This window comes from Camelus dromedarius, chromosome 12, assembly GCF_036321535.1.
Source record: "Camelus dromedarius isolate mCamDro1 chromosome 12, mCamDro1.pat, whole genome shotgun sequence".
Taxonomy (NCBI): Eukaryota; Metazoa; Chordata; class Mammalia; order Artiodactyla; family Camelidae; genus Camelus; species Camelus dromedarius.
The window spans coordinates 1,427,503-1,495,053 of NC_087447.1; the positions used below are offsets into that span (position 1 = coordinate 1,427,503).

Sequence of the window (67,551 nt, forward strand, 5' to 3'; positions counted from 1 at the left end):
AACCTGTTTTCTAGCGTCTTCATGGTCAAACTCAGCCTGCCTCCCGACAGGGGGGCAGATGTGGGCAGCTCGAAAGCACTAAAACTCAGCCGAGTCACAGCCACCTTCTCTCACCGGAGGCCCACCTCTGAGGCCGCGTCCAGGGCCGTGCTCCGCCAGCTGGGGAGCGTCTCCCAGGGGACAGGGCACTGTCCCCCTCCCACCCAGCTGGCTGGGACATTAGCCAAGGGCAGCCGGCAGAGGCAGCTACGTAGGACTGGGTGGCAGGCCGGGGCCAGCGCAGGCAGCACTGAGGGTGGGAGTGAGTGCTGGGAAAGCAGGCGGTCACACAGCTCCGACCTGCCCCAGCCCCTCTTGGGGTCCTTGGCACCCAGCCCGGCCTTGGGGACAAGGACCCAGGGTCTGTCTCCTCTGCTGCGGGGACATTCAGCCCCTGGGCCTCGAAGAACCTGAGGGGTCAGGCTGTGCCCACCACAGATGTCCAGAGGCTGAGGGACCACTGCCTGGGCCCCAGTCCTCTGCTATCTGTCCTGCCTGCCTGAGGGCCCCGCAGACATTCTGTTGCTCCCCTGCTCTGGACGCTGCATGCCAGCCCCGCACAGAGCAAACCGGGGACCCACAGACCCCGCAGAGGCTCGCAGGGCGTGCGGGGCGGCAGCCTGCAGGGCTGGAAGGGCTCATCCCCCAGGTGCTGTGTCAGCAGCTCCTATCTGGGGCTTGGCGGGGCCCGAGCCCGAGGGCTGGGCCGACCCGCAGCTCAGGTTGGCACCGGCGTGGGTGCCCAGGTCAGCTCAGGGCGACTAGGCTCCAGTCAAGGTCCCTCAGGCCCCACCACCCCCAACCGTGCACCCTCAGGGCCAGGACCCAGACTGAGGGCTTCTGCCCTCTTCCACCACCCTGGGGGTCGCCCTTGCAGAGACCTGGAGCCAGGGCTCCGGGAGGGCTGTCCCCCCACGGCCTCCTCCCCGCTCCCCGGCAGCAGCCCACCTCCCAGCCCCAGTGCCGCTGGGTGGAGGCCCCGAGCCGTCAGTTCTCAGACTCTTCCTGGGGCTGAGGTCAGTCCCCCACCCCAGCCCGGGCTGGGTCACCCAGTCCTGTACCTCCACGCCCAGCGTCCAGTCCCCCTCCAACCCTTCAGGGAGGCCCCCGCCCTGCCACCCTCTCCTCCCGCCCCAGCCCAGCCAGGCCAGGGGGACCGGGTGTGGATTACCTGCCGCAGGCCCTCGGCAGCCGGTGGCCCGTCCAGCAGTGCCCGCTCAGTGCTGTCCTGCTGCACCGCGGGCCGGGCGACCTGAGGAAGAGGTCGCTGATACCCAAAATAAAACCTGCCCTGTCCCGCCGACCTCAGCACCCGCTCTCTGGCTCAGCCCGCTCACGGGAGAGCACCCGCCAGAGGCCAAGGCCACTGAGTGGGCCGCCACCCTCCTCTGCTGGCTAAGCAGGGCCACTGCAGGGCCGCGGCGGGCCCACCTGTGGGTGCAGCCTCCAAGAACACCCCTGGCCCAGACAAAGTGCTCCCAGCAGCTCCCAGGAACAGAGCATCCAGTCCGGGCGGGGCTGGATGCGCACGGGGCTTCCCAGGACATGCTCCAACCCGGCCTCAGAAGAGGCCAAGTGTCCCTCCAGTGTTTCCTCCACATGCAAACCTGCATCTCTGTGTTTTTCGGGGGGTCTGTCAGCTGAGGGGGGACATCAGCGGCCACTGCAGGGAGGAGACAGCAGGGTGGCCCCCGGGCTACTCGGGCCTTTTCTGGACGTGGCTCTACAGGTGACCCTCGTGGACGGAAAGTTGGTCAGAGTTGGCCAAGGGTCAGGTCTGAGTGTGGCCCACCAAACCCTCACCAGCGGAAGACCGGACAGGAGGAGGGGTCAGCGTTCTGAGCAGGGAGGCAGGAACGACCCCAGCAGCTCTGGCCTTGGGGAGCTTCCCACCCCCAGGAGCCCTTGGGGGGCGGGCAGGAGAGGGGCTCCGTCCTGCCAGCCGGCGGCCCTGGGCTCTGCCTCCCCTTGCTATGGGAATGCGGACGCGCCTTGCTGATCTTGGGTCCCTGTGGCCTTATCTTCAACTTACAGAAATTGGCTGAGATGCCAGTGGAGGTCTTCCAGAAGCCTCTGAGGGCCCAGAGCAGGGCACCAAGCCAGAGGGCGCTGGGCTGGGGTGTGTGAGCCCACCATCCTGACATCCCTGGCTTAGGCCTCCCGAGGGCTGGGGGCTCGTCTGAGTCTCCACAGGTTCACCTCTGTCCTGGGTCCCGGCCATCAGCCATTGGTCTGGACCAGGCCGTTCCATGGACCCACTGTCCGTGCTTGGCCAGCCCCTTGCCTGGAGCCTTCCGGGCCTGGAAGGAGGTGCCAGGCTGCCCTTGCCCCACCCTGTGCCTTGGTTTCCCTAATCCCAGGCCGGGCTGTAGGAGCGCGTGGCCTCACTGGCACGCACGGGGACCATGGAAGGCCCCGGCCGAGACATCTGCTGGTTGGATGGTGCCACCTGGAGTCCTGAGGAAAGAAAGACTGGGCTCACGGGCACACGGCGGAGCCTGGCCGTGGTGGGAGAGAGGTCTGTGGGGTCTGGAGCCCCAGACAGGGAGCTCTCGGGCTGACTGCAGAGGTGTGGCCCTGGCCTTGGGAGGGACCAGCCGCTGCAGGAGATACCAGACCCCCAGCAGTGCCGTTCGCATTATTGTTTTTTGCCCGTTTCTGCTGTACGTCCCGGTGGCCTCACCCAGAGAACCAGATTTGGCCCCTTGGTGGGGCCCAGATGTGGCGGGGTCCTGACTGGGGACCGACAGGGTCCTTCCTTCCACGGGGGTTCTCGGGCCCTCGGGCCTCTCCCTCTGACAGCGGGGTGGGGGCCTGGGGCCCGTGTAATGCAGCCTGGCTGGGCAGACCCCCTTCCTGGGCAGCACTTGGGGAGGAGTGGGCAGCTGAGCGGGGGCGGCTGGGACCCCAGCTCCAGGGACCCCACACCAGCCTGGCCCAAGGAGAGCCCTCGGCAGTGACCCCAGGGCCACCCAACACCTTCCTTCACCCTCCTCAGTCCGTCAAGAGTGTGCCCGCTGTCGAGGGAGTAAAAATAGAAGCTGACACTTCCTGGGGGAGGAGGGTGGACGTCGCCTCCTTCTCCAGACACGTTCCCCCCATCCTTGCCTCCTTGGGTTTCCTCCCCTGCTATTCCTATACTTGGTAAGGGGCCTCACAGCACGGCCCCTTCCCACCTGCCCGCCCCACGCGCCCGGCCACCCAGCCCCTGGCCAATGGGCTGCTGGGAAAGATCAAATGTCACTATAACATGAGGGTGTGAGGCCGAGCGGGCAGTGCCTGAGCCGGTCCTGTCCACAGGGAGCTCCTGCCCGTCTCTCTAGACCCAGCCGCAGGTCAGTACAGCTGAGAGCGGCCGCCCAGGGCTGGGAGGGGCCTGCTGGGTGCTGGCTGGCCTCGGCCCCTTCTGGGCCCCAGGGTGCAGCTCTTCCAGGATGCTGTCATTCCCATCCCCTCAGCTCCAACCACTGCTTCTCAGAGAACCCAGGAAGGCCCCACAGGGTGCCGAGGTCTGGGGTGCTGGCGTTGTGGGGCGATGTTCTCTGAACATCGGATGTGGACAAAGCCATTCCAGACCAGAGCACAGGGGCAGGGAGGCCGGAGGGGAGGCAGAACGGGGCTTCTGGGAGGCCCAGGGATGAGGGGGGCGGTCCCCAGGCAGACGGCTGGAGAGAGGTGAGGATGTGAGACAAGGAGCCCTGCTAGTGGCGTGGCCCAGGCTTCAGGGCCTCCTGCGGTGCGGGAGCTGCCGTGCCTGGCCTTCCCGGCCTGTCTGGGCCCTTCCACAGGGCTCTGCTAAGCTGAGGGGCACCTGGCTAGCTCCTCCCAGGAGGCTGGGGCTCTCCATCCAGTGGCCACTGCCTCCAATGCCGCCATCTGTAAAGACAGAACCTAAGATGGGGCTGGTGTGACTCACCCCGTGATTGGCCTGTGGGGAGGGGTGGCTGGGACCCTGCAGCCTGGTGGCAGTGCCTAGGGCTCAAGCACTGGAGTGGGCAGCGCCTGGGCTCGGGGCAGGCCAGAGGGAGGAGCGAGGAGCTGGGCGTCGGTGCTGCCGGCCTGAAAAGACGGGTCCCACCTCCTGAGCCGGAGGAGCACGTGCTCCCAAGAGGCCCTGCCTGAGCTCCTGGCCCCTTGGGATCAGGGCTCCGCTGCCCCTCCTGACGTCACGGGATGGGGCGCTCTCACCGGGTGGCTCCTTTTGAGTGCCCTCGACCATTCTGGGAGGAGACGGCCCAGGAGCCACTGCCAAGTGGTCAGGGGCCCACAGTGGCAGGGCCTTCTGCCTCCCTGCCCCCATCTTGTCACTTGGGAAGGAAGGACGGGGTGTCCTCAAGGAGTGGTGACCTCAGAGGCTGTTTTGACAACGGCCCCTCTGCGGGCAGAATGCTAACTGGACAACTGGTTTCCTTCTCAGCTGTCGAATGCCACCCTGCCCCCAGGCACACCCCACCCTGGGCCTCTCCCTGACAGACAGAGCAGGGTGGGGGTGGGGGCGGGGACACAGAGCAACCCCACCTGGGGCTGTGGGAGCCCACCTGTGTGTCGCCTTCGGGTGCAGAAGACAGGAGGCCGAGATGGGGGGCCAGGGCCTGAGAGACCTGCAGGGTCACCGGAGGGGCTGTCAGGGAGGCCAGGCCAAGACCTGAGCAGGCGGCCGCCTTCCCAGTCCCCCTCCTGCCATCTTGGGTTTCTGGGCAGAGGTGTCTTGGCTATTTTGGGTGCCTATTTCTGGACACCTCAGCTGTCACTAGCTCCTTAAAAATAACCCAGCCCTGGACACAGGCCATGACCGCCCCTCTCAAGGAGGCTGACAGGTGTCGGGCCGCTCCAGCGTGCAAGGTGGGCACAGCACGGGGAGGGCCGGGCTCCTGAGAGAGGAGCCTGGGCAGGGGCAGGGCCACCAGGAGGGTCTGGGCCAAGGAGCAGGGAGACCCCAGCTGTAGTCAGGGCCGGAGGCTGTCACCTGAGGGGGCAGCAGAGTCTCAGGAAGAGGCTTTGGGATGGGAAAGGGCTGCCTGGCTTCCTGGAGGGGTTAGCCGAGATCCACTGGCTGATTTTGCATGGAGCTTAAATTGCTCTGGGAAAATCAACATTCTTGCCCGGGGCTCTGGAACGCTGCTCCCGCCTTAGCAACGTGCTGTGGACACGTGTTTAGATGATGAACTTGTGTTTTTCTCGCACGGAGCCCCCAGGGGTGGGGGGCCACAGCTATTGTCTTCAAGTAAGCCATAGCATGCTGTCGTGAACTCTGGTTCTCAAAACCCTGGGCCAACATTCTGCTGCAGCTGCTCGGAGCGCTCCCAGGCCCCGGCCGCCTCAGGAGTGCGCGGTGGCCAGCTCACGGACAGACAGTCCCCAAGCGAGCTGGCCTGGCGCCGGCCGCACCTGGACGTGTGCAGCCAGGCCCGGGCACAGAGCTTCCCTGCAGATGCTGACAAATCCAAGAGCACCCACGTGGCCTGGGAAAGCGGGCTGAGGGAGGGTCAGGGCGCCCACGCAGGCTTGACGGGCACCAGGCTGGGGATGCACGGAGAAGCAGCCCAGACCCCGTCGCCGTGATCTCGGGGGGCCGGGGGTGCGGAACGGCTTGTGCTTCTTGTGACTCAGGGAAGAGGGCTCTGCACAGGGCCCCGAGGGGCCCCAGGGGGTCCCAGGGCCCTCCCGGGAGAGGACACAGGGCCCTTGCAGGAAGCCTTCAGCCAGTCAGGAGGCCGGGAAGGCCAGGGAAGGCCCGGGTGCCCCTCTGGGAGAGTGGGGCTCTGTGATCCAGGGTCTCCCTGGGAGCCCCACACAGAGGCCCAAGGGCAGATACCCCAAGAGGCAGGTTGGAAGGCAACGTGAGGGGGACCTCTCCACGACCCAGAGCAGCCGGCTGGGCCCTCCCCAGCCTGGACGAGGACCGTGCCTTCTGAACGGCCCTTCTCGGGGAATGCTGGGGAGAGGAGGCCTGCCCTGCCACGACCTTTCAGCATCCCGTCCAAGCTCGGGATTCCAAGCTCCAGGCTGGAGCCAGGGCAGGAAGGGGGGCGGAGTGGGATCAGATCTGGGGCGAGGAGGGCTGGGGGGCGGGGGGCCTGGGGCCTTGGAAGAAGCCAGACGGCCTGATGAGGAGGCCCCGAGAGCAGGAGTGGGCCCGCCCGAGGCCGGAGAGCTGGCCCTCGGCCCTTGTCCACGGCGGCCCCTCCCAGCCCAGCGCCAAGAGGCCATTCCCCCCACTGCATTACTTCTAGGCCAAGGCAACTTCTAACTCTTGTCCTGGCCTCCCCTCCCCCTGCAGAAACACCCTCCCACCATGTCGGACGAGGAAGTGTGAGTACCTGCCCGCCTCGGGGCCCCTGGACCTCGGCTGTGCCCGGCGGCCGGAGGCCCCTCTGGTGTTTGTCACACCCCCGCTGAGAGAAGCCCCCTGACCCCTCTCCCTCTCCCCCTCTCTCCCCCACAGTGAGCACGTCGAGGGTAAGTGTGAAAGCTACTTTCCGTCTGTGCGTCAGCCTCTAGGCAGAAAACCCGGTTGGGGACGGGCTCTCCAACTGCTGACGGCGCTTCCCGCACCCCGGCTGGAAGCCCCAGATCTGCCATGTCTAGATCGACTCCTCACTGTAAATGGGGTTCCCGAGCCTTGCGCTTCCCTTCTCTAAAGGCAGGTCCTCAAGTGCAGTCCCACCTGTCCGCACACCGTGCTCCGCACTGCAAAGCTGTCCAGGCGGACCCCAGGCCTGGCCAGTCGCTGCCATGGTCCCCACCGTAGGACCGCAGCACCCGTGGCTCACACCCGTCCCCACGAGCCGCTGGCATGGCCAGAGCCTCCTCCTCCTCCCTGTCCCCTTCTCTAGGGTCCCCATCCCTGACGGTCGGGGATGGGGCATACCGGCCCCCTCCCTCCTCCCCTTCGAGGCTGGCCCCCGGGTCGCCCTCTAACTGGCTCCTCTCCTTTGTTCTACCCCCTGCAGAAGAGTACGAGGAGGAAGGTAACTCGGGCAGTCCCAGAAGTGCCCCACCCGCCCCAGACCTCCCTGACCCAGCCTCTTCCTGTCCTGTTCTGTATTCCCAGCCTCATCCCCACAGGGCCTCTGGCCTCCCAGCTCACCAATTAACCATCCACCTTCCTCATCCTTAATTCCCATCTGCCATCACCCCTAACTGTCTGCCTCGAGAACACTCATTAATCGTTCATTAATACTTTTTATGTTATTATGTATTCTGTATACATAATAATCTCACGTGTCCCTGGTGCGTGCAGTTAGCTGGGATTTGGTTGTTCAGACTCTCACCTCTTAATACCAAGTGTGGGTGTGGAGGTCCTGCCTGCCTCCCAGCATCTCTGTCTCTCTCTCCATCTTTGTCTCTGCCTCTTTGCATCTCTCTTCCTGTCTCTGTCTCCATCTGTCCATCTCTGTCTCTGTCTCTCTCAGCATGCCTCCCCTCCCCTTCCGGAGCAATGACCTCCAGGCCGAGCTGGAGACCCCTCCCTGCGCCCGGTGTCTGCGCCTGGCGTCTGCGGCAGCCTCCCTGTGGTGCCCAGACAGGCGTGGGAGCGAGGGAGCCTCTGCACCTGGGGAGGGTGCACACGGGCAGTTCTCAGGCCGGACGGGAGCCTGAGTGCGGCCCCTGGCACCCACTCAGGCGCAGGAAGGCTCTCACGAACTTCACCAGGCAGGGCTCTCCTGCGGGGTATGCTGGGCACTAGGTTTTGAAAAGATTTGAAAACAATTGGCTGCCCTAACAACGTGAGCAAAACAGTTCTTTTTACGCTGAAAAGGTGGAAAGATGTCTTTGAGAGGGAGCCATGATCCTGGGAGCCGCCCTTCCCTGGGGAAGGTGACGGGGCTGACGGGCAGGGTCCTCCGAGGCCGGCCTTCAGGCCCACGTGGGACGCCCCTGCATCTCCTGGGGGTCTCCCCTAACATGACTTCGTCCCTTCCGCACTTCCGTCCCCTTTGGAGTCAGACTTAGCTAGACCCTTCCATGCACAGACGTCGCAGTCCAGGGCAAGCTCCCCCACGAGGGGTACGGGGCTCAGAGACCCCCAGGGCCAGGGAGGAGGTCACGCTTGGCAGAGACGGGGCCAAGGCCCTGAGGTCTCAGAGGCCCCGCAGGCTTGCCGCCTGGCTGGGGTGCAGGACCCAGCCTTCCCTGGCCCCTGGAGCTCTGGGTGCACCTCCCCCCAGGGCCGCCTCCTTCCCCGCCGCCTGGGTGTGGCCCTCTAACACCTTGTTTCCTCTTTCCCTCCTGTTTCTCCGGCTCCCACCTCAGAAGAGGCCCAGGAGGAAGGTAAGAGGGGTCCAGGACGCCGGCCCCTGCAAGCACATTCCAGCCCTTCTGCCCCACTGGCCCTCGTGGTGACCCCTGCCTGCCCCCCACCCCCTCTGAGGACGTGCCGTGTGCTCCTGGCATAACCTGTCCTCTCTCCTCCTGCCACCTGCACGCCCAGCGCCCCCTCCACCTGCAGAAGTCCATGAAGTCCATGAGGAAGGTATGAGGACCCAGGACTTCTGGTCCCCATGTGGGGCCCGGGGCTGGCTGGGAGCCAGGGTTGGGGAGGGCAAGGACAGCGGGGGGCCAGCCAGCCGAAGGGCCCCCACATGTGGCCTCCACCTAACCCACTAACCAAGGCCAATGCTTGACCAGAGAGGGGGCCCCTCAAGGTCCAGCACCACCAACATGGGCTGCGCTGCAGACAGAGGTCACCCATCCCCGGCACCGGGAGGGTGGGTCCACGGGGGGGGGGACGGCTGGACCAGATGTAGACCTAGCGGTCCCGGGACGTCCCTGAACCCAGCCTCCCGCCCCAGGGAGGGTAACTGAGAGCCCCCTGGCCACCTCTCCAGCCTGCCCCAGTGGGCTCCCTCCTCGGGGTCCGGGTGGACCATGTAAGGTTCAGGAGCCCCGTGCTTGGATCAGTGGACGGAGCAGCCGACGTCTGGGGCCACGCGGACCTTCTCGCAGGCTAGGAGAGAGAAGGGAGTGTGTCCCGCTCTGGGGCTACTAGAAGCAGGGCGTCCTCCAGGCTTCCTGGGCGGCAGGCCCTGCCCTTCTGGGCCCAGGTGCCAACCCACCAGGCTGCAGCCCTGCGTGCGGACCTCCAGGCTTCCGTGTGGAGTCCTTCCTAGGGGCCTGTGGGAGGCGGGAAGGGGGAGGCGGCAGAGGAAGCCACGGAGCTGACGTCCCCAGGACAGCAGTGATGTTCACAGCAGAAGCAAGAGCCTCAGTTTCCCCAGCGTGGGGCAGGGACAGGACGGGGGCAGCGGCCCCGGCCAGCACTGACTGTGTCTTGCTCACTCCCCGCATGCTCCCCACCCCTCGGCCTCGGCCGCCGACCCCTCCGGGGTGACCGGCTGTTTCCTTTAACCTCGGATCCTTTCTCCTTTGACCTCTGACCCGCGTGTTGCCTTGCTCCATGGCGCTCCTTAGCCCATGAAGTTCATGAAGTTCATGAAGTTCATGAACCAGGTATGTGCCATGTCTTCAGTCCCGTAAGGGCGCGTGTGCACACGTGGCCGTGTGTGGGTGTGAACTGGCAGCCTGGCCCAGAAGGAAAAAGGGGGCGTGTAACCCACTCACACGTGGTTCTGCTCGCCTGCTGCCCCCCCTGCCCCCATCTCTGCCCCGAGGTTCACACTGGTTCTCTCTTCCCCCCTCCCCCTCCATGGCGCGGCTTCTGCAGAGGAAGTCCAAGAAGGTACACTCACTGCCCCCGGCCCCCCGCCAGTTCCTGAGCCCTGACGCCTCTTCCCGCCCTGCATGACTCTCGCCACCATTCCTATGGGGTAGGGACAGGCTGGGGACAGGGTAGGCCTGGGGTGCCGGCTCAGGCAGGACTGGCTGCTGGGGTGCGGGTCTCCTGTCCCCATCATGCAGGTGAGCTTTCAGGGATGAGGGGACAAGGCCCTTCCCGGACCACCAGCAGGAAGGTGGGGGGTGACCAGACTTGAGACCAAGCACGGAGCTGAGTGTAGGGCCTGAGAGGGGTACAGGCCTCTGGAGGATGGTGCTGGGGTCCACTAGGACCCTCTGGATCCACCGGGGTGGGATGGAGAAAAGCCGAGGGGGAGAGGCAAGGCAGGTGGCCCCTGCCCTGCCCCAGACAGCAAGCCAGAGAGAAGGAAGGAGGGGTTGCTGCAGGAAGGGTGGAGAGGTAAGTGGGGTGAAACAGAAGGTCAGGCTGAGGTTGAGGGGGGGACGTGGGGGACCTGGAACAGCAGGGAGCCTTGTGTGCAAACGAGCAGTCAGGCCCCAGCATTCCCCCCATCTCCTGGGCGGGAGCAAGACACACTTGGCGTGAGGAGGCTCCTGGGTGGGCCTGGCTTTCCTGCAGTGGGGCTGGCTGTGCTCTGGGGTGGAGGTCAGGGCTCAAGCCGGGGAGTCACACGATTCCTCAAGGGGCTGCAGGCGGCCTCCCAGCTGGGCCTGAACCCCTAGCACGACCCCAAAGTGTTTTCCCTTCTCTGACCTTAGCAAGGTCCCCTGTGGAACGGGATGTGCCGGGCCCCAGGGCTGGGTGGCGGGTGCGGGGCCTCACAGGAACGAGGAACGAGGGTCCAGGGAGGGATGGTGCCGGCTGCAAAGTTACCAGGACACCCTGGAGCCAGCCCTGAGGCCCACAGACAGACAGACAGACAGATAGACAGAGGGGGTGTGGAGAGGCGAGGCCGCTGTCTGCTTGCCCTCTGCCTAGGGGAGCTTAGCCGTGGGGTCCCATCATCCCACAGCGTTTGGCTCCCCACCACTCCCTCCCCAAGCATCAGTTCCCAGAGTCCCCTGTGTCCCTCAGCCCCCTAGGTGCAGGGGATGTTGGTGGGAGTGGTGTGCAGCTGAGGGGGCTCGAGGGGAGACCCTGCCCAGAGCATGGCTGAGGGCTGGGGATGCCACCCTCCCTGCCCACTTGGGGCAGGCCTGGGGCAAGGCCAGACAGGCTGAGGGTCTTCCATGTGGACTGCCCTGCCATCACCACCGAAGGTCCTGGAGCAGGGGCTGGGGGCGGGGGTTAGGAGGTTAGGCACAGCCAGTCCTGCCGCAGACCCTGAGCCAGCCAGGACTTCCCCAGGGCCCAGGGAAGGCCAGGAGGGTCAAAGGACGTAGCCCCTACGTGAGGGCAGCCAGGTTACCCCAGGCAGGTGGGGTCTCAGGTCTGAAGGCTACAGTTCAGACAGGCCTCTGGTCACAAGGCCAGCCCCATGGGGTGGCGGCGGGAGAGGCAGAGGAGGCCTGTGCAGCCTCCAGGAGAGAAGCCTCTTCAGTGTCAGGGCAGGCTCCCTAGGGCGGCTGGGAGCCGGGCCTCAGGGCTCAGCCTGAGGGCTCCCTGCACCCCCACGGCCTGTGACCGGGACTAACAAGACTTTATGAACCTAACTGTCCCAGACCCGCTGGGTTCCAACTCAGCAAAACCCAGGTGTCAGGTCCCCAGGACTGCGTGCCCCCCGCAGAAAGATTCAAAGAAGCCAGGGGCCAGCGCTCACAGGCCCCTGCGCCCTCCAGCCAGCACCAGGCCTCCTGGGTGGGGCGGGCTCTCCCAGGCCCTCCTGGGCCCACGGCCCCTCCAGACCCTCCCCAGACAGAGATTCTCTGGCTCTCAGCTGGGGCCGCAAACGGGGCCAGGTCAACGTGCACCCAGGCAAGAGGGGGTCTGGGTGTGTCCCCTGGCTGGGCCCCCGCTCACGCCCCTGACGCTCCCTGCGGCCTCGCGCTCTTCTCTTGCATGTGCGCTTACGCCCCGAAGATGCAGAGGAGGAGGAGGAGGAAGGTAAGGGGTCCCTTGGCGGCAGCACTCAGGCTGTGTCCTGACAGGCCCTGAGACGAGAGGACCTGCCTGCCCAGGGCCATCCCGCGGGCTCTCCATCCCTCTCCCTCGCCCGCCTGTCCACCTGTCTGTCCTCCTCGTCTCTGGGCACCGGGGCCCCGAGGGCTGGGCCTTGCTGCTTCGCGCTGCGTCTGCCGTGGGCTTGGCTGCCAGGGCCTCACAGGCACTGCCTGTTTCCAAGCTTCTGCCCGACACCAGGGTGGGATGGTCAGTGGAGACCAGCCAGCGGCCAGGGAGCCTGGGCTGGGGGTGCTCCTCCCTCCCCCCATCTCTACTCCCCCTCCCTCCGCACCTCTGGTCTTCCTCTCTTGCCTTCCTGCCCCCAGGACGCTGCTTGGAGCTTCCATCTCTTCCTCCTTAGAGCCCTCCCTCTCGCTCCAGCGTCCTGGGCCCCTCACCCAGCACTGCTCCGTAGACTCCACCAGGACTTCCATGGGCCCTGGGGCGGGGACAAGACCCACTGGCTCCTGGAGGGTGGGGAGAGGGGTGAGGGGCTCAGCTGGAGAGGCAGATCGCCCTGCTGGCCAAGCCCAGGAAGCCCCCCGCTAGGTGCCCCCAGGGGACTGCAGACAGGAGCTGGCTCCCGTCTCACCTGGTCTCTCTCCCCATCCCGCTCTCCCCGCGCCGGCGCTGTGCTGACCAGAGGAGAAGCCGAGACCCAGGTGAGTGTGGGCTGGATGCCGGGCGGGCCGGGCGGGCTGGGTGGGCCTGGAGCCGGTGCTTGGAGGAGAGGCCAGAGTGAGCAGGCTGGATAGGGCCGAGGTCACTGGGGAGCCAGTACCCCCAAGGCTGGGCCCCCGGCACCTCAAGGAAAGCAGCGTCCTAGGCTCTGGGGACCCAGCCCCTGAGAGACAGAGCTGCTCCTCGGCTCCTTGATGTGGTGGCTGAGGCTCTGGAGTTCTGAGAGGCACACGATGAGAATGTGATTACTGGGGGCAGCTGGTGCCCCCCTACAGGCGGGGATCAGAAGTCACCTGGTACTTCCCCCGGGGACTCTGGAGGTCTCGTCGGGCAAGGCACTGCCCCAGTTCATCCAGTTCATCCAAGGAAGGCTTCCTGCAGGAGGAGGCTGCGGGCGGAGGAGGGAAGCCGGGGGAGGTGGGGCAGAGAGAGGGAGGCCCACGGAGCTCTCCCCTGCCCTCTCTGGCCCTTGCCGCACCCGGCTGTGCTGTCCCTCCGGACGTGAACCAAGCGTGGAAGCGGGGTGTTGGAGGGCGCGTCCGAACAGAACCTGGGCAGGAGCCACGACACCCTCTGGGGGCACCATCCCTGCTCAGAGGCTCTTTCTTTCCCTCGTTTTTACCCACTCGGGTGTTGTTCGGAGGTTTCTGGTTTTGATCCGACTATCCTGGCTTTTCTGCTTCTGATAAACACTCACAAGCCCACAGCGCGTCGCACACGATCCCCCCTACCCCGTCCCGTGGAGCATCCGGGGCTGTGTTCGCGCCCCACGTGACGGAACATGAGTGCGAGCCCGCCCACGCCCCGGGTCCGCTCCCACCTGGGGGAAGCCCAGCCCTCCCGAGGGGACCGGGGCCATGTGAAGGTGTGGCCAGCACATTTCCAGCCGTTGCCCCTTATTTTTCAGCAATCTTAAAGAAAGCTGCCAGGTCACAAGATATTTTCTAGTTTTAAAAAAAAAACTGTTTGTGTTTTCATTATGAAAATAAAACACCTCATTAAAGAAAATTTGGAAAATACGTGAAAGTCCAATGAAAAAAAAATCATCCATAACTCTCCACCCCGCCAGCCAGACCGCGGAAAGGAGTAGAAAGAAGTAAAAAGACTTATTTCTTCCTACTCTTTTTCCATGCACAGGGCTCGGGAAAAAAAGACTGAAACTCTGAGCTGTTTTTCAAACATGGGACTGTCTATACAGCCTTGAATTCTGCTTTTTTTTTTTTCTAATGCAGCGCTGTTCCTAAGTATTTTTCCATGTTTTTACATAGTCTTCTTAAATATTTTGAATGGCCACATAATATTCCATCAATTGGACAAACCATAATTTTCCTAACCATTCCTCTATTGCAGGATATTAAGGCTTTCCCCCATATTTTACTATCATAAATAACGCTAGATGGAAAGCATTTTCTGTCCTTCGGGTTATTTCCCTAGGCCGCATTCCCAGAACTGGAATTACTGGGTCAAAGAGGAGGAGTGTTCTTAAGGCTTTTGACATCCAAATGGCTTCGGCGAGGGCGGCCAGCGCGGTCTGCGCGCCGCGCTGCCGGCCCGCTCGTGCCTGCACCGCGCGGCCCCTGACGGCTGGATGAGAAACGGCCTCTCCGGCTGTTTTCCTTTGCATTCCTGCGCTGCTGCGCGGGCCTCTCCCGCGCCTGCTGACTGGCACTCTTTCTTCTGGGGGAGCTGCTAGCTTATGCCCTCGGCCCATTTATCTGACAGCGGAGGCGTCTCAGGGTTTTCTTAATCATCGGTTTGCATAAGGATATAAGTCTTCTCTGTGTTTGCTGAAAATATTTTTCTAGTCTGGTTTTTTTTCCCTCTCTCTCTCTCCCCGCTTCAAGTTTTGCCTGTTTCCACATCCATCAGCTTTTCGTTTGCCTGGGGTCACCTGGCCACCTCTCCCTGTGCAGGACGTTCTGGTCCACATTCGGCTCCCCTTTCCCCTACGGCTTGTCTTAAGAAATTGTTATGTCGCTGTTTGAGCTCCTTGCTCATCTGGAATGTTCTGGTGGGAGGGCGCCGGTCGCCGTGGCTGCAGCAGCTGGACTCGGGGTGCCAGATCTGGGGGTGCGAGTCTTATTTCTTCTCCAAGGTGCTTCCTGCCCAGAGCCCCTTCCTTTGGGTCCCCAGAAAGAAACTTCAGAGAGGAGCCAAATAAATGCACAGGATCACTTGAGACGGCGGCTCCTGACGCAGAGGCCAAAGGCCCTGAGAGGCTGCGGTGCCCACCCTGCCTCCCAGTCAGGCCCTAGCTGCATTTGTTTATTTGTTTGAGAAAGAAACCAAGGCTGCCCTTCCTGGACAGACAGGGGTGACACAGCCCTTGCGAGGTCCAAAAGTTGGCAAAACAGAGGGACGCTAAGAGGTTGAAAACTTCTCTAAGGGTCAAGCCACTCTGGGGACAGTGAGTTACCCCTCTGATAAGAGCAAAGGTCACGCCTAGTGCCAGGGGAGAGCGTAGGGGGTCAGGCCGGTGCGGGCCAGGCCCACTGTCCTGGTGGGGTCCCCTCTTGTCTCCATTCACAAGTCTCTCGCTCTTTTCCAGACTCACTGCTCCTAAGATCCCAGAAGGGGAGAAAGTAGACTTTGATGTAAGTTTATGGAGCCCAGATCAACATGGTGTCCCCTCCAACCAGCCCCCAGCCTTCAGGCTCCAGGCTAATCCTGAGCAGACCATCTCCTCTAGAGCAGGGCTTCCTGGTACTATGCAGTTCTGCTTTAGTTCATCTCTGGACCGGAGGAAACTCCCCCAGTGATAGATGCCACTCTTCCTTCCTCCTCCTTCATCCTTCCATCCATCCTCCATCCACTGATCGGTCCTTTCCTCCACCCACCCACCCATCCAACCACTCATACATCCACTTATCCATCCACCCATCCAACCACCCACCCAGCCAACAACTCACCCATCCATCCATCATCATCCATCCGTCTGCCCAGTCACCCATCCATTCACCCACTTCTCCATCTGTATATCCCACAGACTGTCTCGCTCCCCAGCTTCCTCTCTGCCTGGTCCATTCAGGGCATCTCTGAGCACAACAGCAAGGCCAAGTCGGAGACCGCCCATCCCAGGGGCTGACAACCGACCTCAGGGCTGTGCAGGGCCCAGAGTCACTCACAGGGAGGGCACCATTCCTACCCTGTGGCTAAGGGATCAGGCAGCCCCTAGCCCCCAGGAGGGAGCTGCAGGGACAAGGCAAGGCCAAAAGGTCCCTTGCCGCTCTCAGCTGTCCTGGCAGCCAGGTGGGTCAGGGCTCCCGGCTGGAGCACAGAAAGGTGCCACCAGGAGGGCCAGGGCCTCCAGAGGAGGCGTGGGGATGACGCGGCTCTCCCGCCACAGGACATCCAGAAGAAGCGTCAGAACAAAGACCTCATGGAGCTGCAGGCGCTTATCGACAGCCACTTCGAGGCTCGGAAGAAGGAGGAGGAGGAGCTGGTCGCACTCAAGGAGAGAATCGTGAGTGGGCAGCTCCGGGCCGAGGCGGGGCAGGCGGACCCCCGATGCGGTGGGCGTCGTCAGGGCTGGCTGACCTGCTCCTCCGGCCGCAGGAGAAGCGCCGTGCGGAGAGAGCAGAGCAGCAGAGGATCCGGGCTGAGAAGGAGCGGGAGCGCCAGAACCGGCTGGCGGTGAGGCTGGGCCCCCCCCCCCAACCGCCCCAGACCCCGAGCCCCAGAAGCACCAGGTGCTCTGTCTGCCCGCCCTTCTCCAAGCTTCCCCTTGAGCTGGGCCAGGGGCCAGAGGCCCCGGCTGAGCCCCTGCAAGAGGGCAGACCCAGGCCAGGACCTGGAGCTTCTGGAAGCTTCCAAGGCCAGGCGGGTCCTCAACACCTGCCCAGTGAGGGCAGCCCTGAGGTCTGGGGCCGGGGTCTCCGCAGGAGGAGAAGGCCCGTCGGGAGGAGGAGGAGGCCAAGAGGAGGGCGGAGGACGACCTGAAGAAGAAGAAGGCTCTGTCCTCCATGGGCGCCAACTACAGCAGCTACCTGGCCAAGGTGCGGCGGCGCGGGACACGGGGCGCGGGGCGCGGGGCGCCAGGCTGTGGCCCCGCCCCCGGCTGTCGCATCACACCCTGCGCGGTACCCCTCAGGCCGACCAGAAGAGAGGCAAGAAGCAGACGGCCCGGGAGATGAAGAAGAAGGTCCTGGCGGAGCGGCGGAAGCCCCTCAACATCGATCACCTGGGCGACGACAAGCTGAGGTGAGGCCCCGCCCGAAGGCTCCCTCCCCGCCTCCCCGCCTCCCCGCCTCCCGGCTGAGCAGCAAGCCTGCCCTTTGCCACTCCTGCTCCCCAGGGACAAGGCCAGGGAGCTCTGGGAATCCCTGCACAAGCTGGAGACTGAGAAGTTCGAGTTGGGGGAGAAGCTGAAACGCCAGAAATACGACGTGAGTGCGGCGCCCCAGCCTCACCGCACTGGCGGCCATCCCTGGGCCCCGGACCCCGGCTCAGGCCCCTGTCCTGTGGGGACCGTGGCTGAGCATCCCACAGGCCGCCATCAGCCCCTGCTCCCAGGGCTGGCGGGAGGGGTGGCGGGGCAGAGCACCATCGGGGCTGGCAGGACACCTGCATCCCACGCCCACCCGGGGTGGCACTGAGCATCTCTGGGGTGGGGTGTCCTCCCCTCACAGTCTCCTCTGCAAACCCAAGTCCAGTCCCTAACCGCCCTGGAGGGCCCCGAGCGCGGAGCAGATTGAGGGCACTGTCCGACCCCACTGGCAGCTGCGGGGGTAGGGGTGCAGATTGTGCACCCTGGGGGTGGACGCCAGGAGTCCCTGAGCGGGGCTCACAACTCAGGACAGCAGCCCTGTGCAGACACGGTCCCTCAGCGTCCACATGGGCTTGGGGAGAGGGCACCAGTCCTGGTGACTCCCCTGCCGCTGCGTGAAACACAGGCACCTCCAGCCTGGTCATCAAAGGTGTGGTGCCCACCCCTCACACTCTTCCAGGTGCCCAGGGAGGCCCCTCCACACTGGGCACCTCTCCCAGCTTCCCCTACCAGCCACTGAAGCAGAGGGTGCTGGTGACCAGTACTGACAGCCGAGTGAAACTTTGCCCTTCCCAGGAGCTCTGTGCCCTTGGGCACATTTCCTGGTCCTCTGTGCCTCAATTTCCTCCCCTGAAGGAGGACTATACCCTCCAGGACCACCCACGGGGCATGTGCATCGCTGCAGGCTGCTGGGCCAGGCGTGGGGAACAGCACTGCTCTCCGCGGATGCTGCCCTCAGAAGTGGCCTCCCCTTCACAGAGCCCGGACTGGCCCGGCTCGGGTCCACAGGGCTGAGCCAGGGGCGCGAGGCCTCCCGACACCCCCGTGCGTGGCCCACGGTGGGTCCCCGGGAGCTACAGGAACCACAAGGGCCCTGGCCCAGGCTAGCCCAGTGCCCGGCAGGGCCCCGAAGACTCCAACACCAGCCACCCAGCCCCATAACCATCTTGGTCTTTCTAGATCATGAACGTCCGGGCCAGAGTGGAGATGCTGGCCAAGTTGTAAGTAGCCGGAGTCCACCCTGGACCAGACTCTTGTGTTCATGCACGGGCCGCCTCGCGCATGGTGAAAACCCAGGTCGATGCGAGTGTTGGTGGCAGGGGGCACGGGGACCATGGAGGCCTTCCTCCTGCTCCTCCTGCCCCGCCTCCTCCCCCCTGCCTGCAACCTGGGGGCTTCTGAGGCTGACCTGCTGTCCTCGTTGGTGGCAGGGGAGAGGCCTCGCCTCCCCCAGCCTCCCCCAGCCTCCCCCCGGGTCATCAGCAGGAGGGAGCAGCTGGGCCATGAGGTGCAGGAGGGCCGCAGGGCTCTGAGCTTGGCGGCCACCAGAGGCAGGGGTTCTGTTTGCAAGCCCACCTCGTCCCCTGCCCCCGGCCCCACACTCCGCGCAGGCTGGAAGGTAAGTGGCCAGATCCGGGCTGCTGTGTGTCATAGCCCAGATCTCCAGCTCAGGCCACCAAGAGCAAGTCAGAGGCACAGGTCCTGAGGGCCAAGGGACAGTGTCCTCCAAACAGAGGAGCCAGGACCCAGTAAGAGCACCGAGGCCTGCGAGGGCCAGTGCCCGGCCCGGCCTTGCTTGGACGCGGCAGGTAAGCCATCTGTGTTGTTTGCAGATCATCAACCTCAGGAGCCGCATCGACCAGGCCCAGAAGCAGTGAGTAGCCCCGCCGCCCCGGCTCTGCACAGGGCACACGGCCCCCGGGAAAGCCGCCACCACCCACCAGGGGCCCGGTGGTTTCGGCCTGGGCGGCGGCCAGAGCCCTCAGCAGAGCAGTAACAAGACTAACTGGCTGGTGCCCTGAGCCAGCATGTCGGGGCCCCGCACCCCTGGACCGCAGCCTCCTTTCTCCCCTCACCCCACAGAGCCCAGGAGGACCTGAGATTTGGGGGAGGGCCGGCAGAAGGCCCCAATTCGGGGAGGTTCTGGGCGGGTCCAGAGTGGCCCAGCAAAGCCAGACTGGGCTCCTGGACATCCCAGCAACGTGTCACCTCAAAGGTGGCCTGGGACAGGGAAGCTGGAGGCCTGGGCTTTGTCACCAGCTCCTCTGAGAGCGACCTGGGTGAAATCACTTGTTCCTCGAGACAGGGAGCCCTCCGCCATATGATCACCCCTGAGGTGTGGGGGGCCCATCACAGCAGTTGCTGGGAAGGGCTGGGACAGCCTGTGCTCAGGTGGCGCCCACTCTGAGGCTCTGTCTCTGAGCCTAGGGGCTGAGCTGGTGCAGGCACCAAGGAGAGCCGTGGCCCCAGGGCTGCTCGCAGTTGGAAAATTTAATGGGGTTTTTCCCTCTTTTCCACTGGCCCCTGCCTCCTTGCTACTCCCAGGGATGGGCTCCTCCTGCCTGGGGAGCAGGGAGGGACTGGCAAAAGCGACACGCCCTCCTCCTGGGCCCCGATGGGCGGGGCTGGAGTCTTTGCAGGTTCCTTTGAGAACCTGATATTCGGCAAAGGGTGTGCGTGCATGTGCATGTGTGTGTGCATGCGTGTTTGGGTTCTCAGGCTGGCTCCTGCTGAAGGAGCCGGGCTGTGGGCACGGCCACCAGCGTCAGGCCTTCTCCTGGAGCCAGTCTTGAGAGCTGCAGGGCCCATTCCAGCCCAAAGTTGTCCCAAAAGAGCTCTGACCCTCCCATCACTCCACCCTAACCCACCACCCAGCTCCCCCTTGGCTCGCTGGTGTGCAGAGAGAATTAGACAGATGGGTCGGGAACCTCCTGATCCCAGGGTCCAATTCTAACTGGTGGCCGAAGGGCCAAGACTCTGAGGCAAGACAGAGGCCTCCCAGGACCCGAGTCCATCGGGCTGAGACTGCTGGCCTGGAGCAAAGGACCACAGCCGCCCGTGGCCTCAGCCCCTCTGCCCCAGGCGGCTGTGACCCACAGGGCACAGGCTCTTTTCAGGCCAGAGTGACTGGGAAGATGGTCACCACCAGCAGGGACAGCTTTCCGGGTGGGCTCAGACCTGCCCAAAGTGGGGCCCCTGCAGTCTCATGGCTGCGTGTGCCCCAAGCCCTGCATGTGGGGAAGGGGCGGGGCGGTGGACCAGGCTCGGGCCACCACCCCCTTAACCTCACTAACTGCCTCAGCACAAAGGCGCCCAGGCCCGGCCGGGCAGGCACAGGTGAGTGACGGCGGCTGGGCTGGCGCTCAGCCCCCTGCTCCGGCAGAGCGCCGCGGTCAGGGGCCTGCGGACCGGGGGAGGCTGGGGAAGGGGCTGGCCAGGTCCCAGGCACCACAGTGCTCAATACCAACTTGCTTCCCAATTGCAGCAGCAAGAAGGCCGGGACCACGCCCAAGGGCAAAGTCGGTGGGCGCTGGAAGTAAAGCCGCAGAGACCACCCCGGGCAGAGACCGTCGGCCCGGGCAGCCCACATGGCGGTGTCCGACCCCCGCCCCCCAGCACCCGAGTCTCTGTCCTCGCTGCCCTCACCCCCTGGGGTCTGTGAATAAAGCTGGCAGACCCCCCTCCACCAGGTGTGCGCTGGCTCGTGGATGGGGTCACGGGGGGGCGGGGGACCGATGGGGGAGGGGCAGGGGCGTCTCTGCAGCGCGGGGCCGAGGGGCACCGGGTGCTCGTCTCAGGGGTCGGCTCGGGAGAACAGCAGGCCACGGGTGCTGGGCCCGGACGCCCGCCGGCTCGGCCAGCCCCTCCACTTCTGCCGATGGGCTTTCACGCCTAGAATCCCCTTCTGTCTTCACCCCACAAGCCCACACAAAACTGGGGTCTCTGCCTCCGCTGGGGTCCAGGCTCCCCTGAGAAGCCCCCAGCCCCCTGAGTCAGCTCTGAAGCGAGGTTGGGGCAGCAGAGCCCGGCCTTTGCAGAGGGTCCGGGAGCAGGGCCTGGGGCTCTGTGGGGCCCTTTCCACATGTCCCCCAGAAACGGGGCAGGAGGCACCCAAGTCCCCAGGAGAGGGGCAGCGCGCACGCTGCAGTCGACGCCGCGGCCAGCACAGCCTTCTTTCTATATTGCACGAGAACACAGTGCTCACTGTGTAAGGAGTCTGAAAGTCCTGACCGGAGAGAATTACGGAAAATATAAATCACAGAAATTGGATCAAGACATAGAGCCTTGCACAGCCAAGTATTCACGGAGGAAGCTGCCAGAGTCCGGAACCGACCCCCCGCCCCCCACCACCCTGGGAAGGCTCTGCAGAACGGCGGGGGGTGGGAAGTAGGGAGCATCCTGTCCAGTCTGCCGTGGGGTGCTGGGACCCCAGAAGGCATGTGCACACGCTCAGTGCGCACCCCAGCACCCACCTGTCCTCTCAGGGACCCATCCCCCAACATCCATAAACATGTGTGCGTCCCCACCCCCACATGACAGGGCTATTTGCAGTCGGTGGCTCAGCCAACTTGCTTCCCCGCAGTGATTTGAAGATGAGCCCCTTCATGTAATAAACGGGGTCGGGGGGATGTCCACTAACCCCTAGCACCGTCCCTCCACATCGCACAGAAGTGACAGGACAAAGGCTGCCCTGGGGAGGCGCGGTCAGCACACATGGATGGGGACAGAACGCCAGGACTGTGCAGATGCAAGGCGAATGGGCTGAGTCACGGATGGTGGAAGCACCCGGGGGTGAACGACCCAGGGTGCCTGTGGAAGAATCTAAGGCACATGTCACTGTCGTGGGTGGGTCAGGAGGGTGGAAGTCACCGGGGCGAGATTCAGACAGTTAAGCTTGACTGAGGGACATGGATGGAACGCCATTTCTCCAAACTGGAGCCAGCGTGTGGAACGCTTCAGGAGCGGGTGTAGACAAGGATGTAGGCTAATTTCAAGCTCTAACAGGAGGGTCCCCACCAAACGATCACCCCTCCGCAGCCAAGCCAGAAAAGCTCAGGTGGTTCATTGGCCGTATGTTCAGAAATGCAGGGACTTACTTCTGGGCAGTTGTTGGGTCACAGAGGAAACCGGGGTGCAGCGTGGCGGGAAAAGGCAGGGCGGAAGGGGGGCAGCGGCCGCAGGGCCCGCGGTGGGGGGGTGCCTGGGGGCTTCACTGTAGGGAAGGGTGTGGAAGACCCAGACTTGTGATAAGCGAAACATCAGATTCAAGAAGTCAGGAAAGGGGCAAAAAAGTAAAACCGAGGCAAAGAGAAGAAGAACATAAAATACGAACGGGGAAGGCCTTGGTTCCTCAAGAGAACTGCGAAGGCAGTCCAGCATCGGGCATGAAAATTGGGTGGGGAGGGGAGGGACACCAGCCACACCGAAGCAAAGAGAGGGCACGCGAGCAAGATGAACTGGCGGTAAGAGCCCGCCGCGGCGGCCCCACACCTGCGTCTTTGAAAACTGCAGGAAGACGGCCAGTCCCCAGGGGAAATAGACTTACTGTATTAAGTATGAGGCTTGACTATAGAGTGACTTCATTTTGAAGTTGTTGGACCAGCTGTTGAACATCTCACCACCAAAAAAAAAAAAAAAAAAAAAAAAAGCTAAGATTTTGAAAGATACATCATGACCAAGGGGTCCTCTCTACTGCAAAGATAGTTTTATATTAGAAAACTGAGAGATGGGACAATCTATGACACACACACAGTTTAAAGGCCAGGGAAAAAAGGTAGATGACACAGAACACAGCTCATGAAGGCTCTCAGCCAACTAAGAGTGGAAGGCGCTTCCCCAGCCTGAGAGACACTCCCTCCAAAGCCTGGTGGGAGCACGGCCTTCACAGCGACCCGTTACGGTGGAGCGCGGGCAGCAGTGCCAGCTTCCCTGTCTTCTTGTCTGCCAGCCCCTGGCAGGGACTAGCACTAGAACTGTCTGCAAGGACACTCCAGAGACTCTGCAGCCCTGAACGTTAGTTAGCATCAGGACGCGTTCGGGACGGGTGCACGTGGACACAAGACTGAAAAATCAGAAGCGAGGAGACAGGTTCCAAGACACCATTGACAACAGGAACATGAAAAGCACCCGACTGCTAAGAATAAATCTAACAAAAGGTGCGCATGGTGCTTAGAGAATAAAACGCCGTTCTGGGAGAGAACCCCAGAGCGACCCCCGCCCCGGGAGGTGCAGCCGCTCCGCCAGAGGGGAGGGCGTGGCGCCTTCAAAATGCTGCCTCCCCCTAAAGGAATCCGTGGCTTCAGGGCGACTCCACCACCTTCTACCAGGGATTCACGTGGGAATTGACACTGAGGCAGAATCCTGATGGGAGGAAACGGGGCTGGGCTTAGGCACCCACCCCACGTGAAGCTGGGCTCTCCAAGCCCCTGGGACACAGAAAGGGAGTGGAGCCCCCTCCCCAAACACACACAAGGGAGCCTGACTGGTCAGGGCTGGTGGGGGGCAGGCGTGGTGCCCGGAGAACGCGGGCAGAGGGTGGGCCGTGTGCACTGAAATGAGAAGCACCACGCGAGAGCTGCGAGCTCAGCGGTGTTCAGGGGTCTTGCTCAGAACTTCGGCCAGGGGGACAGCCTCTCAGCCAGCTCTGAGGACCGTCCGGGAGGGGTGGGCTGCGGGGGGCCGGGGTACACGTGATTTGGGGGGAGGGGAACGTGCCGTCGCGCGCGCACCTCACCGGGAGGCTGCTGCTGGTCACGAGGGACAGGTCTCAGTTAATGACATTGGTGCTTTTCTAAGTGTGGAAAGATGCGAGAACCCGGGTTCATAAACTGCCTCCTGAAAACATCTCCCTCTCTGAGGGCCTGTTCGGCCTGTTCTCCCAGCGCACGGAGCGCCTCATTCCTGATCTCCGCCCTGGATTCCTTTCGGGGTGCATTGTGGGCAGAACCGGGCGGTGGGCTGCGTTCCTTTACAGCAGAAACAGCTGCACATCCCCGGAGAGTAAGTAACATGTAAGCACGGTCCTCCCTCCGCCCGCCACCGAGGGCCGGCTCTGCTCGTTGGAAGCCCTCCGTCTGAGAAAGAAGACATTTGCGCTTGCAGGAAAAAACCGCAGGAGACTGATCAGAAAGCTATCTTGTCAGGGACCATTACGTAGTAAACGAGACGAAAACCCCACAAACCACAAAACAAGAGATTGATAAAGTCAACAAGAATAAAGTAAAACAAAAACAAAAAACCTCTCTGCATCAAAAGAAGTTGTGAGCGAAAAGTCAAGCCGTCTCTCGGGAGGAGAGATTTGCAGCACACATCACTGATGAAGAGTCAGCAGTCAGCCCTCTGCGTCTCGGGGTTCGACCAACCTCGGGTTGAAAATACTCAGAAAAAAAAATTCCAGGAAGTTCCCCAAAGCCAAACTTGCGTTTGCTGCAAGCCAGCAACTTTTTAAGTAGCATTTACATTTATTTACAACTCCTTTCACAGCATTTGCATTGTGTCAGGTATTGTGAGCGATCTACGGATGATCTGAAGTACATGGGAGCACGTGTGAAGGTTATCTGCAAAGACTTTCACGGAGGGGATGTCAGCGTCCCGGGATCTGGGGGTCTGTGGGCCCCTGGAGCCAGCGCCCCGCGGGTCCTGAGTCGGGCTCTGTAAGGAACTGTTGGGTAGCACGAGGAAGGCAAGCAACTGAACAGAAAAAAGGGCCAAGCTGGGAGCAAACGGCACCCAGAGGAGAGAGCCCGAGGGGTCACGGCCAGTGGGAGATCCAGTTTAAACCAGCACAGAGCCAGTTCCAACCGAATCGAGGGACCGAACACAGATGTCAGGGAGGGAAGGAACGTTCGTCCCCATGGAAGAATGCAGCTAATAAACACAGGGGGTGGGGGACAGAACCAGAAGAACTCCATTTGCAACCATGACAGTGATCCTTGACGGAGGCCAGGGTCATCGCTGGCTGCCGACACGACGGGGTGGAAAGCCGGCGGAGCACCGGAGACGCCGTCTCCAGGTCCCCCGGCCCAGGGCGCCGGCCGGCAGAACGCGCGGCCCGCGCAGGAGGAGAGGGGCGCTGCTCCAGCCGGGCCGCCGCCGGAGCCTGGGCCCGGCCAGCCTCTCGCGGCTCCGAGGGGCCGCACCGGAGAAGCCAGGCTCTGAGCACAGTTGTATGTCTTGTCAGAACAAAGGACATCAAACAAGTCAGGCGTACATTCCTTCAGAGTTTCAAGAAGAAACAGGCCAGCACGTACACAGTGAGTCAGCGCGGCCTTGGTGCCTGGGAAGGGCGTTTCATCAACAGAGGACCCGCACTGGGGCCCCGGGAAGGGAGGCGCTTCGTCTTTATTTTTAACACGGACAACATAGTCAACATACTCTTCTCTTTAATGATTAAAGCAGATGGACAGTGTGTGTCTGTTGGGCCACAAACAGGCTGTTTCAGCATAAACTTCACGTCCCCTCACGTACGGGCCAGACTGCCTTCCCCACGCCTGGATACGTGCAAACGCCTTCTCTCAGTTTCCCCTCTGATTATAAAGGTTTCGATAGGAAGCATTGATGATCCAAAAATCTGCCCCCTGATGCCAGGACTGGTCCTGCCCCCACGGAGGCTGCCACATCCCTCAGTGCCAGGCCTCCTGATTTGGGTCGCACCTTTATGTGGGTGCAGACATTCGCCTGGTTCCCCGTGTCGCGGGGAGCTGGGGGCGGGTCTGTTCAGACACAGCGAATGAGCATGGGGGCGGGGGGAGACGTTCTGCAGGCGACACACTTCATCAGTTACCCTGAATGTTCCACACAAACTTGTAACACGTGTTTTTAGCAGTAGGCTGAAAGCAAGCGGTGGACATGCCGTGAGTAGGCTGATAGGAGAAGAATGATAAGGACCTGTTATGAAAATAGCAATCACCTGTGAAGCAGGTGGAAAAAATGCTTATTCCAGGAGGGAGCCACCTGAACAGCTCCCTGGTCCTCTTACAGCTTGTAACCAGCTTGCCTCGGGGGCAATTCTTTCTAGGGCTGTCTCAGCTTCCCTAGAGGTTCTGATCTATGGGCCGCAGGCAGTGTGGGCAGCGGCGTCTGGCGGGAAGGAAGCCCAGGGCAGCCGTGTGCTCACCCAGCACCTGGGCCGAGGGGCTTGGGGACGTGTCACGCCGCAACCCACGATGCGGTCCCTCCAGCGGTCGGACCAGTGGTGGCCAACACACGTCGGAGCACCTGCCTGTTTACAGACACTCCTGCCCCAGGAGTTAAGATTCCCGAAAGACCTGGCCGCCAGGTCTCCTGGAGTCCTGCTAACCTGGGCCTCCAGACTCGGTGACAAAGAGAGAAAGGAGGTTCACCTGCTTCCTGGTGTCCTGACGATGGGGCAGTGGAATGTCCCAGTAAGCATAAATCCATCTGCCCGCTGTGAAGACACCGGCGCGCCCGCCCTTGGGGAGGTGGACCATTTCCAGCACCACACGTGAAGACAGGACCCGGGGGAGGGAGGCAGTCCCTCCCACAGCATTCCCATGGACGGCCTCATTAATTGGAAGTTTTGCTGACATGGTGTTAAACCACGGGTCATTTCTCTTGTAGTCTTGCCAAAAGCCATCTGTCCGGTATTTGACACAAGGGGGCTGCTGACATAATTTACTTGTGTTTTTCTCTTTAAGACATTTGTTAATTAAGTAGGGGACAGAGTGCGTGGGGGCTGTCCCTCGGGTAACTTTCCTCCATCCCTGAGGACCGAGGGTCGTATCGGATGAGGGGTGGACACTTTCATTTGCTGAAGAATTTGAACCTGAAAGGTCAGGCCAGGGGCGGCCAGTCGAGGTGAGCGGCGATGTTAGGGACGGCTGAGAGGCCGGTGTGGGTGTCATGAGGGGTCTGTATCAGTCTTGTACTGACCGAGGAATCTGATGACAGGCCCCAGGAGCTATGCTTGGTGACGCCTTTACCAAAAAACATTTTTTTCCACACTGACATTGGGGCGAAAGTGTAGCTAAAACAGTAACTTTCAGTTTTGATAAGGAGACCAACTTTTGGTAAACAGCACAACTGAAATTAGTAGGTTGGGTCTGACAGGCCTGGTCCAGATGCCAGGGCCAACTGGCCACCATGTTGGCGTCTACTCCTCACACGGGCCTGACGGCCGTGCTGGGGAGAGTCTGAGGTCGGCAGTACCCACAGCAGGTCTGTCCGACGCAGAGGCCCCGTTTAAGTGGGACATATGAACCCCAAGGTTGATCCCCTGGAGCGCCCCCGTGCGCGAGCTGGTAACAGCGCCTGACAAGGGTCCTCCACCCAGGCCGGAGAGCCTCTTCAACGAGGCCTTCTCCAGCGCGCAGCCTCCCGGGTGCCGGTGCCAGAGCGTCTGATCTTCATCCAGAGACTGCTCACTGGAGTCAGATTCAGAAACAAGCGTGGAACGGCCTCCTAACAATTCACTTAAACTTTATAATAATGTAACATAGTAACGAGGTGTCATCTGGGAAGAGAATCTTAGGCGGAAAATACCAAACCGCAAAGACCCATAAAGCTATATTGCGGAAACATAATTTTTCCTCTTTAAAATTATCCTTATTTCTATCAAATACAGTCAAATTAAGACTCATTTTGTTTGCAAAATAAATCCGGTTTCAATAAACTCGGCCTGATTATTTACGTAAGTGTAGCTGAACACACAGGGTCTTCCATGGCACTTTCACTGAAGCGTAGTTGATTTACAGTATTATGTTAATTTCAGGTACACAACATAGTGAGTCAATATTTTTAAGGATTATACTCCATTTAAAGTTATCACAAAATACCTCCCTGTGCTGTGCAATGTATCCTTGCTGCTTATCTACTTTTAACATAGTACTTTGTGTCTAAAATTCTATACCCCATCTCACCCCTCCCCGCAGCCCTCTCCCCACTGGGAACCACTAGTTTGTTCTCAGTACCTGTAGGTCTGTTTCTGTTGTGTTGTACACAATCATTTGTTTTATTTTCAGATTCCACACATGAACAATAACACAGAGTATTTGTCTTTCTCTGTCTGACTCCTTTCACTAAGCATAACGCTCTCTAGGTCCTTCCACATTGCTGCAAATGGCAGAATTCCATTCTTTTTGATGGCTGAGTAGTATTCCATTGACAGCATAGACCACATCTTCTTTGCCCATTCATCCACTGATGAACACTTGGGTTGCTTCCATATCCTGGCTGTTGTAAATAACGCTGCTGTGAACACTGGGATGCAGGTGTCGTTTCAAATTAGTGTTTCTGTATAATTGGGGTATACACCCAGAGGTGGGTTTGCTGGATTGTGTGGGAGCTCTGCTTTGCATGTTTTGAGGAACCTCCACACTGTTTTCCATGGCGGCTGCACCAATGAACGGCAGGTGAGGGCCCCCCTTTCCTCCACATCCTTACCAGCATCTGACATCTGTATCCTTTTGGATGGCAGCCGTTCTGACAGGTGTGAGGTGGTATCTCTTTGTGGTTTGGATTTGCACCTCCCTGGTGAGCAGTGATGTTGAGCGTGTTTTCACGTGCCTGTTGGCCATCTGTGTGTGTTCTCTGGAGCTACAGTCTCTTTTAAATCGGCTTTGCTGAAGGAACTCAAGTTGAACTATTTATGAAGGATCTCAGACTGAACCTCTAAAAGACCGCACAAGGCCAGGAAAGCCACACCAAGGACTTGCCATTCGATTCCACATGCGACTTCTACAGAGGTAGGCGGCTTTCTCTCTTCTCGGGGTCCAGAATATCGTCTCGAGATTCTTGCATCTGCCAGAAAGTGACCCTCCTTATTCACCTGGAAAGGCTGCTGGGAACCCCAGTTTCCAAATTCTAGAGGGTTTGGGTAGAGAGAAAAGATAAATGCCTCAGTACTGTTTACAAATGTGCAATTTACCAAATTGCTGTTAAGTCATGGTTAGCTGAAGGAGAAATAGTCTCTTACATCTGGAAAACAGAGTAAAAGCCAGTGATACTTCAGACAAAAAGTCATAAAAATTATAATCCTGTTTGTTAGTTCATTCAATGCCATGTGATTAATTTTTGTTCTGAGTCCAGGTTTTCTATTAGTTCCGTCGACCTTGCCCAATGATTGAGGACGGTGGTGACTGATAATTCCAAGAAGTTTGCAAGGTTTTTGTTAAGGCTCGTCTGATTTGCCCAGTGAGGTGGGTGCCTTGATCACTGGAGAGTGTGGAAGGCGAACCCCAAGCAGAAAACACATTTTCTGACAGTTTCTTTGTTGTCGTGAGGGCGCCAGCCTTGCAGCACTGGAAGTCTTTAGCCCATCAGACAGAACAAACAAACAAACAAACAAAGTGGGATTTTTCCAGGGAGCCAGCAAGAGCCAAACGGCCGTCTTGGGTTTCCCACAGACCCAGCTGTTGATCGAATTTACAGCCCCCGTTTACCCAACGTCACTTCTCTGATTTAGGAGCAGACAGTTGCCATGTTACAAGGACATCAGGGCGGCAAGTCTGACAGTGAGGGGCTAATTTTTGGTAGGAGCAGAATGGCCTTTATCTGCAGGGCCCAGGATCCTGACGGACCCCGTGGGTGCTGCTTGTGCACCAGCCGGCAGGCCCTTGCCTCACACTGGAGCTCAGCGCCTCAGAGCGAGGCACGGGGCTGCGGGCGGCAACGCGTTAGGTCGGCGCGTGGAAGACGTTCAGAAACTGCGTGTGACTTCTGGAACACTTACAATGCATATTTATACAGACATGACGTACAGAAGGCTTAATGGCACTTTTCAGTTTACAATGGTACCCATGTAACTTAACACGCCCAGTAAACCAGAAAGAGAGAGAGTTGAATCTCTCTCTTCAAAATGCTCTCCTTTCCCGTAACAAAATGCATTTCCATTTCTCATACCTGTTTTTAATTGAAAACATACATCCTACTTCCCTTGTATAATGAAATGATTGTCTTATTTTTTTTAGTAGCTTTGATTACAGATACGATATAACTCGAACCCTTGAAAAAAAAACCTGAATCTCTAGCAAGAACCAAGAAGCAAGCAGCTGTGAACTGTTTCTCGTGTCAGCATTTCCTGGTCGGCAGACTTACGAACGTATTTCATAACTTCCAGAAACATACGTTTTTTTTCATAGTGTAATTGCTTCCCTCGATGTGGTGTAAGACCTGTGTCCAATAAATTCAAACATCTTTACTTTTTCTCTAATAAGAAAGCAAAGTAGAGAAACGCCGACTTGCTTAGCAATGAATCTTTTAGCGTTTTCTCTTAATAGGAAATAACCTAGGTTTTCAGTCACTTCTCGTTGTCTCATTTGATTTAGCAACACTAACGTTTCAAGTTACCAAAGCCTGGGGAAAGTGCCTTTAGGTAGACAGACCATAAAACGTAATTACTCTTGAAGAGCGTCCCTAAAAACGTGTATCCCGTTTCTCTCTCTTTCATTACTTGTGGAAATGCCATCATATCAAGGTAGATTTCTTGTCGACAAATTTCGTAACAGGGAGACAACATTTTGTAACACGAGCTTATTGGCTTTCAGCAGAGCGAGGCACAATGAGAGCCCTGTCCCCCGCGGCGGGCTGCGCGGGCGCGTGCGAACCGCACCAGCAGCGTGAGTGTATTTGTACCACAAAGGATTAACCCTAGATGATGTGATTCTTCTAAAATTTGGGGTTAGATTTTTGTTACATTTAGAAACATTTGACTGTAAGTCAAATAAATAGAGCTCTTTTACAACTTAATTTTGATACCGTCACCCACAGGTAGAGCCAGCCTGCGTTTCTGACAGACACCCCAGCACGTACACATCCAGAGACACAGAGATCTCACAGTTTCCCTGCTTGAGCTTTGAAAGTTTCCCCTTTATTTATTTATTTTTTTTTCAGTTTTAGGTCCCACACGTTGAGCCAAGGCTGGAGTCTCCGGCAGTGTGGGCTGTGTTTGCATTTCAAGGACAGAAAAGGATTTACAGCTTCAGGCTTTCTCCTAGGAGCTCTTTTGTTCTCTCGGGGTCAGGATTGTGAAAAGATGTTTTATCAAGCTAGCGTTCTTTAACTGCACGTGCAAAAAACCCATTTGGGAACATCGTCAAGAGCCCATCCGGGCCATTTCGGGGACAGACACGGGTCAGCTTCGCACCCGCCGTGGAGGCAGCCGGGGTGGCGGTGGGTGCTGCCCACCTGGGAACCGCGAGGCTTTGGAAGCACAAGTTCCCACTTTTTTTTTTTCTAAGTTTCGTTTTAGTATGAAGTACAAGTCCTCTTAATTTTAAGCCACATTCCAAAAAAAAAAAAAAAAAAAAAACAGCCGGCCAACTCAGTGCACTCCAGAGTTCCTTCTAGACCTTTCCCGCCTAGAAACCCCCCCCCCAGGCCCTCTGCCCAGGAAATGCCCAGCACCCCCTCAGGACGCCGCGACTCAAGGTAACAGTCCAAATCAAAGCTGGGTGCCACCGCCTCACACGAGGAGACCCAGCATTTCAGGCAAAACTCCCCGCACACCCGGAGGCTGCTGTAAAGCGGGGTGGCTAGGGGCGGGCGGTGGGGGGGGCCCAAGGGGCCTGCGCCTGGTCCAGAAGGCTGGTCCCAAGGAGACACCAGGTGACCTCAGGTGGGTTTTTCTAGAGCCCTCCCAACTACACCGGGCAATGACAACAGAAATAGTCAGTAAACAGTCTATAAAGGAATAAAGAAGAGTTTTATTTGGGCCAAACAGACTAGCCCCGAAGCCAGCCTCTCAGATGGCCCTGAGGAGCTGCCCCAGAGCAGCACGGGTTTCGGCACAGTTTAATATCCCGTCAGAACACAGAACCTCAAACAAGTCAGGGCTGCTCTCCTTCAGGTTTCAGAAAACACAGACCTGCACGTCCACAGCGAGTCAGAGTGACCTTGCTGCCTGGGAAGGGGGCTTGTCATCGAAGCAGGACCAGCACTGGTGTCCCAGGAAGGGCGGCATCTCATCTATATTTTTAACGCGGACATTCTTTACTTCTGATCAATGTGCCCTTTTCTTTAATAATTAAAGCGGGTGTACCAGGCTGTTTTATTTAGCATAAAATTCAAGTTCAATCAGAATGACTTCCCCAGACCCCGATGTGCGAAAATGTCTTCCATTATTTGCAAAGTTCAAAGGGTGCCTTGGAAACAGAGGAAACTGGTGGACCACAGCTGCGCCTAGGGGTCCTTCCTCGTGTCACCGACAGTGAGACAAACAGGCACGCGCCCCTGGCGTGACGCGCACTGAGGGTGCGGCACCACGGAAGCCACGTTCTGGCCCCAAAGTTCAACCCGCGTCTGATCATGAAGACACGGCCCCACAAACCCGACTGCAGGACCCGCTTCCAGACAAGCAGCCGAGACTCTTCAAAGCTGCTGCTGATCTAAAAGCCAAGGGGAAAACAGTGGTGGCCTGATCCGGGTGAAACGAGAAAGGCGCAGGAGCGCTAAGCGCAGTGCGCTGCCCCGATGCCAGGAGGCCCCGCATCCGTGGTGCTGGGCCGGAGCGAGGTCGGGGGGCGTCCTTGTCCCTGATGTCTCTGCACCTTCCTCTCGAGGCTCAGCAGGGAGGCGCTGCTCACACGTCCCTGGAGGAGGCACATGGGGGTGGCGTCTGGGAGGAGCTCGGCCGCATCTGGGCAGCTAATCCAGGTCCCTGCGGGGGATCACAGAAAATCAGAGCCGCCCCAAACCTTCGCCCAGGGGAGCCACGTGGAGGTGTATCCGTGGCCGGAGTGGACACAGTCAAAACCGTGACCACAGCTACACGTGCCCCTGGCAGAGTCTCCCAGACACAGCGCGGGCAGCGGCGAGAAAGGCGAGAAAGGGGAACACAGGGTGATGTTGCTTCCATAACACGTTTCAACACATGGAAACAAGTTCTGTGCCCCAGGTGCGAGGCGTCCCCGTCTCAGATGGACAGTCCCCTGCGGCGGGGGAGGGGCTCTTCCGTGAGGGGTCACCCGGGGAGCACAGCCTGGTCGGGTGTCGGGTTTCTTAGGCCAACGGCTGGGTGGGTAGGTGCAGGTTTTTCCGATTTTTATTTATGTTGCTGGTGTGTCTTAAACGGTTCATGATTGTTAAACGTCAGGGGAAGGACATTTGCTGAAAGGCAGCTCTTATTTCTGAGAACAAAACATAACAAAAGCTCAATAAACTATAGAAAATTATAAATAAGCACTTCCTTTATCTACCCGTGATGGTGGAACACCGAGGCGCTGCAGCCCGAGGCAGGAACCAAGCAAGGATGCCTGCTTTTACCATTACTGTGCGGCCCTGGTCTATAAACTGAAGACAATGCAAAAGCTGTAGCACGGAAATCAGATGTGCAGCTTCTGGAAAGGAGGGAACCAAAACACCGCATTCCTGGGGGCCCCCAGAGAGCCAGCGGAAGAGCCTTCAGAATGAATGAGAGAGTTCAGGAAAAGTAGCCAGATGCAAAATACATATTTTAAATCAATGTTTTCTAGTATTTTCTAGCAACCACGGGTTAGGAGATAGAGTCGAATTTTCTTAAAAATTTCATTCTCAGACAAAAGGGAAAAAAAACAAACATAAAAATACTGAGCAAAAACCCTCTTCAGAAATGTTCAGTCTGTCAGAAGAAAACGAGAACGTTTGCTGAGAAATATAGAACTGAAATTTGAAAAAGAAAGAAACAAAGGGGAAAAAAACACATCACGTTCTTGGGGAGGCAGTTTGCACACCTCAGATGTTCCCAAATTAGCGTAACGCACAGGTTTGTCAGATTTTCAGAATTCTGATAGGGCTTATTTGGGGGTGAGGGGTAAGCCAAGGGCGGGGGGTTTGGCAAGACGCAGCTAACACTCACACAGGAGGAGAAGCAGGCAGGGACAGCTAAGACACTGTTGAAAATTAAGAGCAGATTTCAGAAGTGAAGGCAGGAACACGGGCGCACACAGAGCGCTCCCGCAGACCTGCGGGCTGGCAGAGCTGCTGTCCCTCTGTCTTCTGTCGTTGTCGCAGCAGCCCAAGGAGGTAAGCGCCCTCCTCACTTGCGTTTCCAGAAGTGCAACCTGAAGCTCAGAGTGGGCGAAGCCGAGTCCCAAGGCCGCACAGCTCCTAAGAGTGGCCTCAGCTGTCGGCCGTAAATCGTAGCCCCCGTCGCCTGCTGTCGGCTGCTGGACAAGTTGTTCCAGCTACAACGTTTGTCAGCACGATGCCACGAAACCGGAAGGGTCTGGGAGCAGCACAGTCAAAGGTGGGCGGCGGCAGGGCCCCTCACAGAGGAGGCCGAGAAAGTCAGAAACGTGCATATGAAAGGAGAAAAAGACAATGAGATTTTCACCCCACGCCGAACACCAAAACATGTGCTAGGAGAATCAGAGATCAATATGTTAAAAAAAAATGTTAAAAATAAAACTGGAGAAGGGGGAGGGTATAGCTCAGGGGTGGAGTGCGTGCTTAGCACGCACAAGGTCCTGGGTTCAGTCCCCAGCACCTCCATTAAAAAAAAAAAAAACAACTAGAGAGAGACGCAGGCGCCTGTTTGCCCGCTTTCCCGCCGGGGAGCACTCCTCTGAGCTCACGGGCGGCGCGAGCTCACGGAACAGAGGGAGATGCTCAGGAAGTTCGTTCCTTACTCCTGTTAAGTTTCTGTACAGCAAAGAGAGTTCACCAAAATTAAAAGGTGGAATCTGCTTCTGGCCAAGATGGAGAAACAGAAACCAGATTTATCCTCCCGCCTGAAACAACCAAAAAAAAAAAAAAAATCAAAAAAGCACAACAACAAATATGTAAATACATAAAACCACGTATTTTCCCAGACAGTGGACACTGGGCAGTGAACTGCAACAGTCCCCAGGAGACGAGCCCTGTCATGGTCCGACTTGCTTCCTCGAGAGAATTTCCAGGGCTCAGTGCAGGACGGGGGAATTGAGGGGGAGCCCAACAGAATCCCTGAGCTAATGAGAAAGAGCTGAGGGTCTAGGGGGACCAAGGCAACAAGAGGTCATAGGTCACAGAATCGGAGAGGGGAGCGTGCACAGGCGGCCCTGCAGAGGGAGCACTCGAGCACTCAGCTGAGTGAGGACCAGAATGTACCTGGGGGGAAACTGTTCAAGGTCAGAAGAGAACCGTTCCCTGCAAGGGCTGGAGGGACCAGCGCCCGCTGCTCACACAGGGCTGGGAATGGGGTCTGTTCCCATCAGTCAGACTAGAAAGGTGGACAAGGCACGGGGCCCAGGGTGCTCGGAAAGGTCTTGCCTCAGCAGTGGGAACAGCAATCCCGGAATGGGGCCCTGGGTCAGACCCGCCTTACCAGTCAGAAAAACAAGACCAGAAAGAACAAAGCCGTGCCCAGGTAACTTAACAGCAGCCCAGAACAAAGCCCCAGGGTATCTGTAGGAATATAAAGATATCCTGCACCAACTAAGGGAAAACTCACAATGCCTGGCATCTGATCAAAAATCATCAAACAGACAAAGAAGCAGGAAAAAGCCGTAACGAGGAGGAAAGTCAGTCAGTCAGGACCAACGGTGACAAGCTGACGCCGTAAACCAAAACCTCGTAAAACACCCACCAAGTGACAAAACAGGGTCAGAGCCGAAAGGCCAGCAAAGAAGATACAATGGGTTACAAAGGACCCTTGCTGAGGCAAAAGGAGACCGAAGAAGAGGAAACAGAGGAAAAAGAGTCAGGACAAGCAGGATGTGCATGAGCGCCTACGTGTGACTGGTCTAGACCCCCCCCCCCCCCCCGTTAGGAGGCAGAGGTGGTCAGACACGGTTAAGAAAGCAGAACCTGACTAGGTGCTGCCTACAAGAAACACACTTTAAATGTAAAACCACACATAGGTTAAACGGAATGACAGCCTTTGAAATACACGTGAAGCCAAACACGGTGAAACTCAAAGGAGACAATGCCATTTGCGGCAGCATGGATGGACCTGGAGACCGTCGTACTGAGTGACGTCAGTCAGACAGAGACAAAAGTCACATAATAGCACTCATACATGGAACCTAAAAAAAAGTGGCACAGATGAACTTACTCACAAAACAACAAGAGGCTCTCACACGTAGAGAACAACCTTACGGTCGCCAGGGTGGAAAGGGGTGGCCTGGGAGTTTGGGACGAGCAGACACAAAGTGCTATGCACGGAAGAGACAGACAACAGGCCCCGCCGCACGGCAGGGAACTCTAGTCAACGGCTTGTAATCACCTGGGATGGAAAGGAAGATACAGACACAGACACAGCGCGGAACCGCTGTGCTGTGCACCGGGAACTAACGCAGCACTGTAAACCAGCCACACTTCAATTTAAAAGGAGTTTCACAAAACTGAAAGGAGAAACAGACAAACCTACAGTTACAGTCGGAGAGTTCAATACCCCTCTCTCCATAATTAATGGGACAAGCAGGCAGAAAGTCAGCAAGAATGCGGGAGACGTGAGCAATGCTGCCAAGCGGCTTGACTTGATTGACGTTTATAGAACACGCCACTCAAAGACACATTCTTTCCAAGTGCACGTGGAACATTTACCAATACAGACCATGTTCTGGGCCATAAAACAGGACTTAATAGGTTGAGAAGGATTCAAATTACATAAATTATATTCTTTGACCATAATGGAATTAAATTTTAACTCAGTAACAGCAAGATCCTTGGAAAATTCTCAAGTATTTGCAATTTAAATAACACCCTTCTGAATAATCCTTGAGTCAAGGAAAAATCGAAAAGGAAATTAGGAAGTGTTCTCAACAGAATGAAAATAAAAACACAACACACGGGAACTTACCGAAAGCTGCTACGGCAGGACGCAGGGTGAAATTTCCGCCGCCAAGTGCCCGTACTGGGCGATGAGAAAGAACTCAGATCCGTGACCCTGGCTTCCAGCTTAAGAAAAATAGGAAAAGAAATGCAAATTAAACCTAAAGAAAGCGTGAGAAAGGAAACAAGAAAGACGGAGGAAAAGCCTGTGCAACAGAGACAGAACAGCAATAGAAAAAAATTAGGAAAATCAACCCAAAACTTGTTTCTTTGATAATAGCAGTAAAAATGGATAAATCACTAACCAACCTGAGCAGGAAAGAGGAAACTAAAACCAGCACTATCGGGAATGAGGAAGGTGACACACTGCAGGTTCTAGAGCAAGCAAGAGAGCAACACGGAGTGTGATGACTTTATGACAACCATTTTGACAGGTTAGCTGAAACGGATGAGTTTCTCAAGGAACACAAAGTGCCAAAGCTCTCTCAAAAGGAAACAGCTCACCTGAGTAACCCTGTGTCTACCAAGGAGTTGAAAGTGTTCTTTAAAGCCTTCCCAACAAGAAACCTTCAGGCCCAAGATGGTTTCACTGGTGGATTTGACCCAAGAGTTAAAGAAAGACTAGCAACTGTATACAAACTCCACACACACACACACACACAAAAACCTCTTTCTAGGAGGTCAGCACTACCTTGATGCAAAAACCAAAGAAAACCACAGACCACTATTCCTCATCACCATAGACGCAAAAATTCTGAAGGAAAGTTTGCAAACAGAATTCAGCAACGTACAACATGGGTAACACACCATGACCAAGTGTGCTTGATCCCAGGAGCACGGGGTTGGTCACAACACTGGAAAATCAATCAGAGTAATTCACCGTATTGACAAACTGAAAAAGAAAACCCATATGACCACCTCAGTAGATGCAGGAAAATAACCGTTTCACAAAATTCAACACTCAGTCCTGACTAAACAGTTTATACACAGCTCTCAGCAACAGGGCTGGAGGGGGACTTCCTCAGACCAATGAAGGGCACCCAAGACTGAGTGTTTCCTCAGTTAAAGCGGGAACAAGGCAAGGGTGTCTGCTCTCACCACTCCCACCCAGCACTGTCTGGGGGCTTCTAGTGCGGTGAGGCGAGGAAAAGCCACAGGGACTGGAGAGCGAAGGAAACTGCCTTCCTCGTGGTCACAGGACCATCCAGAGGCAATCTGGGGCACAAGTGATAGCGTTTCATAAATCACGCTGGAACAAACTGGATATCCACATGCCTGGAAAGGGGGAAAACAGAGAAGGGAGGAGCGGGAGGAGGGGAACCTGGATTTATATTTCAAACTATACCCACAAATCAACTCAAAGTGGATCACAGACCTAAATGTAAAAGGAGAGCCATACAAACACAGAGGGACCCCGGGGAGCGCGGGCGAGGCAGAGCTCCCCGGCACTCAGTGCTGGAGCCACAGGCCCTGGAAAAAACAAGCCAGTCGGTTGAAATCCATCAAATTTTTTTTTTTTTAATTTGCTCTTCAAAAGGCATCATCAAGAGAGTGGAAAGATAAGCCACTGGGAGGAAAAATCTTGGCAGGGCACAGACTTCATCCAAGGCTGACCCAGACTACCTAGAGAACCCTCAGGCTCAATAACAAGAACACCGGCACCCCAAGTTTTGAAAATGGGCAACAGGGCAGGACAGGCACGTGACTAACCCAGATGGCAGACGAGCAGGCAGAAGGTGCAGGACCCGCCAGCCCCAGGGAAACGGCACTGCGGGCCCCACTCTCAAAGGGCAGCCAGAGTGAAAAAGCCTGACCGTCCCAGACGGCTTGAATGCGGAGGAGCCCTAGCATCTCTGGGGCAGACGTAAAGCGAGACCGCCTGGCGGCATCTTTTTTCTTGAGAACCTGAGTGTGTGCCCCTCCCACACGACCCGGCAAGTCCACGAGCGAAGGACACGTTTGTCCTTACAAAGACTTTCACATGAATGCACAGAGCAGCTTTCTTTTTAACTGGCAAAACCTGGAAACATCCCAAATGTCCACCAGCAGATGGATGGACAGGCCAGCTCTCGCGTATCCACGCCGCGGCCGTGAGGAGGAGCGCTCCACCGAGGCACGGGCGCGTCTCAGAGTAGCTGCTCTGAGAGAAAGAGGCCAGATTAAAAAAAAGAGTGCACACTCTGTGCAGTCTTCCACTCACAGACAACTCTGGAAGATGCAAACTGACCAGGTCACTGGCTGCCTGAGAATTCAGGGTGGGGGGGAGGGGCGGAAGGCACGGGCGGGCCAGGGAAGGGACCTCAGTGGCCACAGGACACTTTTCGGGGGGACGGGCGTGCTCACTATCCTGCTGGCTGGGGACGGCTCCGTGGGTCTCACAGAGGCCGGGACTTCCCGCCTTGTGCGCTGCATGCCAGCTCCACGTCAGTGGAGGGCTGTTTTTAAAAATTAAAAGGCAAATAGCAAAACCAGGAAAACACTTTGAGTCAGAAATGGCAGACGAGGGGGCAACATAATTAACACATCAAGTGCACGTGGAAATCCACAGGAAAAACAAGGACACCCTAATTAGTCTGCTGGTGACCAAAACCAAGGCCCACGGCTGAAACCACAGACATTGACTGTCCCCCGTCCTGGAGGCGGGAGTCTGAGGTCCAGGCGTGGGCAGGGCTGGCCCCTCCTGGGGCCTCTGTCCTCAGCCTGGAGACGGCCGTCTTCTCCTGCATCCTCACGTGGTCGTCCCTCTGCGTGTCTGTGTCCTGATCACCTCTTCTTACAAGGACACCAATCAGATTGCATTAAGACCCAGCCTAGAGACCTCATTTTACCTTAATCTCCTTTTTAAAGGCCCAGCTGCAGATACAGCCACATTCGGAGGGGATGGGGTTCAGGACTTCAGTATCTGAATTTGGGGGGACACAGCTCAGCCCATAACACACCCTCATAGGAAAAGAAGTTGAGCAAAAGATATAAACAGACAAGTCACAGAATCAGAAGTACAAATGAGCAATAAATGAACCAAGAAGTCGTGTCACCAAGTAAGTATAAATGCAAATCCATGAGACACCATGTCTCCAAACCCCCACCTCCCTCCGTTTGCAAGGCTTCCCCCGGCACTGAGGACCCTTTGTTACTGTGTACCAGACCCTGGCTAGAGGTGACCGCTACGCTCCAGGAAGCCGGACATATAGATCCCACGAAGGTGCCCGGAGCCCCTGGGGAGGGACCCGCTGGGGCTCTGGGGGCCTCCTCCAGCCGGGCCACGAGGGTGGCCAGATCTCACGGTGCTTGGCCTGGACATGGATGGAAACACCTGATGGAAAAAAACTTCAAATTTTAAAAAACATGACATTTTTTCCCTGCCCTTTGGCCTCGCTCCTCCCCTGCGGCATGCACTGTATATCTGCATTATGCATTAACCAGACCTCCCCCACGAAAGGAATACCTGCTCAACCATAAAAATCTATTTTTCTTCCCTTGACGTCAGCCATGTAACTCTTTGGAAGATAACATTCCTTTCTCGGTCCTGTGAGAGGTCGTGATGACCCACCGCTGCCCTTGGACGTGCAGACATCTTTCGAGAACTTTACGAGTAACGGCGATACACCATTTCCCTTAAAGATAGAGCCCGGAACACGACAGCCCGGCCAGATGACCTGCGGAGATACGGGCCTCGCCTAATGGCAGCTCTTGGCTTCAGCACTCACCCCTGACCTTCTGAACGTTACTGGCCGGACTGCTTATATTCTGTGGATTTTACAATATTATTGTTTCTTGCAGTGCCAACTGTGTGACGGAGTCTCAAAGAAAATTAACGCTGATTAGGTGCCTTAAAACCGTTGATCAAACATACAGTTCTATAAGATGAGTGGTTGGAATGGTGTGACCCTGGATGTGAGAAGACGCAACAGGAGGGTGCCGGTGGCTGGACCACGATGGCTAGTGAGACGGGAGCCCGGGGGCCCGTGGTTCTGGTTAACGGGCCACAGTCTGGGGGAGCGGCACACTGAGCGGCCTATCCTGGGGATCCTCGCCTGACTTGGGAGTGTGCATTCTTGCGCCTTGGGACAAACCGGTCGCGAGATGCCTCCCAGGCTTTGGTCGAAATTAAGACGGAAAGGGAAGGGGATGTAAAATAAAGAATGTTGCCCACCACCCAGTTTTGCAAGGACGAAGTCATCCTCAGCGCTGTCGCTGACCCGCAGAGCACGGGGAACGGGGCTCGGGACCGAGATCAGGACAAGCCGCTCCAGGAAAACTGGCGGAACAAGCCCTCAGATGGGTTTTTAGGAGAAAATTTTATGGACCCAGTTTCCTGCACCTTCCTATTCTTAGGAAAACACGAAAACCATTGAAAACATCTCCTACCAAGACGCGTGCAAGGCCACACGTATCCCTTCAGCAGAATCACGTACTCACTGATGCATAATTCACAGATTAACTCTTTGGAACAGCCCTCAGAGATCTCAGGAAGACTGCCTCCCAGTTACAAACCCCAGGTCGGCCCGGATCAAGCTGCCCATTTCTTTCCTGGGTGGACTACTGATTAATTTCTTTGTGGACACAGCCCTTCAGTGTGTCTGGCCCCTTTGCCCCCAGTGTACCGGCAGGTGCCTTTGGCTCGGGGGCCAGGGGGTTTGGCCTGCTTCGAGACTCAAAGCTGGACGGGGACCTGGTCGGCGTGCTGGGGAGGGGCGAGCCTGGGCCGTCTTGCCTGTGCCAGTGATCAGTCTGACCACCAACCATATGCAGGGTCACCTCCAAATCAGAAGGAACCATCCCACCCACACAGGAGGCACTTAAGCATGACTGCCACCAGCAAAATTTAGGGGCACAGGGGACTCCTGGGCAGGACTCCCAGAAACCCAGGGCGCCCACCGTATGAAGGGGCAGCTTCGACTGAGGAGCTGGTGGGGGCAGCCAGGCCAGTGGAGTCAGGAAGAGAGGTGGAGGGGGGCGCAAGGGTAGGACACCCTCCCCTCCGCAGGCCAGGTAGGTTCTAGGCAGAGGTGTGTGTGTGGGGGGGGGTGCCAGCCTGGCTGGGGGTTCCACGCCCCTTCCCCAGACCCTACCCTACACGTTTCTTCCATCTGACTGTTCCTTAGTCTCTTCCTGATAAACTTTTTATAACAAATAAGTGAAACATTTCTCTGAGTTCTCTGAGCCACTCTAGCAAATGAATCAAGCCTGAGGAGGCAACCGTGGGGACCCCTGATTTATAGCTACGCGGTCAGAAGCACAGGTGACGACCTAGCCTTGTGACTGGGGTCTGAAGTCATGGGAGGGGAGGGTGTGGGAACAGTCTCATGGGCCTGAGTCGATCCCCTGTGGGGTCAGGACTGAGCTGAACTGTAGGACACCCAGCTGGGTGGGAGAATGGCTCGGTGTGGAAACCACTCCCACACTCTGGAATCTGATGATCAGAACCCTCATACGGGCCAGGAAATGCCCTGACCCTTTCTAGAAGGGTCTTTGTGGTGACGTGAGCCTCTACAGCCCGGGCCACCCAGTGACAGCAGGGAGGGAGTCACTGTGCTTTTACAGAGCAGCTCAGAATTAGCTGCAGTTATCAAAAAAGTCACCCCAATCCCCTCCCTCTTTCCTTTCCAAACTGCATCCCTTGCTTCCCAGGGTCACCTCTGGCTGGTCGGTGGGTACTACCCTGCCCAGCGCCCTGCTCCTGCGGGCCCAATCCCAGGGCCCATCCACCACTCCTGTCCTCGGGGTAGCCCTTCCGTGAAGAGGGGGTGGCGACGGGGTCCCTGAGGGCCAAGGGCTTATGTGTTCTACCACAGGGCCTTTGCACATACTATCCCAGTACACTCAAAATGCTGTCTTCTCAGTAAGGCTCCTCTGACAGCCTCATTTAGAATCGCAGCCCCGTCCCACGTCTGTTACTCTTCCCCACATACGTTTCCAAGGGAATCCAGTGTGTCTCACTCTGTGATTGGAGTACTGTCTGTCTGTCTGTCTCACTCAGGGAGTGTGTGTTCCACGCAGGAATCTGCTGGTGTGGTTCTTGGCGCGCGGCTGTGTCCTCAGCCCCTAAAAGGACACACCAGCAGAATGAGTTAGGGTGTGAATGAGTGTCTCCTGTCCTCAGCTGTGGCCTGAAGGCACCGCCAAGCTCTCCTGTCCCTCCCTTGGAGCCCTTCGGGGGCACCCACTGCTCTCTGAAAGAAGCCTCAACTCCCCAGCCTGACTGGCAAAGCTCCTTCTGTTCTCGGCCTTCTTGCTGCCCTCCCTGGGGTCCCATCCGCACTCTGGGGGCCTGCTCCCCGGCCTCCCCCTGCTTCCCGGGGGCCCCACTCTCCCTGCATCCTGCAACACTCCCCCTCGTGACCTCCCGGCTCAGAAAGGCAGTTGAGGTGCTGTGGGTGCACAGCAGAACAGACAGTCTGGTGGAAGAGGCAGAGAAAGGGATGGAGGGTTTCGTGGGGAGTTGGGCCAGGGGGCCAGGAGACGGAGCAGCCCCTCCTCCCCGCAGCTCTGCCTGCTGCCTGCTCTGTGCCTGAGTCTGGGGGAAGGTGGGCCCGGATTCAGCCCTATGGAGGAGGGTCCCCGCTGAGGGCTGTGTGGGAGGCTGGAAGCGGAGTGGGCCAGCATCAGGCCAGGAGAGGCCAGTGGGCTCACCGCGGAGGGTGGCTGGGGGCGCCTGGGAGGGGTCGCAGGGATGCAAGAGTGGCCCAGAGCAGGGGCCCCAACTGGGCTGGCCAGAAAGGCTGGGGAGGGGACAGTGGGGTTCCAGACTAGGAAGGGAGGACACCACCGCGGCCCAGGAAAGGGGGGAGGCCTCAGACGCACGCACCCCTTCCCCACTCCCCCAGCCCCCCACCTTGGGCAGCAGGGGCCAGGGTGGCAGGCTCGTGGGCAGGGGAACGGCCGTGGGGTTGACGCGGTGCGGACCGCCGGTGTGCTGGGCCCCGGGGCGGAGAGGGCGTGTGGGACTGCGGGTGGGAACTGCGGCTGCGCTGCGGCACGAGCGGGGCAGGCGGTGGGCGCTGGGCGCGCGGGCGGAGGGCTCCGGCGCGGCCCAGGTGCGGCCCAGGTGCGGCCCAGGTGCGCGGGCGGCGCGCGTCTTCCCGGGCGCCAGGGGGCGCTGCGGCGAGGGCGGGCCCGGGCCGTGCGCGCCCCTCCTTCCGGCCGCGGCCCCGGAAGCCGGCGATGGCGCGGAACGTGCTGTGAGTGGGGGTCCCGGGGCTCGGGGTCGGGGGCGTGGCCGCGCCCGGGACTTGGCGGCGAGGGCCGGGCCGGGGTCCCTGCACGCCCCCCGGAGGCCCGGGCGGCCGGGGCCGGGCGTCGCCGGGGGGCCCGCGCCCCGCTCCGCTCTCCCCTGAGGGCCGGCCCGTCGCGCCCGTCTGAGCGGGAAGCGCGCGCCCGCGGCAAGCACGAGCGCGGGCCCGTCCAGGGGGTGGGCGGGGCTGTGGCGCTTGGGCCCCGCGCGGAACGCGGGGAGTCCCGGCGCCCTGGGGGGCGGGGCGGGCGGCCGCGAGGGCGGTTCCGGAGCTGGAAGGCCCGCGCCGCGCCTTGTGCTCAGCGTCGGGGAGCAGGGTCCCCCCTGGGTCTCGGGCCTCTGCCCGACTCCAGCTGAGCGCACCCCTGTTCCCACCGTTACCCAGGGGACCCCCTTGCAGTGCCCGCCGCTGGTCACCAGAGGGGACGTGCGGATCTGAACTCCCATGAGGGTAGAACAAAGCAGGGTCCTGGAGGGCAGCCCTGCGCTTCCAGAACCTCCCTTCCATCCTCTCACCGGTCCCCGGCCTGCAGCGAAGTTCTGCGGGGCCAGTGGGCACGCGCTGACTCGGCCGCCCATAGACCTCGCAGACGTTCCCCAGGCACTCAGCTTAGCACTGGTTCTGACGCAGGTGCCCTGCCCGAGCCCTGTCCTCCTTCGGGGTGCCCCACCCAGGACCAATGCCGCGACCCCCACTTCCCCAGACTTGTGAGGTCGTGAGCAGCATGGGGTTTGGCTTCACTAAGCCCCTTCTGTGGTGCTGGGGCTCCCCAAATTCAGGGCCACGTGCAGCGCTTAGGCTCGTTAATTGACCTGCAGCTAAACCGGGATGTGTTTGTGTGAAACTTGCACTTTGAGAGCTGTATTGACAGTTTTAACTGAAAAGGTGCATCATAATGGAAGATGCTGACTTTTCTGAAGGGGATGGAAAGAAATTTACCATGAGCCGGGTCTGTGGACCATGTGCTAGAAAGGAATAGGCTCAGCTCTTGAAGGATGAGTCATCAGGGGAGAGGGTAGGAGTGGGACCCTCCATGCCATCCTCTGCCCGTGTGCCCATCCTGCACCAAGCCTCGTCCCCTGGGCCCCCAGTGGACCCCTTGCCCCTTGTAGACTCTGCAGACCACCTTCTCACCCCAGCCCTGGGGCCCAGTTGGGTTCAATTGGCAGTATGGCCTCCTGGCTCACCACGTTCAGCCCTGGGCTCGGGTCCAGTTAGCAGTGGCAAGTTGGTTGGAGCCGTAGGTGGTGGCCCCCACACCTTCTAGATGTCTCTGCTCACTTTAGGGGGCTTGGGGGCCTGGGGAGGTGGGCGGTCAGCTTGCATGTAGCTGGGGAACTGCACACACTGCCTCCGCCAACCCCCTTCTATCTTTTGATCTTCACTCTTGTCAAGGAGCTGTTGCTCCCAGCACCAGAGATGTGGAGGTGACCCTGTCCCTGTCCCCGCCTCGGGGGCTGAGCCAGTTCAGAGCAAGCTGGTTCTGACCGATTGCACCTCACCTGAGCAGCAGGGAGCTGGTGGGCAAGGCCAGCCCCTTGTGGGGCCCGGTCCCGGGGGCCACAGCCATGCCGGGGCCGCGTGCGTGTCAGAAGGGCACTTTGAACAAACACGTGTCTCAGAGACTGTTTACGGGGGTGGGCATGCTCTTCGCTGGCCTCTTTATGAATCATTCACTGGCCCTTTCCAAAGGCCGGCCTTGGGGGTCAACAGCCCACACCGCCCCGGGGACTGGGGAACCGGCTGCCCACATCAGGTGATCCAAGGGGTCACAGAGGTGGGGTAGGGGCGCGGGGAGCTGCTCCGTTTACTTCCGAACTTGCTGGCAAGGTGATCTATGGACCCTGCCGGGGCGTCCTTGGGAGCCTTGTGTTCCGAGTTTTTGACACGACCCCTTTCCCCTCCCAGGTACCCCCTGTACCAGCTGGGCAACCCCCAGCTCCGCGTCTTTCGCACCAACTTCTTCATTCGGCTGGTGCGGCCTGGCACAGCCCAGCCCGAGGATACTGTGCAGTTCCGGATCCCCATGGAGTAAGCCCCCTTCCCCTCCGAGGGGTGCAGGTTGGGGAGCACCAGGGGTCCTGGAGGTGCCCCCGACCCCGGTCACAAGCTCCCTGTGAAAAGGCAGCCTTGCGAGGTCGGTCTGAGGCCTGGTGTTTGCAGAGCCTCGGGCCAGGCTTCCCACACCCGGAAGCTGGGCCCAGAGCTTGGGACTCCACTTCTTTTCTCGCATCGAGCCTGTTGCCCTTTCCAGGGGACTGGCCTGTGGCCCCTGCACCTGCTCGCCAGGCTTCCAAAGCCTTCGTCCTCAGCATTTCCTTCACCAAGGCCCCAGTTACTGAAGGGACACAGCCTCCTTGTCCTCCATGCTGAAGCCTTAGGATGTGACCATCTAGGCCTAGCGCCCCGGGGTTGGCGCGAGCTCCTGTGTGAGCTGAGGGGCCATGTTCTCAGCCTTCAGAGGCAAGGGCAGGAGAGGCTGAAGAGGGGAGGGGACCTAGCCCACTGTGCCCTCATTTCTGGGATGTGCCTGTTAGGACAGGGTGGCTGGTGGCAGCTGCAGATGGGGCCTGCCTGGCACTGTGGCCTGGCTCCTGGCAGCCAGGGGGCACTCGAGACTGTCCCTTCTCTCAGGGACCTACTCCTGGCAGCTTGGCCCCCAGTGAGCGTGGCCAGCGGGAGGGTGAGTGGGAGTGACTGTGCCCCCGGGGGCTGGTCCCCCACCCCACTGTCACCGCAGACTGCCACATTGGGGGTGGGAGGGTGCCAGGTGGGGACCAGTGGCTGCACCTCTGGGGTGAGCCCCGGCTTCTCCCAGGTGCAAGGGATGAGGCTGGGTCCCCAGCTGGCCCCCACCTGTGGCCTGCAGTCAGCAACTCACCCTGTCGGCCAGGCTGCTTTTTCCCTTGGCCCAGTTCAGACTTCCCTTCTTTCTCTTTTATCCCAGGATGACCAGAGTGGACCTCAGGAACTATCTCGAGCGCATTTACAACGTGCCGGTGGCAGCCGTGCGGACCAGGATACAGCACGGTGAGCCCGCGTGGTGGGGGCTCTCCCCCGTGGGCCAGGCTGTCCATGCCACTGGCCTGCAGCCCCCTTACAGCCTCCCTGGCATCTGAAGAAACTGAGGCACGGGCCTGGAACCTGGGTGGGCTGGCCCCCTACTTGACCCCCCCCCGCCCACCTCCCCCTCTGCCCCGAGGTCAGTTCAGCAAAGCCCTCTTTTTATCACCGCCCCCCCCACCGCCCCAGCCCTTTCTTGTTCCTTCCTGTTGACCCCGTCCCCCGCCCCACAGTTGCTCAGTTGTAAATATGACGACCTTCATTCTGAGCTGAGGTCAGCCTGCAAGAGCCTCTGTGCTGACAAAGGAGAAATTAGTTTCTTGAGTTATTTTAGACACATTTGGGTTTCTAGAGTGGAGGCTGAGGCCTGTCCGTGTGAGCCAGCCTGTTGGTCCAGGCATGCCAGGCTGCCTGCTGTGGACCATAGGTTCCTGTTTGCCTCTTTGTAGAAAGTGGGTCCCTGGATTAGTGGGACTGAAAACTGTGCTGAGGGGGACATTTTTTCTCCCCACTTTCCAACAGGTTCCAACAGGAAGAGGGATCACAGAAACATCAGGGTGAAGAAACCAGACTACAAGGTGGCCTACGTGCAGCTGGTGAGTGGCTGCGGAGGCCCAAGTCCTGGGCGAGGCTCACCCCGACTGCAGCCTGGGGGTGGGGACAGGGCCCCGGGGCCCTGGGCTGCCACTTCGTTCCAGTCCATGTGGAGCCCCTGGGGAGCTGGGGCTCGGAGCACAGAACCCCTTGTGGGGGCAGGCCCTGGGGAGCTCCTCCGGGACCAGCCATGCTGTGCTGTGAGCCGCCCTGAACATGCCGTGGGCGAAGGCAGGCCCGCTGGGCCCTGGGTGTGGAGTTGGGACAGAAAGCAGAGGCGGTCAGTGCCTCGATGCCGTGGGGGCGGAAGTTGCCGCAGGGGCCTTGGTCTCAGCCCGGACCGGCGAGGGTGTCCTGGGCCCTGGCAGACCTCCCCCCCCCCCCGGACAGGAGTACGGGGCACAGCACAGCCAGCAGGTCCTCTTAACCGTGTGCCCTGCCTGGCGGTCGGCACCTGGCCTGAGCCTCTGCTGACCAAACTCAGAGCTGTCTAGAGTAAGACCCGGTTTCAAAGCCCCTTTTCCGGGCTCCTCCTCTCCAGTCCCAGGCGACCCCTAACACGCTCTCTCTGGTGTGCTCTTGACCCAGAGTCGACAGCCTGGTCCCAGCACCGAGGCCCTGTGGGCTCCAGGCGGGCTTCCGCTGATGGGGCAGGTGACCTTGGGCCTCAGGCGTTGCCAGGAGTCTAGCCGGGTTGGGGGTGGGGAGGATTTGCTCTAGTTCCGGGTAAACAGCCCGAGCCTGAGCCGGCCGGCCGCTAGATGGCAGTAGCGCTATTGCGAACCGGCCGGAACGGCCGGTTGGCGCTGGGGCTGGGGAGGCAGTTTGCTGGGAGCCCAAGTTCACATGACAGTTTTTCTGGAAAACAGTCACAGTTGTTCTCAACTGGGCCCCCCCTCCCCAATTATTTGGCCTAATATTTGCTGCACGTAGAGTCGGCCAATCCAGGCCGAGAGCACGGCCGTTAGCCTTATAAAGACGCCTGTGTCCCTCGTGCCGGCAGGCCATCTGTCTTTGTCGTGGCATTCGCCACCGGCCCTTCGGCAGGAGCTATAGTTACCGGTGGCTTTTGAGTCATCCGAGCCCTGGCGTTTCCCGGGCCCCACCCCGCCCTGGAAGCCGAGCTTTGGGCCTGGGATCTAGTGTCTGCAGCTGCCACTCGGCTGCCCCCCCTGTGAAATCGAGGCGGCACAACTGGGGCACACAGCGTCCCTGCCGGGCATGCTTCCCTCCCGAAATTAAATTTGTAACGGACCCCCCCCACACCACTTCCCGCCTGGCTGCAGCAGACTTTTGCCTGGAAACCAGCCGGGAGGTTAGGCCCTCGCCCCCCGAAGGGGTCCTTCTCTGTGCCCCATCTCAACACACCTCTCTGTGTGCCCCTCGGGGCCCCGTTCCGTTCCGGACTTCTGATCACAGAGGTGATTGTAAAGCCCTCGGAGGGTCGATGGGAAAGACAGTTAAATTCCCCAAGTTGTCTGTGGTAGGCAGCGCACGCGGTGGGGGTCCCCGGTTCCCGCCGCCCAGTCTCGCCAGCCTCAGTCACCCACACTGCCGAGATCCTCGGGTTGCGGGCTGCACGGAGCCTGCTGGTGACCCAGGCCCACTGCCCCTTTGGCTGGACTCTCCACTTTCCATCGTGACACTGTCCTCCCTTCCTGTCCTTTTCCTCTTCTGATCAGCTTCGGGAGGATGAGGGTTTTGTTTTCGAAAGCAAGAGGTGCCGGTCTCCAGAGAGGGAGCCCCGGAGGCCCCCGCCCGCACCTGCACGTGGCCCTCGCCTCCGTAAGAAGCGAGGGGTTTCGCCAGCGTCCTCCGTTTTTGTGGATTGCCATCTTTGTATTTGTATCTGAGAGTGTCGCTTTGGGTCTCCCCCACCTCAGAAGACTAGCAGAATCACCTCAGTACATAAAACATAAACCCCCCATTCTGGGCAGTCAGCCCTGCATGTAAACTATTGCCCTTTGGTATTTTGAAAAAGGAGGAAAAAAAGTTCTGAAGCGTGCGAGCAAGTCCTCCCGCAGGCCGGCTACCGAGCACACAGCCGCTGCCTTTCATCACGCGGGGCCTGCGCGCCGCGCCACGTGACCCGGATTTATAAGCCTTCCACTCAGGGCGGAGTATGTGGGCTGCTTCAGGTCATACTTGGCTGCCTGCCCAAATCCAAACTTCTTTACAAAACAAGGGTCTCTGAGAACCAAGCGCCCTTCACTGACTTTGCTTATTAAAACTTTCCAGGTCGGGGTGCTGTCCTCTGCCCCGCCCGTCTGAGCACAGGGGCCGTGTCCCCCACCCCAGCCCCCCATCTCTGGGACTGACCGGGATATGATGTGTCACACGTGGAGGTGGGACTTCACCTCGCGTTCGGGGCCCCGGGGAGGAGCGTGGGCCCGGCGGGGACCCCGGCCACGCACGAGGCCGGCGCTGGCGCTTGGCCGACACTCGCATTCTGAGCTTTGAGCGAAAGATGTAAGCAAAGCTGGTCTTGATTCATAGACTGCTACGCACGTACATTTCTCTGTGTGTTACGTGAGTTTCATTTGCCGAGCTCTGAGCCAGGAGGAGGGGTGGTCTTTAATGTAGGCAGAGGCCGTTATTTTGGGTGGAGAGGGTTCCAGCGAGGCACCAGACGTCATTTGTGCCATGTTTCCTCGCGCCTGCCCCAGTCCGGCCGGGCTGCTCCCCGCCGCCCCGTGTGAAGTGCTGACCCCGGTGGGGGGGGCATCGTCACCGCCGCTAGGGTTCCCACTGCACCGGGGCTGCTGGCCGGGCGCCCTCCCTGCAAGCGAGGGGCAGGAGGATCCTGTCTGTCCTTGCTCCTCTTGGGAAGTGTGGCTCCACGTGGCGGCCCGTGGTTGTACCCACGGGAGCCCCAGGCCACCCTCTGGGCTGAGCCTTCATCCTTCCTCCCCAGGCTCATGGACAGACCTTCACGTTCCCAGATCTGTTTCCTGAGAAGAAGAGTCCTGAGGGCAGTTCTGGGGACCATGATGACATCAGGGACCAGCTCCTGGAGGACCAGCGGCAGAGGCAGATCCCCGACCCCCGGCGCGGGGGCGTCCCCAACTGGTTCGGCCTGTGACGGGCAACCGTGACATGTGACAGTTCGAATAAAAATGCCGCTTATGCAGAACTGGCCCCGGCTGTGCGTGCTTGCCCTCGTGCCCCGCCGCCCACGACGGCTGCCTCTACTGAAGCCACTGTGCACCGTGCAGGGGCCCGAGTGGACCGTGGGGGCTGATGGGCCTGCAAGGCGGGCAGGCCGGAGCCCCCTTGTAGTGGGGCAGGGAGACAGGCCTGTGCAAGGCCCCCAGGAGGTGACCCTGAGCAGTTCCGCTTAAAGGCTTGAGTTGGGGCGGCAAGTTGAGGGGGTTAGGGTGACACTGAGAACAGGGGCCCTGGGAGCCCATCCAGGCTGAGGGTCCACTTTGGCACAGTTGGTGGTCTGGAGGGGGAGGGATCCAAAGGAAATGGCATTCAGGAGACTAATCCAGGGGGAGGCTGTGGAGCAGGAGGCAGGAAACAGACCAGATCTGGAAAGACTGCTGGTCTGAAGTCTTGAAGATAGGAAACAGAGGGTGGTCAGGGGGCATCAGCGCTGGGGGAGGGCCATCGGAAGGGAGGGTGTCTGGTGGCGGGGGTGGAAGTGGCCGCGGCCCCAGGGGTCGTCTCTGAGTCAGGCTCTGCACTAAAGGTCCCCCAGCCCCCCAGAAGCCGGCGCAGCGTAGACCCAGCCCAGCCCATCTCTGTGTCTGCGAGGGGTCCTGATACTGAGAGCTTGGGCCCGAGATCGGGAGCACCAAGAGGGCCTGGTCGGTGTGCTCGGGGGCCTAGGCCATGGTGCCCCTGGGTTGGGATGCAGCACCGCAGGGAGCTCGGGGACTCCCAGACCCTGAACGCCATTCTGGAGCCTTGGCACTGAGGGCCGCCTCCGGGGCCTCACGAGGGGCACCAGAGTGTGGAGCTGGCTGGGCCACCCCCTCCACCTGAGGGACCCAACACCAGGCCTGTGGGCCTTTGAAGCTCCCTTGCCCTGGAGGGTGACGGTTCGGGCAAACTCCGCCCCTCAGCCTTGATTTAAGTGACGGGGAGGTTCGGGAAGGAGGTGGGAGTGGGGCCAGTGGTATTTTCCTTAGAGAAATAATTCATGGGGCCTGCGGCCCCGAGGACCCCGACTCAAGGCCAGGAGAGAGATCTCACTGTTCATCTGCCACACGTCCCCCAGACTCCCCCAGACGGCCCCCGTGCCTCTGCCGGCCTCGGCCTTCGGACCCTCCCCGCCCACTGGCCCTCCACTGCCCTGCCTGGGCCCCCAGCGCCCCCACAGCAAGGGTGTCTGCTGGTCACTGCTGGGGAGGAGGGGGGCCAGTGGCAGCATCCTGACCCCTCAGCCCCCCAGGGCTGTGGTCTCAGAGGAGCTCCAAGACAGGGCTGGCGGGAGGGGAGGCAGAGCTGGGAGCACAGGGCAGGGGAAGGGGCTGCCTTGCAGGACGCCCAGGAACAGGAAGTGGGCCTGCGGCTGGGGGACTGCCCACCCCCCCCCCAAGGCACGGAGCTGCTTGGCATCCCTAGTGGCCAGAAGGCCTCTGCCCCCACAGCTGTCTTCCCTGGGACTCCGACTCCCCCTCCATGGACGTCTGGGAGGTGGCGGTCCTGGCTTCCAGTCCCAGCAGCCTCGTCCCCGCTGCACCCCCGGGCATGGGGACCGGAGAAGGGCGCTCCATCCTCCCCACTGAAGCCTGGCCAGCACCTCCTCTCCACCCCACAGCCTGTCCTCTCCTGCAGGGACAGGGATTTCCCACGGGCCTGGCCTTGCTGGGCAGCCTCACGTGGGGCTGGGCACAGGGGAGGGCCCTGACCCAGTGGGCTTGCGGCTCCCTTTCCTGCAGGGACAGTCCTGTGGGGAGGCCCCCGGGCCAGTGCTCAAGGGAAAGTAAATGGCCCAAGGGGGCAAGTCAGAGGCCACAGCACTGCCCCCCGGAGACCCTGTCATCCGTACGGTCACGAGTCAAGGCGCGGGGGGACGTGAGGCCCAGGGGGCAGCCGGCGGAGCCTGTGAGGGGAAGGGCTGGGGGCCGGGGCCCGCCGCCTTCCCGGCCCCTTGGGGTTGCGCCCAGCCCTGCTTGGAGCCGGCGGGCCTGTGCCGGTGAGTTATAGCTGCAGCAGGCCCGGCCTGTGGCCCCCGGGGACACATCCCAGACCCCCCAGCAGCCCCAGGTGAGGCCTCGCCGCCAGGGCCGCCGGGATGGAGCGGAAACCCATCTGGCCAAAGCCTCTCCATCCGTGTCTGGTTTTCCTCTTCAAGGGCCAGAAAGTCTCCCCGGGGCTGCATCACGCTGTCATCTCTACTCCAAGCCATTGCTTAAGTAACTGACTGCAGGTGCCCCACCGCCTGGCCGGGCCCCTCTGCTAGGGGGGAGACCCACTCTTTTCTGTGGCCGGGACCGACCCCCGGCCGAGTTGGAGGTCACTGCCTACTGGGGGCCCCTGTCTTCTGGCCTCTGCGCACCCTCCCCGGCAGCCCTAGCAAGGGGCCTGGGCCCAGGGACACAGCACTTCCTCCCACCCATCCCCCCCCAGGTCTTAAGACACAGAGGAACCTGAAGAAGCCAGCGCTCCCCTCCCCACTCCAGACTCTCATGGGACCCTAACTCTGGGAGTGAACGAGCAAGCGAGCGTGCGTGAGGATAACCGGTGACCCCGAAGCCCAGCTCGTCAGCTGGGCCACACAGAAGCCCCCTCGCCGTCCTGTCCCGGGAGTTTGAGGTGGGGAGGGGGGGGTCTGGGTGAGGCCCAGGCACCTCTGGCACCAGCCGCTGCTCTCGCTGGAGCTGGCGGCCGCCGGTCCTGACTTCACACAGGGCAGGAGAGCTGGTCGAGGGGCATTCTTTCCTGTTTTCAAACAGCTTTATTGGGATACAGTTCACATGGCCGACCATCCCCATTGCAAGCGTGCCTTTCGGTGTGTCAGTATTCCTGAGGTTGTCTATCTCTACAGTCAATCTTAAAGCGTGTCCTTGTCCCCCATCCGGCCCCCCGCACCTGACTGCCAGCACTTGCCACCCCTGCTCCCCGCCCTGCCCCCGCCACCCCCAGGCTGATTTCTGGCTCTGGATCTGCCTGCTCTGGGCATGCCACGGAGCTGGGGTCTGCAGCGTGTGGTAGTCGGTGCCTGGCTTCTGTCACTCAGCGTCATGCCCTCCAGGTCCACCCGGGCTGTAGCCCGTATCAGGATGTCCTTCCTTTTTAAGGTTGAGTAATACTCCATTGCGTGCACGGGCCGCGTGCTGTGTATCTGTCTGTCTGTGGACAATGCTTGGCATGTGTGTTATCATCGCCTGGGGAGGCCCGGTGCTTAGTCTGGAATGTCTCATGTGCGGCCGGTGCTGCCTCATCACCACAAGGGTGTTTATCAGTCCCTGAAAGTCCCTGAAGGCTCTGGAGAGATGGAGCCATGTCCACAGACCGTCCCCACTTCTGGGGCCCCAATGGGGACACCACCCGTGGTCGGCTCCTGCAGGGCCCCGGGAGCTCTGCTGGAGTCAGTGTCAGGCTGGGGTTGGGGGCTTCTCTTCTGTGAGGCTGGCACAGGAAGGAGGCCTTCAGCCCCAGGACCCCCCTCACCTTCCCTAGATGCTGCACCCCAGGTCCCAAGGAGACTCAGCTCTGGCCCTGGGACATCCTCTTCCCAGGCGTGGGGGCCAGCACGCATGTACACGGCTCCCCAAGGCGCCGTGTGTGTGGGTGCCTGTCCCATCTTTGTCACTGACTCTGAGTCCTGTCAGGACAAAGGTCTCCATCCCTCCCAGAGCTGGGGGGGTGCCCCCACCTCAGGGAAGCCCTTGCATTTCAGCCAGTGCCCTGCTCTGGCCTCCCCGGCCCAGCCTAGAGCCATGGTCTCCCTCCCAGGTTCTGACCCATCCAGCCTGGAGGAAGCTGTGCCCCTCCAGGGTTTGGCCCGGCCACCCCGAGGCAGACTCAGGGACACCAGGGCTACTGGCCCAGGAAGCAGCAACCAGGACCGCTCCCCTGCGGGCCAGCACCTGCCCTGCTCCTTCCCGACTGAGACCGTCCCCAGCACCAGTCCCCCCAAATCACTTCATTCTTTCTTTGTAAATAGGGCTTTGCCTAGTCAAAATAAGCAGCGTTTTTTTTTTTTGGCTGGTCCCACATCTGGCTTTGATCAGCCGCAGCCTCCTGGTGGGGGGGTGGTGTTGTGCCGCCCTGACGCTATGGCGCTATGGCGAGGAGACCCCTGTCCTCTCTGGGCACAGTGCACTCCTGTCTGGGCCCGGCTCTGTAGGCTGCATCCCTGGTTCTGCCTTTGCAGGGTTGGGGCCTAGGGGCTCCCCCCCCATGGCTAGATACTTCCCCCGCCAGGCTCCCCTAGCCTCCACAGGGGCCCAGCAGACACAGGGCGTGAGATTCACCTGGCTGGTGTTCCTCCCCCTCCCACGTGGGCACTCACATCTCCATCAGGGGCCAGAACCCAGTGCCTTCCCACAGCCCTCAGGGCTCTCCCAAGAGTGTCCCGGAGCACAGTCCTGGTTGGGGTCCCCAGCGGGCCGCCTGCAGGCCGAGGTCAACCCCTCCTCCCTCCGGCCCACTCCGCTGGGTGTCCTGTCCCTCTGAGTCCTGGGAGGCTGCTTCCCTGCCCCCGACCCTCTGGCCTAAAGCTGGGGTCCTGGGCCGGGTCCTTGGGCACTAAAGCTGGAGCAGAGAGGGTGGCACTGCCCCGGTGCCCGGGGCTCTGCTATTTGGACAGGTTTGGAAGGGCTCCAGTGCGCCCACGATCAGCACCCAGCATGTCTGGGAGTTTGTGCCAGTGCGTGGGGGGCGCCTCCCGCCGCCCCCTCCAAATGGGCACATGTGAGCAGCTTTCCAGGACATGGAGGCGGGTGCCCTGGGCTGTCCACCGCGCTGTTCCTGTGACATTCTGTCTGGCCACTGGGTGACAAACATCGGGACAGTGGGTGCAGGGAAGACCCCCGCCGGCAGAAGTGTGCCCGCTGATGGCTGAGGGGGAGCCTGAGAGTACTCCTGAGGGACCTCAGGAGACCACCGAGAGGGGCTGGGCTTCTGAGTCCCCTCGCAGCGGGGCGGCTCCTCCCAGTAGTCTGCGCGCGGGGGCAGGGCAGGGGAGCCACGTCCCCATAAGCAGCACAAGGAGCTGGCCTTCTCACACCTTGTCACACCTTCCCTCTGGGGGGTGTTTGGGATTCCGACAGCCCCAAGAGCTGATGTTCGCTGCCAGGTCCTCCCTGGGGCTTCACCAGCAGCCAGGGCCCTAAATAATTCTTATAAAAACCGTGTCAGCCCCAAACTGTGTGGTACCTGATTTGTAGCCCCAATAAAACCCCATGCCTGCTGGTCAGAAGGGTGGGGGGTGTGAGCTGGGCACTGCAGAGCCTCACGTCCGGTTGGTGCACGTGTGTGAGTGTGCGAGCGGTGCCCGGGGGCAGGTGGGGTCCCGCAGCTCTAGGGACCCCCACTTCGGTTCGTGGCTCCACCGGCCCCCGCCATAGGCACCCTCCACCCTGCTCCCTGCAGCCAGAGGTGTCACAGGCCTCAGCGGCAGGTCATCCTCGCCGGACAGAGCGGCTGGCGGCGGGGTGTAGCCCCTTCCTGCCGGACAACCATGGGGAGGGACCTGGAGGCTGGGAGACCAGGTTCTACTGACCAGTGTGCCTGCCGAGCGGAAGGCCAGGGTGCCCAGAGCGGGACACCTTGGGCCACCTGAGCACACGCAGCCCAGCCGTGCTCAGTGTCTGGCCCTCCAGCTGAGTGGCAGGGTCAGTGCCCCTGGCCCTCAGGGTGGGGCCACAGCTTGTCCTTCTCTTGGGGCTCCAAGCTGGCCCCACTGATGAGCAGTAGGGGGGTCCCCCTTTGAACATCAGTCCTGGGAGGTGCCCAGGAGACCCTGGGACGCCTGGCCTGGCCACATCAAGCCCTGACACCCCCAAGAACACCCTCCAGCCCCCTGAGCGTGACCGTGAGCCCACAGCACCCAGCTCAGGGTGTCCAGGGGCACTGGGTGGGGCGTGGCCACTGACAAGCCGGTCATTGAAGGCCAGATTCAAGGGCCTGCAAAACACGCTCTTTAGAGAGGCCGGCCGGAGCGGGCAAGGGGTGCAGGTGGGCGCCGGGGCCCAGGCCACGGCGGGCAGGGTGGCAGGCGGCCTTCCGAGGCTGTCCTGCAGTGTCTGAAGCCAGAGCACTGAGTGATGGCAGGCCATGGGGACCTCAGACATGAGAGGCCCATCTGGGGATTTAGGGGGACATAGGCACCCCCCTACCCCACTCCTAGTGGCCAGCAGACAATGGCCAGCACCTGGGCAGGGTTCTTCTCACTGCTCCGGGGTGTCGTGAAAGGCCTGGAGCCCCCCTGCCCAGCCCAGGTCTCTGTCCCCATGGCTGTCTGTGACCACGCCCTGCCACCTGTGCGGCCTGCCACAGCCTGTGTCCCCACTGGGCGTGGCGCCCTGGTCCAGGGTGAGCTCCCTCACATACCAGTGTGGAAAGTCTCGTGGGGCATCCAGTCCATGGGACTGTCCAGGCCGGGGGGCACTGCCGGAAGTGGGTGCCTCGTCACTGCCAGGTGTGGCATGTCGGCCCACATCCTTGGAAGTGCCTCCAGTCCTGCTGGTCTATGTTAGAAACCTTCCCTCATCCGGCCCCCGACCCTGGAGGGGACAGTGGCAAGGCCAGCAGGTGGCCAGCAATTCCAGGGAGTCTCTGCTCATCCAGACCCTGGGCAGGCGTAGCTGAGTGTGTGAGTCCCGAGCCCTGAGGCTCTGGCCTCTTGTCCCCAGAGCCCAGGAACAGGAGGGCCCCACACCAGGGTCCTGGGGCACCCTGGAGAGTGACCACACCGGGCTGGTCCTGGGCCCCCTGGAAGAGGCAGCACAGTTCCAGAAGGCACCTCCCAAAAATAAGAACGAGGCCCGAGGCCTGGGGGCCCGTCCTGAAGGAGGCCAGTGGTATTAGGACCAGCTGCCACTCCTGTCCTGGCCTGTCCTCACCTCCCAGAACATCCCCTGTTTGTCCTGGCCCCTGGGCTCACCCTGGCTAAATCCGCCTGGGCCCCTCGGCTGGTATAAGACAGGAAAACTGTGTGTTCCGAGCCTCCTTTGGGGCTTAGAGAGTGAGGGGAGCCGGCAGCTGCCCGGGGAGAGTGATGAGCGATGTCCTTTATCTGAAACTATCGTGTTGCCCGCCTGGATGCCGGGGGGCCCGCGTGCCAGCCCTCCTGACTCCCGCTAAAACCAAAATAGCTTCGGGAGGTGGGACGCAGCTGTGCACATCGGTCACAATGACCCCAGCCAGAGCGGCGAGTCCGAGCTCCCCTGACCTCAGGCTCTTCCAGGGCTGCTGACCAGGGGTCTCCAGACCCCAGGGCCAGGGAGGATGTGAGGCCCCCCAAGAGGCCCCCAGGAGAGGGGTGAAGAGTAGCCACTCAAAAGCCACTGCTGCGGCCCTGGCCTCTGTTCCTCACATTGGCCTGGACTCTCCTCCCCACCCAGGGCCCCTCTGCAGGCTGGGGTGCTGGGCACGTGTCCTAGCTGGAAGTCGCCGGTCAGCCGCCTGTTCCCTGAGAAGCAGGACAGACTGTCGGGGCGGCTGGGGGACCAGGACCATGAGGGACCCATGGAGTGTGGGGCGCATTGCAGCGCAGGCGGGACACAGCATAGGAAGAGTGACCAAGGGTCTCTCTGCAGGGACACAAAGGAAGGCAGGGGACGCGGAAGGTCCTTGTACCAGGAAGACAGCAGCAAGGAGGCTCCAGACAGGCAGGGTGGCCGCAGCCGGAAATCTCCGGGCCGGGTGGTGACCCTGGGGCCGGAGGGGAGCAGGCGCCGGCCGGGCGTGCTTGGCCTGGCATGCTGGGCCACATGCTTGCCCACGGGGCTCATGGAACATTCTTGCGGGGGGCCAGGTCCGGGGCCCGAGGTGTGTGAGTCCCGGGGGGGCACCGGGCACCATAACGCGGCACACGCACACTTAGTCACCTCTGAGGTATGGCTCCCCGGCCTCGCCCCATATTGCCATGACAACGCTGGGAGGGGCCCACAAACAGCCCAAAACAGAGTGGCCCCCTGACTCCTGGTTGTCCCCTCAAGGGGGTGGGACAGGCTTGGAGAGACACTGCCAAGTTTGGGAGAAGGAGCTTGCAGGCTGGCCTGGCTCCAGCCCTGCCCCGGGACGTGTGCACCCCGTCCCATCCCTGCCCCGCCAGGGCCCGAGCCAGGACGCCATGCAGGGACCTGTGCACGGGGGCTAGGGGGCTGGGGCGAGGCAGCCAGGTCCCCCGGGCTTGGGGGACCCCAGAATGTTGGGGTTTGTCATGAGAGGGGCTTGGACATCTTGAAACCATGTTCTGGGGGCTCTGGGGCTGTCTGCTCATAGACGGACGCCCCCTCCCAGCAGGCCTTCATCTCCTTCTGCTAAAATGGGGACCCAGGGACCCCGCCACAACTCCCCTGCCCCTCAGGCTGGCAGGGTACCCGGACCCCTCAGAGGAGGGCTGGGGGAGGCCACCGGGATGGAGCCCTGAGGGTGGCCGCCTGACGGGGGCAGTAGCGTCACATGGTGAGAGGGCCGTCTGCTGATGATCTGCAAGGGCCCCTGCCCCCAGGAAAGGCACCTTCCTGCCACCCCCTCCCCAGGAATGCAGGCCCAGACTTGGGCCTGGGGCCCTGCAGGCTCCGGGGCACCCATCTTCGTTTCGGGGTGCCTGTCCAGTTTGAGCCATGCTGGGCAGGCAAGGCCTGGGCGTGGGGGTCCGGGTGTTCCCTAAGGGCCCAGGGGAGGCTCCATTCCAGGTGGAGACCCCTGGGGACCACCTAGAGGAGTTTTGTCTGTATCACCAGGGGGAAACCCAGGCAAGCTTCAGTCTGGGGTCTTTTGTGCACCTCCCCCCAAACCAGGCTAACATGGGGGCCAACCAGGGCAGTCCCAAACTGCCAACACCTGCACCCAGGCCCGGCCCCTGGGGGCTGACAGCTGGTGTGGACCCAGTGCCGGGGCCTTGGACGGGACAGTGTCCCCCACGGCCTCGGGCTTAGAAGCACCCACGTGCGCCCCTCATGTCCCCCAGGGGCGGCGCTGCTGGCCAGGATGGGGTCCGGGTGTGGCTTGGAAAGGTTGTGTGCGGTGATGGCCACACTGTCCTTCCCGGCTCAGCTGTCGGCAACCCGAAACCTCTGTGCTGGCTGGGAGCCTTGGGGCCAAAATTAGGGTCTGAGGAAAAGGCTATGGCATCACCGGGACATCTGAGCCTCCAGGGCAGCAGAAATATCCGACCCTGATGCCGGAGAGGCCAGTGCCACCCAGAAGGGCAGCTGGTGACAGGTTTTCAGAGAGCTCCAGGTGCCCCCAGGGAGGACGCCCGGGGCAGGGGAGGGGCCCGGGTCTCAGCTGCCCCTCCTCAGCCAAGGCGGCCCCCAGGCCCTGCCTTCCAGCCGAGTCTGCTCTCTGGGTTAGAGACCCTCCCCACGGGGCTGTGTCTTATCTCTGGGAAAGAGATTATGCGGTTTCTGACATTAAATTTTCATGCTGAAGTTTTCAGCATGCAGTTTGAAAAGTATTTTTCTTTTCCAAATAACACCTGGAGGGGAGGACAAAAGGGATGTTAAGTCTGCTTGCACAAGACTTTGAACGTGGGGGTGGGAGGGACTCTCCATCCCTCAAGCAACACCCCCCCCCCACCAAAACCAGCAACGTTGGGGATGCCTCCCCCTCCCAGACGTGAGTTACGGATCCCGGCCACATGAGCCTCCTCACTGGGGCTCGGCTCTGGCCAGACCCCTCCAGCTGCCAAATCCTGCCAGCTGCCCTAGCCCCTGGACCCCGTGGCGGGTGCCGAGGGTGGCATGGGGTCACACTGCGTTTAGCACTCCATCATACATTGTTCTTTGTCTCGCACGCCGGCTCCAGGCAGACCTGCTCACATCTGTGGGGACACGGGTGGCCAGCGGTCCTAGCCTCCTGTTCAGGAGAGGTGAGCCAAGGGAGCAGAGGGCTGAGGACTGCTCTGTGCGTGCCCCGGTGGTCCTGGGGCCCCAGCTGCATTACTGTCCGCAGGCCGCGGTAATGGAAACGGCCTGTCCACTTGTGTCTTTTGGTGATTGAAGGGGCCCTCTTGGAAAATCTAGTCTCAAGCTTGTCTGTTGGGTCATTTTGACTTGGGGATTTCCAAACCTTGGGGCCATAAGAGGTCACCCCGCCAAGCCCGGCCTGCCTCATTATGTCACAGCCAGATTGCTGTGACACCTGATGGAGTCCAGAAGGCTCCCAAGCGGGCGGCGGGCCGGAGGTGGGGGCGGGGCGGCAGGGCGGGGGGCCGCGTGCTGCCGGCTCACTCACCCCAGTCCCACCGCACTCTGGGCAAAACCGGTTTCTCTCATCCCCCGCTGCCCCAGCACGCAGCCTGGGCCTCCGCACTGACTCCAGCCTGCTCCAAGTCCTGCTGACTGCTAACGCCAGCCGGGCCCACGTGTCCACCCTCAGAGGCCTGATTCCACGCCAGACACTGCCCCCCGCTCCCCACCCCCTGCGACAATGTGGCCGCTCCCTGTTGCCAGCCTCATGTCACCCCCTCTTGCCCAGCCCCACCGTGCCCCACGTGCCCCCCCACCATCCTGGCAAGACCGAGTGGGTTCCTGACGCTGCCAGGGCCCTGTGTCCTCCCTCCTCCTTCACGGCCGGGGACCCCCTTGGGCCCTTCCCTCTGCCTCACGTTGCATCTTCCTTGGGGAATGGAGTTATTAGGCTCAGGTCCGAGAGCCCAGCCCCTTTGTGGTCTCCCTGGGGCCCGGAACGGGGCCAGCGCTCATTTGGAGCTCCCCTGGGGTACCGCTCTCGGCCCCACCCCAAGTTCCCCGGCCTGCCTGTGGCCCCTGCTTCTCCCGGCCCTTCGGCTATTCCTCCCTCGGGGTCCCCGTCCGGCGCCAGCGCGCACCGGGCAGATGGGCCCTGGCTCTTCCTTCTCCGTCTCAGCATTGCCCGCTCGTATCCCCTGGGACCCACAGAGTGACCACAGGGTCAGAGACCACAGAGGTGGCACGCCTGGGTCCTCCCCGGGCCCTCCAGGCCTCTTCCTTCTAGAAGGCTCCTGGGTTTGCCTCAGCACTGCTCTCCGAGACCCCTCCCTGCGGCCTGGGGCCCCCCAGGAGCAGGCAAGAGCTAGTTAGCCTGGAGGTCAAGCCTTCCTCCATCAGGAGTTGGGCCCCGTGAGAACTGGGGGCAGAAGGCATGCAGGCGGGGTGGGGGCACGTGGGAAGGTGCCCGCAGGGGCCGGCAGGGTCACTGCCTCCATCCGCCTTCTCCTCCTCCTCCCTCTGCTCCCAAGGGAAAGGTGGGCGGTCCAGGGTCTTAGAGAAGGCACTGGGTGGGGGGTAGGCAGGAGCCTTGGTTGACGGGTGGATGTTTAACCCTCTCCCTGGTGACGGCCAACAGCCCGGCCTTGAGTGGCCAGGCAAGCCCGTCCATGGGCACAGAGCCGACAGATTTGGTGGCTCCGGTGCCCTGGAAACGGGAGCTGGGTCGGCAGTGCCCAAGGCCGGGCAGCAAGCTCCCTCCTGTCCCCTCTGAGCCTGGCCTGTGGGCTCAGCCGGTCAGCACTTTTTGCAAACCCTGCACACAGCAAGCAGAGCCTGGCCAGGCGGCCCGAGGCACGCCCGCGGAGAGACCGGCGGCCAGGCCCCGCTGTGAGCCAGGGCACGGCCATTTTCCCCGGCGCGCACCCCGCCACACTGCTGCCTCCTTGAGCCGACTCCTCTGGGGTCTCTCGTCTCCCCAGCCCTTCCTGCCTGCCCCGAGACCCTCCTCAACTTCCAGGGGCAGCATCGTGGCCTGGGAACCCTCTTCTCCCGGCCCAGGGGGCCGTGCGTCCTCTTCCTGCTGCAGAGAGAGGCGGGTGAGCCCCAGACGAGGGCACCCCGGACCCACCTGGAGCCCGGTGGGCAGCCACGGCCCCAGGGGGCTGGAGCCGGATGAGTGGCCAGCGTGTCTCTCGGGACAGGAAGCGAGAGAGCAAGTAAGGTGTGGGCCATCTTGGTCTGGCTGTTGGGTCGTTTCTGGATCCCCAAACCCCCAAACCCCCAAACCCCATATTTCTAAGGGCTCCAAGTTCAGTCCCACTGGGGTTCTGTGGGGCCTGGGCAAGCTCCAGATTGGCCTGAGGGCGGCATCGGGGGTCCCATGGTCACACTGTAAGGGGAGCAGCAACATGCATGGGTCCAGTACTATAAGGCGGTGGCCCCCAGCTGAGGCTGTGTGTGGTCCCCGCAGCAACCGGTGTCCCACCACTCCATGCCAGGCCAGGACACACAGACACCGACGGGGTGACCACATAGTCGCCAGGCCAGACCTCCCCCAGGCCCAGGATGGGCTCCAGCTGCCCCTGGACTGGCTCCTCCAGCTGTTCATGCAGAGACTGCAGAGAGACACCCTGACCCCTGCCCTCCAGCCCACCAACCCACCCACTCACCCACGTGGCTTCCTTGGGAGCCACGGGCCACCATCCCACAGACCGAAGCCCCTCCGAGCCCGGCCCCTCTGAAGCGGGAGCAGGAAGCAGGTGGACATTTCTGAGGGTCAGGCGCAGGAGAGAGGAGTTCGTGGGGAGGGTGGGGCGAGACCTGCACACATGTGAGAGAGAATGCAAGAGGGGTGGGCGGTCTCCAGTGGGGACAGGGTGGACATTCTGAGAAAGAGGAAGGACTTGGGGGAGGGAGTGAGGAAGACGGTCAGGTGGGGGCCCTGGGGAAGGGGCCAAAACACGAGACTGGAGGATGGAAACTGGGGGTGGTAGCCCCTGGGGCCAGGGGGAAGGGGCCCTGATGGCCACTCCTGGAGATAGAAGAGTGCGCGAAGCCGGCAGGGGCTGGAGGCAGAGTGAGCGGTGCCCGAGGCCCAGGAGCAGCATCTTCCCTTCTTGCTGAGGGGAGCGAGACAGAGGCCATTTTGTGCGGCCCTGTGTGCCTGGCGGGCGCCCCCGCTCTGTGTGCCTGCAAGCAAGAGCACCCTCCAGCGGTGGACACACAACCAGAAGGACAAGCGTCTGTGTCTTGGAGGTTGTCAGGGTGGGAGGGCATGGGGGGCGCTGGGGGTCCCGGGCCGCATTCTGCCCTCGGGGCAGCCCCACCGAGAGGCCAGGCATCTTCACCGGGAACAGGGAGAAGGGGGAGACAGTTGTCTCAGAGCAGGCTGAGTGCCCCCGCAGCAGCTGAGGGCTGGGTGCTGGGCACTGGGGTCCAAGGCAGGTGCTCTGCCCAGACGAAGCGGCCCTCGTCTGCTCACCCCTGCTCCTTTCCCGCACGCTCCACTTGAGCAGGATGGTGGTCACTCCCCTCGGGGACCCCTGCTGTCCACTGTGGACCCCAGCGGCCCACTCTGTCCTCTCTGGGCTTCTGTTCCTTGCATGTTGGGATCACAGCCCCATTGCCCCAACTCCATGATGCCGGGGCTGGAGGGCGTCTGGGGAAAGCCCCCCAGAATGCAAAGCCCCGTGGAGTTCAAGGCCTGCGCAGGGGGAGGGCACGGGGAGGGCAGGGGGAGGACCAGACTCCTGGTGCGTGATTTAGCTGGTGCACATTATTTGCTTAAGTCAAAACTCCCAGCCCAGTGGGGTTGGGGGCTGGGGAATTAGGGTGAAGGACACAGGGGCCTTTTCCTGATGGGGTCTGCTTATCCCAAAGGCCCCTTAGGCTGCAAGCATGGCCCCCACAGCAACACACTTAGTGTGACACCTGCTCAGAGGACCCCCTTCTGGGACTCAGGGAGCCTCCTGAGGGGCCGGCTCTGCTCCCACCTCCTGGGAAGCCAGGATGCGAGGGAACAGGCTGAAATCAGATGGGATCAGGGACACTTCCTGATTTGGGGTCGGGGGTAGCTCCTCCCAGGGGCCACGGCCACTCGGGCACCAGGTTCCTGGCCGGGTGGCTGGCAGAAGGGGCGGCCGTCTCCAGGTGGGACTCAGTACCCTGCAGCCCACGGAGCTGGACTCCGGGAACCTCCTTTGGTGAATGGTTGCCGAGGGGAGGCATCGCCCCCCACTCCAGCTCAGGCGCCCCCGCCAGCCCCTGGTCGCATCCTTACAGCCCACACCGGGCCCTCCTGTACCGGGCTGGACCCTGAGGCTCTTCAAGGACTAGCTCCAGCCCGGACGTCCAGGAACTGACCTGTCCCAAGCTGCACGGCCGAGGTGCGGAGGCGGCCGTGCTGGGCTCCGGCCCAGGGTGGTCTCCGGGTTGGTGCCTGGGGCTCGGGGGAGAGGGTTGCTTTTCATAGTTTGGCCGAGGGGACGGCAAAGATGTCCTCCGTCCCGGTCTGCGTGCCTCCTTCACCCACGGACATGGCCGCACGCCGGTCTCCATCACGGCTCCATCCTTGGCCATCTCACCGAGACTCGGGGACCCACAGTGGCTGCTCCCCCACTGGTCAGCTGGGAGACGGCCCTCGACGCAGGGCGCACGCCGAGGAGGCCAGGGATTGGTCACTGCCTGAATGTCCCCGGACGGACGCCCGTGTGCCCTTGGGCAGCCTTCCCCTCCGACAGGCTGTCCAGGCCGGGAAACCCTAAGCCAAAGGGATTAAGAAGAAAGGACAGAATCGGCCGTTCCTGTGGCTGTGCCTGTTTGAGCTCCATTTAGTGTATATTTGCTCGGTGGGTAAAAACACAGAGGTGATGGCGCCAAGAGCCCGGACGTGCTCCCGTCTCTCAGGTCAGCCTGTGCGGAGGCCCCCCCCCCCCCCACCGCATCCTGCCCCGCCCCGCCCCGCCCGGCCTCCAGGGCAGCCATCTTGCACATTCCTGTGGTCAGCAAGGAGGGCTCTGGGATAAAGGGATGGGGATGAGTGTGGAGCCCTCAGCGTGGGCACCCCAGCCAGTCCCTTGGACCCCAGGGCCCTGCCCAGCCACCCAGCCTCCAGGCCGGCCTTGCCCCACCCTGGCCCTGAGGGTCCTCCCTCGAGGCCTCTGCTCCACGTGGGCAGGAGCTGCAGGCGCCACTCTGGCCCAGGCTGGGGGCCCCTCCCTGGATCCCGCCCCGGTCCCACCTGGGGCCAGGCGCCTGCTGTCAGGTAAAATGCACCTTGAGCAGGGCCTGGGCGCCTGGAGCCCCTGTGCCCACAGGGCTGGGATCTCGGGCTCCCTGGGTGGCTGCTCCAGGGCCCCCTCGGCACCCTCCTGGCTCCATCACCGGCTGGAGACTTCCTGGGGTGTTGGGAGGGGGTGGAGACCCAGGAGGGTCCTTCCCAGGGTGGGGCTGGTAGAGGAGGCACTCTGACCCTCCCACCTGTCAGAAAAGGCGCTGACAGTGACCTTAACTGCAGGTAATCCAGGTCACCTTCAGGGAGGGCAGAGGGACCCCGAGGGGATGGAGAGGGACCAAGATCTGGCCCCCGTCCTCCCGAGTCCTCCCTGCCCCCACTCTGGTCTCTTCCCCGGCTGGGCTCAGAGACGTCCCTTCCAGGCTCTGGGGTGGGCCCAGCTCAATCCCACTCTCGCGGAGCCCCCGAAGTGCGGGTCTGGAGGGGTGGGGGCGGGGGGCAGGCCTTTCCTTCCCCCAGCCCTGCACTCGCAGACCCGACCACTTAAGAGTAATGAGGTCCAGGTGGCCCCTCGCGAGCCTGGATCCTGGCGGGCGGCAGGGCCTACCTCGCGCCCGGGAGCAGCTAATGACAACCAGAGGCTGGAAGGTGAGACCCCTCCTTTGCTGTCAGGGCGGTGCTGCTGACCCTCTGGCCGGCAGGTGGGCAGCAGGCCCGGGCCCTGCTGGCGACGGTTGACTCGGCCGCTGCCTTGGGACATGGGCCCCTCCACCACTTCTCTGTCTCTCCACCCAGGGCCCTGCTGCCATGAACCATCCATGGGACTGGGGAGGCTAGCCGACGTTTCTGTGTCTCGGGTGGCCCCTTGAGGAGAGGGGTGCCACGGAGCGGCTTCCTCGTCCACCTGCCTCCAGGGTGAGGGCCAAGGAGGCCAGGCGAGCCAAGGGGCTTCCGTTCGGGAGGAGGAAGCGTTACAGAGAGGTGGTGAAGGCTCACAGCAGTGGAAGGTGCTTGCCGTCCCTGCCCTGTGCCCCAGTGGACGGGTCCAATGGCGGTTTCTATGTCACATGTATTTTACCACAATAAAGCATAAACTGCCCAAGGGACTGGAAAACTTTGAGCTCCGGACTGCCTGCACTTGCCAGATGGCAGCGTCCTATTCGCCGTCCCTCTCCAGGTGGGCCTGCCAGCCTGGCTCTGGCGCCCCGCTCCCACTGACACCCCCCCCCCCCGGCAACCAGGAGACTGTGTCCTCTGACCCACCCCTGACCCCCGGCTCCCCTAGCCCTGCCCTGCACTGCACAGAGTAGTGGAGGCTGGACCTGAGCCAGCTGTGGCCGCTGGTGGGGAGCTGTGGGGACAGCAGTGTGGGAAGGCACACATGCCCCGGGCACCCTCAGCATGTCCCCAGGGAAGTGCCAAATTCATCCCCAGGAAGGCAGCCAGGCGCACTGGCCCGGCCTGCAGGGTGGACGCCAGCGGGGTGGGCAGCGTGGGAGGCAGGGGGCATTTAGAGACTGGGAAGCTTGAGAAAGGTGGAGGGGAGAGGGCCCCCGCGCACGAGGGCACTAGGGCGGAATCATGGGTGCATGTCTTCAGGTGGCCGGGCGCAGGGAGGAGGCTGCGGTCAACCCACATGGACCCAGGGCCGCGTGCCTTGGGGTCCTGTCGCAGTGGGTAGGAGACAGAACTCTGATTTTTATTACAGAAAAGAAAAGGGGGAACTGTTGCTGAAGAGTGTGGAGTTGGAGCTATAGGAGGGCGGGAACCGAGCTGCGGGCAGGCTGGCCAGCTTGGGGGAAGGTCCAGGTTCAAGGCCCTCGAAGGGCCCGCTGACCACGGCCCTGAGACCTGAGCATTGGTGCATCCCACCCCGGGCTGCCGTCCAGCACAGACGTGCTGGCTGTGCACTTTCGGAGTGACTGAGACCATTGTGCAACTCTGGTCTGATGGAGAACAGGGTGGCCTGAGGGGTGTGCAGGGCGAGGCCCAGGGTCTCTGGTTGGGACCCCCCCCCCATCAGCATCAGGGAGCCCACCAGCTGTGCCCGCGAGAGTCTGTCCTCTGGGCTCCTGGACGTGTGGGGGTCACAGCCCCTGCTGACATCTGCCCTGTGCACACCTGGCTGGGGC

General features: G+C 60.7%; 2 protein-coding genes and 2 long non-coding RNA genes across 14 annotated transcripts; 3 read left to right on the forward strand and 1 right to left on the reverse strand.

Annotated features, from left to right (window-relative positions):
- Nucleotides 1-3,298: 3,298 nt before the first annotated feature.
- Nucleotides 3,299-20,472, forward strand: TNNT3 (troponin T3, fast skeletal type). Of its 9 annotated transcripts, none has more exons than XM_064491980.1 (17): nucleotides 3,299-3,374; nucleotides 6,320-6,351; nucleotides 6,485-6,498; nucleotides 6,993-7,010; nucleotides 8,296-8,313; nucleotides 8,474-8,515; nucleotides 9,454-9,492; nucleotides 9,707-9,721; nucleotides 12,483-12,501; nucleotides 15,069-15,114; nucleotides 15,867-15,983; nucleotides 16,076-16,153; nucleotides 16,402-16,515; nucleotides 16,611-16,720; nucleotides 16,815-16,905; nucleotides 17,967-18,007; nucleotides 20,272-20,472. In XM_064491980.1, the coding sequence occupies exons 2-17, from the start codon at nucleotides 6,335-6,337 to the stop codon at nucleotides 20,324-20,326; spliced, it is 834 nt and encodes a 277-aa protein (XP_064348050.1). In that variant the 5' UTR covers nucleotides 3,299-3,374; nucleotides 6,320-6,334; the 3' UTR covers nucleotides 20,327-20,472. The 9 variants fall into 9 exon arrangements, with proteins under 9 accessions (XP_064348050.1, XP_064348049.1, XP_064348051.1 ...); XM_064491979.1 differs by lacking the exon at nucleotides 17,967-18,007 and adding an exon at nucleotides 18,620-18,660; XM_064491981.1 differs by lacking the exons at nucleotides 9,707-9,721; nucleotides 17,967-18,007 and adding an exon at nucleotides 18,620-18,660.
- Nucleotides 20,473-31,427: 10,955 nt separating this feature from the next.
- LOC105106397 (uncharacterized) lies at nucleotides 31,428-43,542 on the reverse strand. Of its 2 annotated transcripts, none has more exons than XR_004135636.2 (6): nucleotides 43,309-43,542; nucleotides 42,386-42,518; nucleotides 39,919-40,129; nucleotides 39,620-39,786; nucleotides 36,502-36,599; nucleotides 31,428-32,400 (listed from the first exon to the last, which is right to left on the reverse strand). It is a non-coding gene; the product is annotated as an uncharacterized LOC105106397 (long non-coding RNA). The 2 variants fall into 2 exon arrangements; XR_004135637.2 differs by having other exon boundaries at nucleotides 31,428-32,869.
- A 52-nt stretch (nucleotides 43,543-43,594) lies between these two features.
- On the forward strand, nucleotides 43,595-50,498 carry MRPL23 (mitochondrial ribosomal protein L23). 2 transcript variants are annotated; one of them, XM_031448135.2, is made up of 5 exons: nucleotides 43,595-43,654; nucleotides 45,617-45,739; nucleotides 46,656-46,738; nucleotides 47,294-47,367; nucleotides 50,280-50,498. In XM_031448135.2, the coding sequence occupies exons 1-5, from the start codon at nucleotides 43,638-43,640 to the stop codon at nucleotides 50,445-50,447; spliced, it is 465 nt and encodes a 154-aa protein (XP_031303995.2). In that variant the 5' UTR covers nucleotides 43,595-43,637; the 3' UTR covers nucleotides 50,448-50,498. The 2 variants fall into 2 exon arrangements, with proteins under 2 accessions (XP_031303995.2, XP_064348057.1); XM_064491987.1 differs by lacking the exon at nucleotides 45,617-45,739 and having other exon boundaries at nucleotides 43,619-43,654.
- Nucleotides 50,499-61,760: 11,262 nt separating this feature from the next.
- On the forward strand, nucleotides 61,761-66,533 carry LOC105106400 (uncharacterized). Its single transcript, XR_010383279.1, has 3 exons — nucleotides 61,761-62,402; nucleotides 62,657-65,091; nucleotides 66,215-66,533. It is a non-coding gene; the product is annotated as an uncharacterized LOC105106400 (long non-coding RNA).
- Nucleotides 66,534-67,551: the final 1,018 nt, after the last annotated feature.

Coding starts and splice junctions, on each gene's coding strand:
- TNNT3 (XM_064491980.1), top strand. Junction 16,154..16,401: donor AGCGCCAGAACCGGCTGGCG/GTGAGGCTGGGC, acceptor GGGTCTCCGCAG/GAGGAGAAGGCCCGTCGGGA. Junction 16,516..16,610: donor ACAGCAGCTACCTGGCCAAG/GTGCGGCGGCGC, acceptor GGTACCCCTCAG/GCCGACCAGAAGAGAGGCAA.
- MRPL23 (XM_031448135.2), top strand. Junction 45,740..46,655: donor CAGTTCCGGATCCCCATGGA/GTAAGCCCCCTT, acceptor CTTTTATCCCAG/GATGACCAGAGTGGACCTCA. Junction 46,739..47,293: donor GCGGACCAGGATACAGCACG/GTGAGCCCGCGT, acceptor ACTTTCCAACAG/GTTCCAACAGGAAGAGGGAT.